Source organism: Ascaphus truei, chromosome 3 (genome assembly GCF_040206685.1).
Source record: "Ascaphus truei isolate aAscTru1 chromosome 3, aAscTru1.hap1, whole genome shotgun sequence".
NCBI classification, from domain to species: Eukaryota; Metazoa; Chordata; class Amphibia; order Anura; family Ascaphidae; genus Ascaphus; species Ascaphus truei.
Genome location: NC_134485.1, coordinates 257,543,685 through 257,615,773, shown reverse-complemented (window position 1 = coordinate 257,615,773; position 72,089 = coordinate 257,543,685). Strand labels below are relative to the sequence as shown.

Sequence of the window (72,089 nt, the reverse complement as noted above, 5' to 3'; positions counted from 1 at the left end):
GGCCGGCAGGGGTTGTGATAGGCAAAGCGCAGGTGTAAGGAGCACCTGTGAAAGCGAGGAGGCAGGGCTACTGGGCTGGATGGCGCTACCGTGCGCGTGGCCGCGCCTCCGTGTGTATGGCCGAGTGCATGCCATAGACCGGCACTATTTAGATGGCGCATGCGTGCGTGCGCATCTTAGTGCGGAGGCGGTTGGGCAGCATGGAGGGAGGCAGGAGCGAGTGGAGCAGGGGAGCCCACGGTGGTGCAGGTGAGTGGGGAGCACGCCGATGGTGGCGTGGCTCCCCGAGCCTTACAATTTTCAGTTCTGTGTCAAGACCACTAACCTCCTGGTGAGAGACATTCAGCTCTCAGCTCTCTCTCTCTCTGAGATATTTCCATGTCTGTCCCTTTCTGAGAGACTCCCAGGTCTACACTGAGACTACAAAACTCCATTTGAGAGATTCCCAGTTCTGATCTGAGACGGCAAGACTCCTTCTGAGTGAGTTCAAGCTCTGCCTGAGCTTCCTCATACTTCTGCTTCCAGTCAGCAATAACTTCATCAAAACTGCTCTCTGTCTTATCCATAGCGGTAATAATAGATGTCGCTCTCTCCAAATCTGTTAGTTGAGCTAGGCTTTCATCCTGTGCTGCCTGTTGCTGGGTTTGGAGTTGGACATGCTGGTAAAATGCTGCTGTAATAGGTCATTTTGCTTGGTATGCTTGTACAGAAACTCTCTTACTAATTGGTTCTGGTCTGTTTGCAGTGTATACCATCAAGTAAGATACTGGACTGAATATAGCAGAATTGAAAGAAGTTGTGAGATATCGGAAGACAAGGAGCACACTGATCCATAGAGTGGCCAAGAGTCATAATCGACTGAACTGATATAGAGAGAGAGAGAGAGAGAGAGAGAGAGAGAGAGAGAGACTATTATCTTATCTTCTCCTTCCTTTCTGCGCCCGCTTGGTTTAGTCTTTAGAAGTTTTCTAGTATTATCTGTATTTACTATGAGTGACTCGCTGCTTGACAAACTCGCACTTTCCCCCATTCTACCTCCATAACCCCTTGTTTCCTCATCTATTCTATTCAGTTAGTTATCTGTTTCAGCCCCTTCCATCCTTGTTTAAAATCTCCACCAACTTTTTTAGCATTCTCCCCCCAAGCACAGATATCCTGAAACTAGGGTCACGTATTGAGGTATGAATAGCTTCAGTTAGCTTTAACTCATGTCTTCCCTCTTCCAAAGCATGACAAGTCCTTAATGTCTTTCTTAACTTTATTGCAGAAGTAGAAAACAACAGGAACTTGTAGGTGTAGTGTAGGCAGAGAGTGCTTCTCTATGTGGAATGCTTCTATGAGGTTAGATTACGGTAAGACAGAAAGGCCTTACCAGGGGTGGATGCAGACAGGTCTGTACTCACTGTGATCTTAGGTGGAAAAGGAAGTGAGGGGGAATGTGGGTAGCAGGAATAGTCTTGGGACAGACTATCTGGAGACAAACAAGAGGGGAGGGCAGAATAGCCAATTCTGAGAAGAATCTCAGAGGTTGCTGTAGCAACTCACTGGCTGCCTGCTCACAGGCAGAAAGGGCAACATATTGATACATCATACAGGCACGGTGTGTGTATGTGGAACAAATGCCTGCAGCTGAACTTAAGGAGCTGACAAGCAGAAGGGGGGTCGGGCAGAAATGTGATCCTTGTTCCATGATACTCCACATCTGGTATCTGGAGATACCACTATATAACTGGAATATGTGGAACATATGTGCAATGCATAACAAAGATAACATCACATTCTCAAACAATGCAAGAGTCCATGTCCACATAGCGATGTGACACCGGCTGGTATCACTGGTATCAAGATCCCTTGGCCAAGGTTCTTTGGCAAAGGATGCAGGGTGGATGCACAGCTCCAGGTTAGCTGGTTGCACCACAATGTCTTTGTGTAAAAGTCTCTGGCACTGTTTTCTTTTAGCCCTGTGAAAGAACAGTCTTTTTGTCTCTGTAGTTTTACCTACGGAGTGCATCCCCTTGTAGGTATGCCAGTCGTGGTAGCCTGTCACTCTATCACCTGGCGTTTGGCAGAAGAAGATGGCTTTTGGCTCCTTGCGGAAGCGGAACACTCCTAGAAGACTGGTTGTCTAGTCCAATAAAGAGGGCGTCGTTCAGGGAGACTCCCTGGAGCTGAGCGCTGGGGATGAACACTACCCAGATTTGATCGGGTTCCTGAGGGTGGTAGGCCCCAAATGATTGGAGGTACCAGCATACTTCACCTTCCTTCATTAGAGGTGCTGGCTTTGCGTTGCTGGTAAGGAGTCTCTTCTGGATGAAGGCCACAAAGTTGCTTTTGGTCTCCGGTTTCCTTTGTAGGTTGCAGCGGTGCGAAGTGAACCTAGAGATGGCATGTTCTCCATTGTTGGGGAGGCACCTTTGTGTCTCTTTGTTGACTGCCCTCAGGAGGTTGTTCTCTAACTGGACATGACGAAGAACAGTCTCATTTGTCCTTGTAAATCCTTTTGGGAAATGTCTCTGCAACTGTCTCCTCTTACTTGTGTGAAAGAACAGTCTTCTTGACACTATGGCTTCACCTGTAGGGCGCAATCTTTTTTTGCGGCTATGCCAGTTGTGGCAGCTGGTTGCTTTGTCACTTGATACTCTGTGGAGAGGAACAACAGTACGTCTTAGTCGTGCCATTGCTCGCGAGAGGATCGTCCGATTGTTTATTGTCTTTTGGACGATCCCTTTGTCAGTCACCTTTGGGAGGTGACTTTCTTCCTTCAGTGGAGTCGATTCATCATCCTTGGTTGTCTGAACCACTAAGCATCCTAGGCCATTGTCATATCCCCCTGATGTGAGGATGTTTTTGTTGATCTCAGGGGTATGACCTTGTCTCTTCTCTTCACTTGGCCCTCCTGTCACTTGGAGATGGCCAAGACACGGTTCAGAGAGGGATGTGTGTCCACATTCTGTTATCACAGTTCTGCTGGCGTCAACATAGTCTTGTCCGTGCCCTTTGTCAGTGCACGCACTGCCTACTATCACCCATCCTAGGTCAAGTCTTTGGGCGTATGGTGCGTTGTGGGGTCCGTTATGCTGTTTACAGACTTTATGTACCCTCATGATGTCCCTACCGAGCAGCAGCAAGATCTTGGCACCTTGTTCTACCGGCAGGATGTAGTTGGCTATTCCTCTGAAGTGCGGGTGTGGGAATCTCGTCCCTGTTTGTGGCCATGTGGTTGCACTCGATGAGTGTGGGGAGAGCTATCTTCACTCTGTTATCCATTGAACATATGACGTAACTACTTGCTCTTCTCCCTGTTGACTCAGTTGACCCTGCACAGGATCTGAGGGTGTAGGGTGAGGCATTGTCTTGTAAGTTGAACAAGTTGAAGAAGTCAGTCTTCGCCAATGATCTGTTGCTTTGGTCGTCGAGGATTACATACATCTGAATAGCCATCTCAGGTTGTCCCTGGGGGTGCACTGCGACAAGGCATATTTTGGAGCAGGACATTTAGTCGCTTTCTTTTCCGCAAACCTCGGTGCGCTGAGATGTGATGGATGTTGGCTCTCCTTCTCCTTCCTCCCCGCCATGCTCCGCTACGGAGGATGGGTTGTTGAGTTGGTGGAGTGTCAGCGCCTCTGGATGTAACGATGCTTGTCACTTTTGCACACTGTACATTTGATATCTTCTTTACAGTCTCTGGCTAGGTGAGTCGTGGAACCGCAGCACCTGAAGCAAACTCTGAATTCTCCAAGTAACCTCTTGCGTTCCTCTAGGGACTTCATCCTAAACCCAAAGCACTTGTTAAGTGGGTGTGGCTTCTTGTGTATGGGACATTCCCTGTTTGGGTTCCTCGTCTCTGGCGACCGACTGATCGGGAGTAGTTTGGGTCGTGGGAGGCACGTCGTCCTGTGGACCGAGATGGGTGTTTGGATGTTACCATATCTCGCCACTGGTCTCTCATTCCTCAGGCTGCTTGCACTGTGTGTGGTTTGCGTACCCAAGATGAAACTGGGATCGTTCCTTGTCCTTGCCGCTTCGCGGGTGAAGCTCAAGAAGAATGAGAATGGGGGGAAGGCGACTTGCTTCTCCCTTTTGTATTTGGAGCCTTGTGAAATCCACCTTTCTTGGAGGTTGAAGGGTAGCTTCTCCAGGATGGGTCTCACTCCACGAGCTGAGTCTAGGACGTTGAGACCTGTTAAGGAATGGTCTTTTCTTGCGACCTCCAGCTCTTGCAGCAGGTCTCCGAGCTCTCGTAGCTTCGCGTAGTCTCTAGTTGTGATCTTGGGAAAGCTGTTGATTCTTTTGAAGAGCGAATCCTCGACTGCTTCGGGGCTACCGTAGCACTCTTCTAGCCTTTCCCACACTAGGTCAAGGCCCACTTGGGGGTGGTTCGCGTTTGCCGTCCGAAGCCTCCTCGTGTGCTCCCTGGATTAGTTTCCCAACCATTTGGATAGCAGGTTGAGCTCTTCCCTTGCTGAGAAGCCCAAGCTGTTGATTGCGTCCTTGAACGTGAACTTCCACATCCGGTAGTTCTCAGGGCAGTCGTCAAAGCTGATGAGTCCTGTTTGCACCAGGTCACGCCGGATCATGTACTTGGCTATGTCTGTCAGGCCTGAGGCATCGGCGTGTTGGTCCCATTCTGAGTTAGTTGCTGGGAGGGTCCGTGCGGTCACCTCTTCCTTGGCGTGAATGCAGGGTGACTGCTGGTCAGTGTGAGGGGCTGTGTTCTCCCGTGTGGGTGTACCTGGATTGCGAGCCTGTTGTGGTGCATCCGTGTGCGCTGGCGTGTAGATCACTTTTGCGGCTGTAGCTATCCCAGGAAGCATGTACCACTGAAGGAACAGCATCTTTTCCTCGTGGACCTAGCAAGTCTTTTGTGTCTGTGGAGTCACTGCCTCCGTGTTGAGATGGTGCGCAGCTGTTTACACTGAAGAGACTACTTACGTAGTCTTCAGTGCGTTGGATTGGATCCTCTAAGGCTATCCATCTGTATGGTTGCTCCCCGCCGTCCTGTTGCGTGGCTGCTTCTAGGACTTCAGCTTTGGCTATGGCGGCGGCGGCTTCCTTCTCTTGATTAAGTGCCTCTAGTTCCACATCAAATTCGGCTTTCCTACGCGTGGTGGCTGCGGCAGCGGCGGCGGCATTAGCGGCGGCGGCATTAGCGGCGGCTGTCTGCTCCTCCTCTTCTATGTGCGCTATTCCTGCTCTTACGGCTGCCTCTCTCCGACTATATTCGGCCCTGGCACGTGTGGCCTCTGCGGCGGCTCGCGCCTTGGTAGCGTTTGTGCTTGCGCTGGATGCGTTAGATTGCGCTGATCTTGCTGAATGCCTGTATGTGCATGAGCGCTGCGATGCAGTCTCCAGGAGGAGCTCTTTTCTCTAGCTTTGGGCATCCGTGATGGCGGTCTGCACGATGCCATCACGTTCTAGGTCGATCGCCTTTTGCAGGTCGCGTTCTCGCAGGCTATCTTCAGTGTTAGTTCTTGTTAGATAGGAGAAATATGCCTGTGACAGTGCTTGGTAGCGCGAGTGATTTATCTTCAATTGAGTTATTGCCTGCTCGAGCTGTTGTACATAGTTACTAGCGCCGGCGACATTGCATATCCCAAGTGTGGTTGTTTCCCAGGCCAACTCTAATTTAGTGCGGTGTGCTTCAATGTCAGTCTCAAGTTTTTTGCTGTAGGTGTGTGTAGGCCTTTTGCCAGTGCGTGTGGCGTGCGGTCTTTTACCTGTGTCAGCGATGGGCGACTGTCTCAGATGATGCCGAGCGGTGTCCTGCAGCGTTCAGCGTAAGGGTAGCAGTACTCACAGGTATTCGGTGGCTCTGACCCGTGTCTTAGCGGGTGTCCGGTAGCGTGGCCCTTGATGGCGCTAGCCGTGGGGACAAGCGCAGGGGTAGGTGAGATGGTGGCTCCTCACTATGGAGCTGTGCAGAGGGTGGACTCAAAAAAACAGAGAAGGCAATCAAGGCTCTGTGTGTAAGATGCACTTTCTGTCTGCAAAGCTGCTGCCTTGTGTGCAAGGTTGTTTGCTGGCTGTGTGCAGGCTTTTGCTCTAGAAGGTCTGTGCTCTTATTAGCAATGTAAAGCTGCTCGCTTGTCTTTGCATAAAGCTGTAGTTGTTTGCTGTATAGAGGCTGGTGGCTCTGTGTAGCAATGTGGAGCAGTATGCTTGTACAGTGGTGGTGAGAGACTGTTGTTTGTCAGTCTGCAGAGACTGCTTGGTGTTGAATTCAAGGTGTATAGAATCCGTTTTACTGTGCTGTGCTGTTTAAACTGCTGCTTGTTTTTGCAGAAAGCTGTAGCTGTTTGCTGTAGCTGTGTAGAGCTGCACTTTTGTATCATGAAGGCTGTGAGTGACAGCTTCTGCGTAGACCTCTAGTACACGGTCTCTGTCCTACTATCCTTAAACTAGGGTCACGTATTTAGGTATGAATAGCTTCAGTTAGCTTTAACTCATGTCTTCCCTCTTCCAAAGCATGACAAGTCCTTAATGTCTTTCTTAACTTTATTGCAGAAGTAGAAAACAACAGGAACTTGTAGGTGTAGTGTAGGCAGAGAGTGCTTCTCTATGTGGAATGCTTCTATGAGGTTAGACTACAGTAAGACAGAAAGGCCTTACCAGGGGTGGATGCAGACAGGTCTGTACTCACTGTGATCTTAGGTGGAAAAGGAAGTGAGGGGGAATGTGGGTAGCAGGAATAGTCTTGGGACAGACTATCTGGAGACAAACAAGAGGGGAGGGCAGAATAGCCCATTCTGAGAAGAATCTCAGAGGTTGCTGTAGCAACTCACTGGCTGCCTGCTCACAGGCAGAAAGGGCAACATATTGATACTGCTGCGGCCGAGTTTATTCGAGCATTTGCCCGTTCTCGGCCGCAGCAGTAACCTGGCGCGCGCCGGAGGGTGCCGGGCGCGCGCCGAAGCAGCGGAAGAGCGCCCTCCAATCGGGGCGTTCTCCTTCCCGCTGCCGGGTCCACCGGGTCCCCCGGAACCCCCTGCCGCCGTCCCCCACATCGCGGGACACCAGGGCTCCCTCAGGGAGCCCTGAACGCGCACCCGATGACGCGTGACCGCGCATCGGTGACGCGCGGCACACCGAGGGAGTGGGGCTAGCAAGCCGGGGCATCCCCCGGCTTGCGGAACTAGCCCTGCTCGAATAAATCGTGTCGGTAGTGTACATCACACAGGCACAGTGTGTGTATGTGGAACAAATGCCTGCAGCTGAACTTAAGGAGCTGACAAGCAGAAGGGGGGTCGGGCAGAAATGTGACCCTTGTTCCATGATAACAGAAGATACCTCTTCATTGAGGTGCAATCCGTCCCTAGAATATAGATGGCACCTCTCGGAAAAGGAGTCCCAATGCTTTAAAAAACCCAAACCTTCCTTCCTACACCACTTTCTTAGCCATGAATTAACCTCACTAATCTCTCACTGTCTCCCTGTGGTAGCGCATGGCGCTGGTAGTATTTCTTCTTATAAAACATACAGTACCCTGAGAGAAGTTGCACTCCTCACTTGTTTTTGGACTACATTTACTTGGTCTTCAATATACTGTATAAAAAACATATTACGAAACAAGAATAGATACACAGTATACATGCACTAAATGTCGCTCATCTTTGCGATGTGTACTTTTCTGTTTCATGCATTTATCCTAAATAAATACATAGGCAAATATATATTTAAAAATATATATTTTTACATTTAGATAAAAATACAAATAAGATAAAATAGCTGAAATATGGAATACAAATCTCAAACTTTGCTGGAGATCTGCAGAACGCTTTACGGCTTTGTTCATTTTTTTTTCTTCTAGGAAAACCATAAAAGGACATGTTACAGAACACGTCCTCCTTCTTCAATATACAATCCATTTACAGTTCCAAATAACAAGCTACATAAAGAGTTGCATGAAAAACAGGATTATGTCTTGTGTATTTCAAGATGAACAAGGTAAAAGATGTGACTGAGAAGATCATATCTTACGCAGCAGCAGGTGGAAAGAAAGGCAGCTGTCTGAATAATTAGGGGACAAAATGTTACAGTGAAATGTAGTTTTGTAATTTAAAATGTTCCGCCTCCTCTTTGTACATGAGGAGTACACAATGTACCATGAAAGCATTAAGCACTTGTTCCTTTCATTTAAAGAGCTATTATTATTATTATCTATTGTGTAGGTCATTGCTATGACTCCTGTTTTCATGATTGCTCCTTCACTCATTTCATAAATCTCACTCACACTTCCCACCAAAACGGCTGTGGTATCCTGGAAAAAAACAAAAAAACATTAAGCTGTGCTAAAGGCAGCAACTCACAAAACAAATCTGTGAAAGAACCATCTGCATATTCTGTTTTTCTCTAAGAATTATACAGTGGTACAGTAACACTTTCAATACAAGAAGGGCCATCCTTTCTTTGCAGAATTTCACTACCAAATGCCGGGCCGCAGGGGATTTGATGAAGGAGGATGCCGGGGGCGGGGCTTTGTAAAATGCCAGCCGCAGGGGATTGGTTGTAGGTTAGAGGATTCCGGGGGCGGGGCTTTGTATCAGATGCGGATGTAGTCAGCAGAGCACACTGAGCTGCTTTTCAGAGCGTGTGTGTCATAGGAGGAGAGGAGTGAGAGATATGAGGAGGGGAGGGGGAGATATGAGGAGGGGAGGGGGAGATATGAGGAGGTATGAGGAGTGGAGGAGGAGGAGGGGACGAGATATGAGCAGAGAATATATGAGATGAGAATTTGATATGAGGAGGGGAGGGGGAGATATGAGGAGGGATGGGGGAGGTATGAGGTGGAAGGTATGAGGAGAGGATGGGGAGGTATGAAGAGGGGAGGGGGAGGGGCTATGTGTGTAGGTAAGTGGCTGTGTGTGTGTAGGTCAGTGGCTGTGTGTGTTTGTCACTGTGTGTGTGTGTGTCAGTGTGTGTGCACATATATTGGGGAGGCTGGTTGAGTGTGGGGAGGGGAGAAAAATCCATGGGGGTGTAAGAGAGAGGGGGGAAGGAAAGGTTGACTGGGGAGTGTGAGGTGGGGTGAGGTTAGGAGGTGTGTGAGAAGGGGTGGGTTCTCACAAGGCAGCCGAAACATGGGTAGGGGGCCCCGGTGGAAACGTTATTCCTGGGCCCTGGGAAAGCTATCTGTGACCCTGCATGGCAGTGATATCACTGACTGCCACGAGGACAGCAAGAGACCCTATTTTGCAAAGTGTAATATACACACAAGGTCAGGCATGTCACATTTGACTTAATTTTAATTAATGCCTACATTTTTGTATTTAATTTTAATTTGTCAATTCATTATTTATTTAATTTTAATTTGTTAATGATTTGAATTTTAATTAATGTCTTCATTATTTATTTAATTTTAATTAAAGTAGAGTAGAGAATGTATTGCATTTAAATGCTGATTTCAAATTCATATTTCTGCACCTTTTTTCCTGCAGCGTGGGCACTCACAACGGACATTGTCGTGCCTGCCACGAGGACGAGTTTTGACAGACCACCACTGATCCATACAGTACATACCTCAGGTCAGTCCAGAAAATAATACAAATTATTAAAAAAATATATATGTTGCTTTTCATTTATTTCATTTCATTTATTTTTCTTTTCAACTATTTTAGAAAATACACACATACACACACACACACACACACAAACACACACACACACACACACACACACACACACACACACACACACACACACACACACACACACACACACACACACACACACACACACGGGGTGAGGGAGCAGAGAGAGCGAGAATGGGAGGGAAGAGGGAGAAATGAGAGTTTGTGTTATGTTAAAAATTGGAAATAAATACATTTTGAAGTAGTAATCACCCCCTCTGAACTGAGCATTTCTGGCCAATAATGTCCTGGCTGTAAGAGTTGAAGGTCCCAAGCAAAGCCCCCACCTCTATACACTGTGACATAGTCCAAAGATATTAGGCAGCTTTCTGCCCGGTTTTAGGTCAGAAAGTGCAGGAATAGTGCAAAATTATCCATTCCACAGCTTCACATTTACTCAGGCTGGTGGACGGAAAATCCAGACCACAGTTTTCAATGTGTCTAGTTCTCCCTCACCTGCTCTCCTAATCACTAGAACAGGTATTTAGAGTTGAGAGGATTGCTTTTCAGTCTCTCTTCTTAGAGCCTGGAGGCTGGGGGTATCGCTGCTCCCCTGCATCCAGTTCGGGGAGGATGCCCCCTTCAAGTATCGCAGTACCAGAAGATTTGCCTGGACACTTGGGACCGAGTTCCAACCACGAACAGATAAGACAAACACATGTTTATTGCTGCATCTAAAAGACTGTATGCTGTATCTAGTGACCCTAAATGAGAGGGCATTGTTTTAACCTGGGGAACCAGGCTAGTTGGCCCAGCAGCAGTTAGAGAGGCTGATTCTGCTGTGTAGTTAGATCCCTGAATGGGATAGGATTTCTTTATATGATTTATTTTTGTTTCTTAAAGTGACAGTGTGTGAAATATTATAACAGTGATATGAGTAAACCGCTGAAGGTTAATATCTGACTGCCTCCTGCCTACACCTGTTAAAGCTGCAGTCCCTTACTGGGATGAAAATAAAGCAGGCAGAAGCCTGAGTTAAACAACGTAATGCTTTGTATGATCCGGTTATTCGTATAATTAACCCTAGAAGACTGTGTCGGAAAGATCCCAGACAGACGTTAGAGCTACAAAAGAGGGGCGTTTGTCACAACACACAAACACACACTGCAGGGCCCACCTCCTATACACACACTGCAGGGCCCACCTCTATACACACAAACACACACTGCAGCCCCCACCTCTGTACACACAAACACACACTGCAGGGCCCACCTCTGTACACACACACACACAAACACACAATGCAGGCCCACCTCTGTACACACACACTGCAGCCCCACCTCTATACACGCAAACATACACTGCAGCCCCCACCTCTGTACACACAAACACACACTGCATGGTCCAACTCCATACACACAAACACACACTGTAGCCATCCAATTCTGTACACACAAACACATACTGCAGGGCCTACCTCTGTACACACACACTGCAGGGCACACCTCTGTACATGCAAACACACACTGCAGCCCCCACCTCTGTACACACAAACACACACTGCAGCCAGGTTTGCCACCTTCTATTGAAAGCTAACCCGGAGATAACATTTTTTAGATCTTTTTATTATATATTTATTTATCTTGCCTTTAGTGGTATGCTCCCCTTCAAATTCCGTCAACATGGCTGCGCAACGTCACGAAATGCCCATTGCCATAACAACGAGACGCTCCGTGACGTCAAGCGGCATCAAGTTGGCATGACAACGGGACACATTATGGCGCCGAAGCATCACGTGATGCCACATTGTCATGGCAACATGTCACTGCATGACGTCAGTGTCTCGTTGTCATGGCAACGGGGGTGCGTCACGTGATGTAATTTGTTTTATAAATAATTTTTTAATGTGTCCCGGTTTTTCATTTTGAAAATCTGGTCACCCTCCATATAAAGGGATTTGGGCAATGTCACAAGCAGTTGACACAGCAATTCAAACCTGGGCATTGCTGGAGAGAGTTTAACGGTCCATCACAGCCTCCTTCAAGGTGAGTAACGATTGTGGTAACATAGGGAAGGCCATAATGTAATGGAATGATACCTTAGGGTTGCTGGTGCTTTGGTTTACCAACAGATGCCCCACCTCACTTGCTTCCTCATTCCTTAGCAACCAAGACAGTTGTGCTAATTAAGTTAACACACTCTTTTTACACCGATAGTATTTATTGTGGCTGTTTATATTGATAAAGGTCTGAGTGCAAAAAGCACCAAATGCACCGATAGGAGATCTGGATAAGAAGAAATACTTAGTGCCCTCAGATTTTACAGGTAAACAGCGTGTGTGTGCGCACATGTGTGTGTATGTGCGTGCGTGCGTAGGTAAGTGGCTGTGTGTGTGTAGGTCAGTGGCTGCAAGTGACACAGTAGATATTTCATGTTCTGAGGTTAGAATGTCCAGAATTGACAAGATATCTGGGTTACAAATACTGTACACTGGTATAATGTCACTTTCATTTTTCTACAACCATCAGCCACATCAAGGGACAATCTTCAAACAATTTTTTACTTTATTAATGATTCATCTTAAAACATTCTGTTTTTAACATACTGCATTGGCAAAATGACAAGCACAATAATTGCCTTCCCTGAAGCATGTCATGAGCACATTTTTGGAAGGGTAGCTCTGAAGAAGAATGGAGGGAGGGATAAGCATGTCGGCACGGAGAGATATCTGCCTTTACATGCAGTAAGAGACTTTTTATATGCGATCTATTAATTACATTTAGTTTAGTCAGTTACATATGTATATGATTCTAGTTATACGTAAACGTCTTTGGACAATTTAGTTTAGTCAGTTACATATATATATATGATTCTATAGCCAATGAAAATATTACTGTATGCTCATTTGCATGTCTTAGACAGGTCTGCAACCCCGCCTTTCACCATTATCACCCAGCACACAGCACTATATGATTCTAGTTATACATGTAACGGTTTTTCAGACCCACCCAATCTGACATTGGCCCCTGTGGTCTACTGGTCCCATTACGTGTATGTATGTGTGGTGCACCTGCTGGCTTACAGGACTCCTGAGTCTCCCCCTGGGTTGGTATGGGGATATCAGCAAGACAGGCATCTGAGGTAGTGGGGATTGAGTCCTACTCACATCTGATGCAGCGCCTCCACCTCAGCAGGATCTCTGCATTCTCAGGGGAATGTATCTGATGAGGACCTCCTCTGTGTTGCCTCCTCCTGTGCAATGACTCCACACATACACAGCAAGGGTCTGTTGAATCTGGGCATCTTTATTGACATCTTTAGCAGACTGTCCCTCACAGTGGTCATTCTTAGCCGCTCATCGTTATGCTGTACCTCCCTTCAGAAGGTCCTTCCCTCCCAATGGAGTTGGGTCACCTCTCGCCTCAGGGAGATCCCCATCTGTGTCAGGTCCCTGATCACAGTGTAGATACTATGGGTTATATCTGACAACCTTAACTGCTGCAGACCTCCAGAACTGGACCATCACTGATCCCTTTTGAACTTGAACTCCAACCACTACAGAACACTCTTGAATCACCCTAACTTTAGGCAGTGCTGTGTCTTATATAGACTCAGAAAACAGCCACACCTCTTGTGTCACTAATAGTGGACACAGAGCATGTTACCACTCCCCTTGTGTACATATGACACCTCACCAGGGTGTAAGGGCAAACATGATTGATGCTGGCAATCCTGTATACTTACCAGGTTTACTGCCAGTATGAGAAAGAACTGTATACCATTTTTATACATGGCTACATACATAAACGTCTTTGGACAATTTTTGAAACTACAGACTCACCAGAGACGTCAACTGGGGTACATGTTGTATGTAATCATAGTAACTAGCAATCATTTTCCAAGCAATCCCACTATTCTGGTCACATTATCACACTTTTTGTGTTGCTGTTTTTTCTGCAAAGACTTTTTATGTTGCTTAAAATCTACTTGCAGCCAGAAGAAAGAGAACAGAACTGAATATATAATGGTATTTTGGTACATATTATTTACTGTCTTCATCCACCTACGTGTATTTGTGATTGCTTACAGCAATATGCCTATACATTTTATAATTTATTTAACTAGCATGGACCTATTTTCATCGTATGTTTCTTCAGAAACAAGCTTCTCATCTTTATAATGTTGTTTTTAAACATACAGTAATTAAGTAACCACATGTTATCAGTGTATATCTGTGTCGCCCCAACAGTGGACGTCTGTTGAGGCTCCCCAAGAGCTGCTCCCCTCTGCACAGGACCAGCATGCTTATGGTTAACATTTGCTTGTACTTTGTGGAACATCAACCCCACCCACTGGAATGTTAATGAGCAAGAGGACAAAGAACTCTGAATTCGCAGCTGCATTCATTCTGAACCCTTTCAGTGTATATCTGTGTCGCACCGAAGGCAGACAGCCTTTGGCGCAGCTGAACGGCAGCTAAAGGGTGTGAGCTGTTTTCTGAAATTCGCTGATGTTTGCTGATGCAAAAGCATCTCTATTTCTATCTGAAACTCAGCAGGCCTTAGTCCCTTGTACCCAGTTTTCCAACTCTGTCTGTCCATGAAATGTCTGTGAATTGACTGTATAACCCTGTTCCTATAATGTAACCATGTATTGTTATAAGTCTGTGCCCAGGACAAACTTGAAAATGAGGCAACTCTTAATGTATTACTTCCTAGTAAACATTTTTTTTTATAAAATGTTCAAATAAAATCTGTTTACCATAAACTAGTGTAGTGGAGGCCCCCTCTGTTCCCCCTACCTACCTCCGGCGCGGGGAATGGCCCCGCTGCTCGACGTGATCAAACAGGAGTGGTGTCAGCCATTTTGTTTCGGCAAGCATGCAAAGTTGCAGACGGAGCGGCAGCCATCTTACACATTGCTAAAAACACTGCAGAGACTGCAAGTCCCAGAAGGCTGTGCGGCAAGTGGTGCGAGCGGCCGTTTTTAAAGAGAGACCTGTCAGCGGAATTCTGTGGTAACAGTCCTGAGGGAGTGAGCAGAGAGGCAGCAGTTATGTTTGAGAACAGTATTGTAGGGAAGGCCCCTAGATAGGGACTCTTCCCCTTTATAGACCCACATTCTGCGCCACCATGCCGCCGGATGGACACCCACTCTGCGACTTTCGGATGAGACCGCACATGACAACCAACTGTAAGCCGTGAGGGAAATTTTGCAGACCCATGGGGCCACAGATGCGGCTCCGCTAACAGAGGATTCTCCTAATTTCCTAGTCGTAGCCAGGAAGGTACCCACCCTGCACCACCACACCTCAGAGAGGGTAAAGCTACCTTCACACACTTTGGGGTGGGAATTGTTCTGCGGACATCAGGGTTTCAGGTACCATGGGCACCCTTAGTATGTTGGGAAGCCATCATTGTGTGATGTCTTTATTATTGTTATGAAGTGTGTGCAATTGTATTATTGCGTTATTACTGTGTTAGTAAAGTGTGTTAAATAAACATTGGTTGTATTATTATGGTCATATTGTTTCCTATGAGAAGTTAATTCCGCTTACACTGGGATCCCCATGGGTGGGGGCGCTGCCCGAGAGAGAGCTCACCTCAGGCTCCCACAAGCAGAGGCTTAGGCCTCATATGAGCATACAGGCTTCAGCAGCACACGTAATCGCCCACGGTATCCCATAGGCATAGGGAAAGATATCCTATTTATGTATGGATAGCCCCCGTATCCCTCAGGGGATTGTCACATGCTGCGGCTTAGTCAATAGGGCGGCTGCATTTGCAATTAAGGCCTTTTCAGTGCAAGGGAGCCTGCACTGGCAGTTCTGAATAGGAACAAGTAAGAGAGGCTGCAGTTACATGTTGCTAGGCAACCAGTGAAGCTGTGAGAGATGACAGTTTAGACAGCTTTTAAAAAAGAGTTAGCAGTTGGAGCTGGGGGAGTTAGGGTGTGTGTGCAGGGAGCAGTAGCCCCTAGCACTAGGCCTAGTTACCCCCAGAGGTCCCAGATAAGTTACCATTCCCCAGTTTGTGGTTGCTTCAGGGACAGGCCCTACGTAAGGAGATCTGCCCCTTTAGCTATTTGGTTAAGTTAGGACACCCTCAGTGTCGAGCAGCCTGATTGCTGGGTCTGGGCTCAGACCCCTCAGTTACATAGAGACTATTTTCGTGGAGGCCCAGCCAAGCAGTGACTGTGTACAAAAGGAAACTTATCAAAATGTGGCGCTCTAAATACTCAGATATAACCAATAATAATACTATGAATAGTACAGTGATACTTATACAAATATATGATGCAGCTGTGACCCAGTTGAGGTTTGCTCAGTCAATCCTCATGTAGAATAGTAGCGATGAAATGTCCGGGAAGCGCAATATATATAAAAAAGAATAAAATACAATGGTGATAGTGCAATATTGTTAAGGTGAAATGGATAAACTCAAAAACAGATGACACTGCTCTCAATATATATACTCACAAACGTGTGAGGTTATTCAGGCACATAAAGGTATCTTTTAAGGCATTGTTGTTAGTCCCTCCGTCATCAGGAGATACAGCAGTCAATGCAGCCCCATATAGATGTACTCCCAGGAACCTTAATCAAAGATACAACTGGACATAGTGCAGACTGTATGTATAATTTATGAAGGTAAGTAAAACAAGTTTACACTCACATAGTTTCAAATAAAGGTAAGCATTTAGATCTCAATGGATCTCTCCGGCCGGATGAATGGTATCTCAGCTCCCCCTCTCTCGTGGCGTGCGTTCCACCGGTGCGTTCCAAACACCGGAAGTGATGTCATCTGCCGCGTCCACTTCCTGAGGGGAATCATCTTGAGGTATTCTTTCAACTTGTAACAAAAGATCTAGAATCTCTATGTAATAATAAAAATAGGCAGCACAATAATTTAACTAGAGAAGAAAAAACAGCGCTAGAAGGATTAACAACAGATAAAACAATTGTGATTAAGCCAGCAGACAAGGGGGGGGGGGGTGTTGTAATTATGGATCATGAATATTATATGCAAGAATCACAGAAAATTTTGGGCGATAGAATAACCTATCAGAAATTGAAGTCTAACCCTACAACATCATATAAAAAGGAACTTCAAGCCCTACTGGAGGATGGTAGGAGACTGGGAGTTTTGGAGGAACATGAATATCAGTTCCTATATGTGCAGGATCCAATATTCCCGGTCTTCTACTTCCTACCAAAAATCCATAAAAATATTACACACCCCCCAGGGAGACCAATAATATCTGGGATTGGATCATTAACGGCAAACCTGTCAGAATTTATTGACAGTTATTTACAGGATAGTGTGAAAAAACAAAAATCCTATTTAAAAGATACCAGTGATGCAATTAGGGCCCTCAGGAACATAGAGTGGCAGGAGAACTACACATTGGTGACCACCGACGTAACAGCCCTGTATACATCCATACAGCACGGGGATGGCTGCAGGGCGGTACAAATGTTCCTAGAGAAAGAGGGAAAACTCCCAGGGGTACAGATAGAATTCCTCATCAGATGTATTGAGTTTGTTTTAACAAAGAATTTCTTCTGGTTTGATGACGAGTTTTTTCTACAATTATGTGGAACCGCCATGGGGACCAAATTTGCACCCAGCTATGCAAACTTACTCATGGCCATGTGGGAAGATCTATATATATGGTCTTGGGTGGGTCTGGGTGCAAATTTGGTCACATGGCGGAGGTTCATTGATGATATTGTCTTTGTGTGGAAGGGTACATTGGAGGATTTGGACACTTTTTTTATGTATCTGAATAACAACGATTTAAATCTTAAATTCACCTCCACCTTTAGTAAGACCACTGTAAACTTTCTGGACTTAACTATATATATAGAAAATAATGTGATCAAAACAAAAAATTTCTTTAAAGAAGTAGATGCTAATAATTACATCTTGAAGTCCAGTTGCCATTTAAATAAATGGATCAACAATATTCCATATGGCCAATACTGTAGACTTAAAAGAAATTGCACAGATAATGAGGTGTATGAAGAACAATCTGTTATTTTGTCCAGAAAGTTTTCAGAGCGCAATTACAAACCCAGTGTCATAAATAATGCACTAGACAAAACAAGACAAGTATCAAGAGAATCTATGTTAACCCCAAAGACAAAAGCTAATAGGGATGACAATTTAAAAGTACCCTTTATCACCCAATACAATAGAGATGCATATAAAATAAATAACATACTGAATAAACATTGGTCTATTCTAAAGAATGATCCCATCATAGGTACTTCCCTCCCTGATAGAGTCCAAATGGTGTACAAGAAAGCACCAAATATAAAAAAATTGGTAGCACCCAGCGCTTTGAGGGGGTCTCCAATTATTAAAAAAAAACCCACGTGGCTAGAACCACCAAAAGGGTTCTTTGATTGCAAATTTTGCACGGCCTGCCACTACAGTTGTAAAAATACAAATACCTTTCAATCAAATGTCACTAAGAAGGTATACAATATAAAACATCATTTAAACTGTAGATCCAATTTTGTTATTTATATGATGGAATGCGAGTGTGGCTTACAATACATAGGGAAAACTATAAGACCCTTGAAAACACGCATTTTGGAACACATAGGTAACATAAAAAGGAAAATGACCACCCACAGTGTTCCAAACCACTTTCTGATGGTACATAACGCGGACCCGAAAGGGTTAAAATTTAAAGCTATAGAGCAAGTTATGCCCCATTGGAGAGGAGGAAATAGACACACAGCATTAATGAAAAGAGAATCATTCTGGATGTTCGAATTAAAAGCCATGTCTCCGTCCGGTTTGAATCTAGAGTTTGATTTAAAACCTTTTCTGTGACTGTTAATGAATTAACACTTTGTTTTTGATTTCATTTTAGAAACTGCCTTCTGCCAAACCCAAATAATGTTATGCACTTTATATCCTTCCCTATAGAATAGGGACATCCCCTTTCTAATACCTGTTCTCAATATTTTTAAATCTTTTAAATATTTTTAATTTTTGTATCTTGATATTGAATTTTTAATTGATTTTATAAACAAATATTTTTTAAACATTTTTAAACATTTTTTAACATTTTTTAACATTGATTGCGGTCTGAGGACGAAATAAATATATGTATTTTCAATTGATTGTATAAAAGATGTGTATTTTATGATGAATTGTAATAATTATATGTGATTCACACTAGAATACTGTGAGTAGATGACTCTATAGTATATGTAATATGAAGAGAGTCCGGTTCAAGTCTTATTATAGTCTCAAGCATATATGATTAACCTTAATAGAATCAGGTGAATTACCAGCCAATGAGAACTCAGTTTAGGGTATATATATCCCTATTGAGCAATAGATTGTCACTCCTGATGAAACCTATGTGGTGAAACGCGTAGAGTGACGCTCTATCCCTGAAACGGCCGGAACCCCAGGAAGTGGACGCGGCAGATGACATCACTTCCGGTGTTTGGAATGCACCGGTGGAACGCATGCCACGAGAGAGGGGGAGCTGAGATACCATTCATCCGGCCGGAGAGATCCATTGAGATCTAAATGCTTACCTTTATTTGAAACTATGTGAGTGTAAACTTGTTTTACTTACCTTCATAAATTATACATACAGTCTGCACTATGTCCAGTTGTATCTTTGATTAAGGTTCCTGGGAGTACATCTATATGGGGCTGCATTGACTGCTGTATCTCCTGATGACGGAGGGACTAACAACAATACCTTAAAAGATACCTTTATGTGCCTGAATAACCTCACACGTTTGTGAGTATATATATTGAGAGCAGTGTCATCTGTTTTTGAGTTTATCCATTTCACCTTAACAATATTGCACTATCACCATTGTATTTTATTCTTTTTTATATATATTGCGCTTCCCGGACATTTCATCGCTACTAAGCAGTGACTGTGGCCTGTCGGCTACAGGCGGATCCCCATCAAGGTACAGACGGTGTGGAGCTGTGGTGATATTATCCATGCTGGAAGTCACCCCACACGTAGGAGGACATCACGTCGGATCAGACAGATCCATACCGGTTGTATAGCGGTACCCGCGGGCTGGAGCCCCGGGCAGGTATCTATAAATAGTGCACCAACACGTCCACAATAGTGCACCAACTATCTCCATCAAACGTGGGTGGGTTTGGACATAAGGTACTCTGGGGAATACTTATGTTGATGTGTGCACCCGGTGCACTTCTATGTGTACGGCTATATGCATTATTCTGTGTGGTACAGGTACCGAAGTTATTAGTATTAGCAATAGTAAACAGTTATTAGCATACACTGTGTGCGTGTCTTATTATTGTGGATCCTGTAAGAGGACCATCCCACTCAGGTGGGAACCCTTACAGGTGGAGGCGCTGTGTACGATGAATCAGGTAAACCCAGGCTCCCAGTGGCGGAGGTTCAGGCCTTCTGTGAGCCTATCAGGTAACGCACCACACCAGGTAACATAAGTGTAGATTTCCCCATATGGTCCCCATCTGCGATAGAGGGGGGGGGGGAGGTGTTACATTTGGAGGCGCTGCTGAGTTCTCTTACCTGGGGTGCCCTGTCCTATTTTTCATGCAAATTGTCCAATTTTCTTTTCCACTATGTGGGTGCCCTCAAGGCAGGAGGTCTACGCATGGGCCACAAAACTTAGCCCGACCCCGAACTGCCTGGTCGTTGTGGGCGGAGTTCCTGCATGCGCATTCGCGTCAGACATCCAGGCGCATGTTCGCAAACTCCATGGACTGGCACAAGCATGGGTCATAGGGCGAAAGTATGATTCCCTCTGTCAATGGAGTGCCATGATAATAAAGGTAGGCCATGCCATATGTGAGGAAGACGGTCCCCAATTCCTAACTCTGCCCGAGGGTCCGATTAATGGGTGCCCAATTATCTATCCTGACCTAGAAGTTTCTTTGGCTCCCGCATCCGGGGAGGCTAATAATGAGTCCCACTCAAAATGGCATCTCTCACCAAGTCAGGAGAGCGCACGTGCTAATGGCGGCCAGGCTGCGCCACAATGCGTTACAGTAAACTGCCCGGGTCTGGCGAGAGAACCAGAGCCCCAACCCCATGACATCAGTGAGTCTCAGTCCACAACTTCTGTTCCCCAGCAGGGAGGGACAGGATGCAGCGAACCGCACCCTCAGTTATACAGTGTGGCGAGTAAGACGAGAAAAAGTGCCCTATTTTCTGTGCCCGTGCTTACAAAAAGAGTTGAATAAGTATGGCGGTATGGACTTTGACCCCTATCCTCTACCAATAGAAATGCGGTTGGTAGAAGTGGACAGGCAGATGTGTCTATGATGTGTTTGTAGCAAATGTGATTTTCCAGATGGAGAACTGACTTGGGGACCCAAGAGTGCTTGCTGCGGAGCACAGTTCCTGCAACCCATGCTGCTGCGGCCCACGGAAACCACAGAGAAAGATGCGACAGACCCCTCTACTGGGTCGGTCAATGCTGCTTGTCTACCTACCTCAAGAGCAGAGGTTTTGAAGGGCCCGTGCGCCCTAACAGCGGTTCCAGACTCAACTCCAGAATTGGTCCCAGATTCGGTTCCAATGACGGAACCACAGATGTTCGAACCAACGAAGGGTAAGGCGTCCCTACACCCATTCTCTTCTACTGACAACAGTATCCAATCAGCCGTGGTGATGCACCTGCCGGCGGAACTCTCAAATGACGCTGAGGACAACGAGCTGATTGACTCACCTACTGTGGACTCTGCTGTGGGCCCGTGTGCCCTGCCACGGCCTGTCCGGCCTTCAACGATGGTACCATCAGTCTCAGGCTTGGGATCAGTACCTGCCAATGACGACAGGGGTGAGTTGACTGCCCCAGGGGTGTCGGGTGTGAGCTCCCCGGTGATCGTGGAGCATGGTGACTCCAAAGGTAGGGTCACCCGGGCGATGGGCTCACCCCGTCATCGCTTCCTGGTGGAGGTGTCTCCTCTAGAAGATCTCTGCAGACCAGAGAACCAATTTGACCCCATCAAGGTATCCAGTACAGCGGCTATGCGCGGCACTTACACTGGCGACACAGTTTATTACACTGCGGCCAGATCCGCAAGCCGGGAGATTTCCCGGCTTGCTAGTGGCCGCCCCTCGGCGTGCCGCGCGTCATAGACGCGCGGTCACGCGTCTTCGGGAGCGTGCGCCCCCTGCACGCGCGTCCAGGGGCTCCCCGAGGGAGCCCTGGTGTCCCGCGATCGCGGGACAGCGGCAGGGGGTTCCGGGGGACCCGGCGGACCCGGCAGCGGTAGGGAGAGCGCCCCGATCGGAGGGCGCTCTTCCGCTGCTTCGGCGCGCGCCCGTCACTCTCGGGCGCGCGCCAGGCTACTGCTGCGGCACAGAACGGGCAAATGCTCGAATAAACTGTGCCGCAGCAGTACACCTACAAGAGGAACCTTCAATCCTTCTCGTCTCAAGACAAGGACCTGCATGTAGATATTGTGATGTCCCCAGAAGACGTCACCACTAAAGAGATTGCTGGAGTGAACAAAGACTGTGCTGTGACCGCTCTGGTAATTATTGCCTCCTTCATGCGCACGCTGGAGCGCTTCATTCACCATGTGGTGGACCGAGGCAAAGGGCAAGACCTCCTTGCCCATCTCATCCATGTCGCGGATGGCCGGGTAAAAGTTTGGCACCAAGACCCCTTACTATTCCTTCTACCAGGGGGAGGAGATGGTTTGGGATCAGAGACACTAGCCCCCGATCATGAGCTCCAAAAGACTCCCAGGAGTCAATCACTCAATCAGTTAGGGGTACCCCACTATGAGACTCAGTTGGCCTCGGGTATCAACGTGAATTGTTGTGTATCCTACGCAATGCATTTTTCATTATATAACTCTCTGTTATATGTCTGCTACCCAAGCGAGGCCATTGGGATTTTACCAGGGGGAGTGTATAGACCGCGTATTCCTCAGGAGATTGTCACATGCTGCGGCTTAGTCAATAGGGCAGCTGCATTTGCAATTAAGGCCTTTTCAGTGCAAGGGAGCCTGCGCTGGCAGTTCTGAATAGGGACAAGTAAGAGAGGCTGCAGTTACATGTTGCTAGGCAACCAGTGAAGCTGTGAGAGATGACAGTTTAGACAGCTTTTAAAAAAGAGTTAGCAGTTGGAGCTGGGAGCTGGGGGAGTTAGGGTGTGTGTGCAGGGAGCAGTAGCCCCTAGCACTAGGCCTAGTTACCCCCAGAGGTCCCAGATAAGTTACCATTCCCCAGTTTGTGGTTGCTTCAGGGACAGGCCCTACGTAAGGAGATCTGCCCCTTTAGCTATTTGGTTAAGTTAGGACACCCTCAGTGTCGAGCAGCCTGATTGCTGGGTCTGGGCTCAGACCCCTCAGTTACATAGAGACTATCTTCGTGGAGGCCCAGCCAAGCAGTGACTGTGGCCTGCCGTCTACAGGCGGATCCCCGTCATGGTACAGACGGTGTGGAGCTGTGGTGATATTATCCACGCTGGAAGTCACCCCACGCGTAGGAGGACATCACGTCGGATCAGACGGATCCATACCGGTTGTATAGCGGTACCCGCGGGCTGGAGCCCCGGGCAGGTATCTATAAATAGTGCACCAACACGTCCACGGATAGCGCTATCTCCATCACACGTGGGTGGGTTTGGACATAAGGTACTCTGGGGAATACTTATGTTGATGTGTGCACCCGGTGCACTTCTATGTGTACGGCTATATGCATTATTCTGTGTGGTACAGGTACCAAAGTTATTAGTATTAGCAATAGTAAACAGTTATTAGCATACACTGTGTGCGTGTCTTATTATTGTGGATCCTGTAAGAGGACCATCCCACTCAGGTGGGAACCCTTACAGGTGGAGGCGCTGTGTACGACGAATCAGGTAAACCCAGGCTCCCAGCGGCGGAGGTTCAGGTCTTCTGTGAGCCTATCAGGTAACGCACCACACCAGGAAACATAAGTGTAGATTTCCCCACATGGTCCCCTTCTGCGATAGGGGGGGGGGGAGAGGTGTTACATATACAAAGATCAAGATATTATGCACATCATTTCTAATTAGAATGCTAACCTTTTTCACTGGCAACAAAGGGATTAAATATACCATTACCCAAAACTATAATGGTAGGTTGCACCAGAAAGAAAATATTGTACAGCACAAAATTTGACAATAGAAACACAATTGCATAGTATACTCTGTGTACCTATAAATAATTGCAAACAATGCTAAAATAAAACTTTCTGAGGAACATTGGCCCAAATACATCAAACTGCAGTAACACCAGCAAAAAAAGGTGCATTATTTTTATAGTGCAATACATCAGTGTTGCACCGCCAAAAGTAACGTTTTTTTTATTGGATCGTTATAAATATCGGATCTTATTTTAAAAAAATGAGGCCTAATACCAGAGATTTTGCTATTAATGGCTATTCATCATGTTACAATATTTATCAGAACGGATTAACACCCGAAATATCGCAAATATTGAATCCCCTGCTCCAGGCTGGCGTTAGCCCTATCTTGCCTATGAATATAATGGCCATTTATATACATTGGTCTACTACAAACAATCAGATTGGGGATATACATTTACAATCTGATTGGCTGAAATAACATGCGACTGTGGCCATGTGGGTTTGGTGACATCATGTTAAAGGGAAAGGAAGCACAGCCTTTTTAATTGGCTGACTTCCCTCCCTTTCCATGACGTCAAATCCCACAAAATAAAATAAATTGTTACATGGTTATCCCAGACAATCAGATGGCGTGGGAACCATTTGCCACTCAAATGTGATGTCACAGGCCATATAAAAACCTGTGCAGCCTCATTTGACGCCAAGAAGCTGGAGAGGGAAGAACTCCTCCCAAATAGGATTACAATGGTGTTACAGATGAATATGGATGAAGATACAGAAGATGAACATACAGAAGAAGAAGAAAGAAGACCAGCAAATGGATTACAATTAACAGATGAAGATAAAGAAAGATGAAAAAATACCTGAGGCCCATTGCTGTTTTGGATCATGTATTTGTTTGAGAGTTTTCTGAGACCATGGGAATCGGAGGGTGAAGACATTCAAAGGTAAGAAAAAACATTGAATGTATGTTATTTTTCTTTTACAGGTTTTTTCATTGTATTTAATTTCATTGTAAATTTTTTATTGCCCATTGTTTACCAATGTATTAATGTACAGATGCAGCAGCCATTATCCAATCATTTCTGTAAGCCGTTTTCATAAAGTCTGCTGTATTCCACGCTGCATTCACTCGTTCACCCTTGAAGAAGTCGGCGCAACAGCTGACGAAACACGTAGGTTACGTCACTGTGTCCACCAGCTGATTGTGGGAAGAGGGACGAGAGAGGAGTGAAGAGTGGTGAGCGGTAGTTAAACTCACACCGGAGTTTTAAAGTGGAAGGCGGCAGCTCATGTGCGGCTGTATTTGACATCTAGCAGTTACATCAGTGATCACCTACCTGCTGAATCAACTCTTGTATTGGAGACAATTGGCTGTCGGGAGGGGGGTATACAGGAGACAGGACAGCGTCTCTAGTGTTACCCAGATCAGCATCACGTGATTACCTGCATCGTGAAATTGCTGGCGCAGCTGACGGAGGGACGCGTAGACCTCTTGGGGTTCATCGCGGATACACTAACCTGGTGAGACCGTTCACTTACCCCCCCTCTGCCTTTATCCTTTTGGATCCACTATACAGGAATACCTATCAGCCTGCTACTGCTACTTCTTATTCCCCATTGATCTACATCAAAGTCATTCCACTCCTCATTTGTTGCTTCATTCACATTCATTGCAATGCAATTAAGTGCCTTTTCATCTACAAGTGCTACTCCTTCACAATAGATCTATTGGACACTTTTTGGACACCGTTTTTTGGATATAATTATATATCTTTTTTTTCCGCCATTCATTTATCCCATTTGTTTTGACTTATTGTTTTTTATGCTTATACTGTGTTTGATATATCTGTCTGTCCAGCAACCAAGCTTTTTTTGCCTTTATTGAATGTTTCCTCATTTTTAACAGCTATATAGGACTGCGATTTTTTTCTTCTCCAAATTTTCTAGGCTAGGCATATCTTTTTAGAGCTGCATCTTAGTGGCCTATTTCTCATTGATCAGGGCCTGATATTCTATTTACATGAATATTTAATTTACCTATCACTTATTTTTTCAAAACTTTGTGCTTGTCCTAGCGCTGATTTGTTTTTGTTTTTTTTAATATATATATATATATATATATATATATATATATATATATAAAACTACATACAGTACAGTATACAGTATACATAGTTTTTCAGTCCCGCATGTATCACAATACTAAACAAACATAAGGATATTAGGGAATCATTTAAATAAACATTTTATCTGATTAAATTCACACTAGAACGTAGTAATAGCTTATAATAATAATCAATTTTATTATTACTGCATTGGATTGTGATTTAATAATCTAATAAGACTAGTAAAACATTATCCAGTCACTTTAGGTAATTATTTATTGTAGATTTATTAATAGTATGACTGGTGGTATTTACACATATTTCACATAATGGCATTCTAACATGTTTAATATGCTAGGGCTTGGTGGGTCATTAACCACCAGGCATTAAGCATTAGTTACTGCACCGGCTGTATCCTTTTCTGTTGATACAGCATACCACGCAATGAATCATGTTAAAAGTTATACACACTTTCGTGAAGCATTGCGATTGGATTAAACGGGCTATGTAATATGTGCAGACAACCTCCAAACGTGAACCCCTGATGTATGACGCAAGTGCGAAATGTGTAGAGGTTGCTCGGCACATTTTTTAATTGGTTAGTGTTGCTAAAATGGGAAATTCGAGTTGACGATCCATCAGCTGATAAGATCCCTGTCCAGACTTTAACATCAGCGTTTTTCATCAGCAGTCCATCTCTAACTGCCCGGTCTGCACACCCAGCTACTTATTGTAAGTTGTATTCTTTATATTTGTTATTGTGGTTATTATTTCATTTTTAACGTGTAGTTGTTTTTCCATAATTTTTTGTTTCCATTTACAATTTGTTGTCTTTTCTTATTTGCTATTTATGTGTTGTTGATTTTAATTATATGCCCCATAATCTGTGGACTTTTATACTAATATTATATACACAGGTGGATACCGCACTGCCTGATACATTAATAATAAAATGGTAATTGTGTAATATTAGAGGGGTGCTAAGGGAATGAGCAAGATATACAGTACATACATAACGAGAAAGAATCCCTGTACAACAAGCACTCTTCCTCCACTAATTTAAATACTTTTATTTTTGATTATTAGGAGACCAACAGAAGAAATGTAAAACACTAAATGATGCTAATGTTCTAGATGTCCGCTCAAAAACACAAAGAGGGAAGTAAGTGTTATATTCACAACCTGTGATATTATATCCACAATAAGTAAATAAATCTCATAAATATACAAGGACTATTAAATCCCTAGTAAATGCAGGTGTTGGTACATAGCCTGTAAGGCAATGTATATTCATGATGTATCCCATGAATTGGAGTATCAACAGCTTAGTGCACCTAAGATCACACTATTCCCTGTATTATATTGTCTTATACCAAGCAATTGCTTTAGTGTTGTATGGTGCATAATCACTGATAGACTAGGCACATATAAGACCATAATGGTAGTGTGCTAAGTGTTTGGCAAAAAAGGACAGCCTCACATAGTGGAATTAGCTCCCAATGTTAAAAATCTTTTCAAGTATCACACTATGTTTTTACACACAGCATTATTGAATCAAAAGGCTCTGTGGGAAACACTACCCTGCCCGGGAGGGAGGGGAGGATTTGTGAAGGAGGAAGAATATATCAAACAGCACCTGAGTACACCGTCTGGTTCCTCGGCTCAGCGGATGATCACATGTGCCCCATGGGTAAGGCATTCACCCATCACAGCTTCATGTACTACAGCTGTACACTCAGAGACAGCGGAGCACTGTTCTCCCCACGATCACCCCTCTAACACTGGCTATTTCTAGTGAATACCTCCTAGGTCCCACAACTTAGTTTAACTCACTAGCAGACTAGAGCACACCAATAGCTGTAAAGATAACCTGCTCCGGTGGAGCTAGCACAAGCCGCAGTCTAAGGCCGAGTTCAGGGTGGCTGCTACGCAACGTCCACGCGCTTGCGTGCGAGCGCAAGTCCATTGCAATTTCAGGTTGTTTGGTGGGAGTGTTAAAACTGAAAACTCCACCAGTGGCAAAGTGCAGCGTTGACGCTGCCAAATTTTGCCACTACAACCAAAAATTATTTTTGGGGCTGCAGTCGCGTCACGTGAGCTGGTTCAGCGAACCAGCTCCGTGACACGTTCGCCACGCCCCCCCGTCAAACACCGCAACCCAACTCCTGCAGCCAAGGCACAGATCGCTGAGCTGCAGGAGCACGCGGGGGAGGCACGGACGTAAGCGTCCATAGCATCTACCCTGAACTCGGCCTAATACTGCGGTCGCATCCCTGACATCACGAATGCCTGCGTCAATTACATTTTTTTTCTTCTTTTGTTGATCTGTGAAACCTCCATATGGAGATCTCACATAGGAGACTTAAGTGTATCTCCTGCCGACGGCTGAAAGGGGCATCAGTCACCGTATTCATTCACACACGAGACAGCACTAGTGTGAATTCCATCATTTGAACTAACTCTATATTTAGTTTAGATGAATTATCAGGAGATTCAATGTTGTAATGATGTGGTAGATCAAGTAGTATGAGTATGTGATATCCACTGTCCTCCGTCAAAAAGCCCAAAAGTGAAATACCTAGCACCCAGCTAAGAAGTAAAGCATCTTAGTGGCTAATAGCAGTACTTTGGAACAGGGTCAATGACCAGTAAGTATAACCAGTACTGAGCTTAATAATGTTAATATAACAAGAATCATCCATAACAGACACAAAGTAGCGGGCCAAAAGGCAGCTGCAGATGCTGTGAAGTTGCAGCCTCCAATTGTTTCAGTGGGTGAATAACAGAGCAATTTAAGTGAATGCTAGACAGAGAGTCTGAGGCAGTCACGTGAACCTAGGAGTGATCACATAGTATGATAGTGTAGTTCATGGGAGAGTTCTTGATAGTACCATGTCCAATATAATCTCAGTAGACACCAATTACTTCACGTTAATAAACCAAAATATAGTACCAGCACTCTCTGTCTCACAGCTACAGATATAAGTGAATACCAGTGTAGGGAATATGAATAATTTAATGACACTAATAATAAACTGAAAATATAGCAACAATAGCCAATACGCCAATGCAAGAATAAATATCCCCATAGAGCAAAAATAAAAGGGGGTGGAGGGGAAAGAAGGAGAAGGGGAAAAAACATGAAACAAAAGGAAAAAATCACAATAATGGAAAAAGGAAAGCAAACTAGGGGGGCAACGTTTCGAGGGGTGACCTCTTCATCTGGCCCATGCCCCCTGGTCCCAAAGAGTCCCAGAGGTACTTCTCTAAGCTTTCTCTCCCCACTGTCAAATAATCCCACACTCAGCTAAAGATATATTCCACTGCTCTGGAAGGGGAAAAGTGTGCACATGCGCTCTCCTGACTTGCCACGTCGGCAGCTTTCTGTTGAGGACCCTGTGTACGAAGTCACCAGCCAGATGATGGGAGCTGGCAATTCTCTCCACTACTTATAGCAATTAACTCCTCATGCTCAGTCCCAAGCACTCCACAGGGCACTAGGAGCTGTTGATAAAGGGGTTGCTTCTACTTGTTTACTGTCTGACATCTGATATCTACATATGTACTTTGTCTTTTACAATATTCATGTATTCCCATTTATTGTTTGATATCTGGTGTCTGCTTATGTGATTTGCCCTCTATAGGACTTTTGATTTATATCTTTAGCTGAGTGTGGGAATATTTGACAGTGGGGAGGGAAGGCTTATGGAAGTACCTCTGGGACCCTTTGGGACCAGGGGGAATGGGCCAGATGAAGAGGTCACCCCTCTAAACGTCGCCCCCCTAGTTTGCTTTCCTTTTTCCATTACTGTGATTTTTTCCTTTTGTTTCATGTTTTTTCCCCTTCTCCTTCTTTCCCCTCCACCCCCTTTTACTTTTGCTCTATGGTGATATTTATTCTTGCATTGGCGTATTGGCTATTGTTGCTATATTTTCAGTTTATTATTAGTGTCATTAAATTATTCATATTCCCTACACTGGTATTCGCTTATATTTGTAGCTGTGAGACAGAGAGTGCTGGTACTATCTTTTGGTTTGTTAGTACTTCTGAAGGGAATTAGGGTCCCTTCCTGTTCCGTGCACCCAGCAACCTTGCTGAGTCATTGTGTCAGAGTGCTGTCTATCACCCCCCCGTTCTACCACTTCACGTTAATAGTGTGTCTTTTTCTTTCTATCACCAATTAATGCTTGGCATTGACGGAGTGTTAATCGCATCAATTGTAAAACACTGCAGATACCTACAACTAAAAAATGCAGAACTTTCTTCTTTTTTCTCTCTAATCCTTTTGGTGCTTTACAATGAAGCATTTGTATCCTGGTTAATAGGATTATATTTAATTAATTAGTGATAAAAAAAAACAGCTGAGCTTCACATTATGAAATAGAATGATATATTGTTATTCTTAGAGTGTTTTTGAAATTAATCCAAGTAAAAATCTTAGCATATACTATGCAAACTTACACAAGATCAGGAGATACAGACAGCATTTTGAATATATTTAACAACATTTTAATTCCTTTTTTTCTCTTCTGAATTTGATACATCTGTCCTTTTCTAATTGTTTTTGCGCTTTGCCGTTTTCTCACATTGCACATATATTTATGCAGAAGATTAATTTGTAGTTCAAAAATCATTCCTCGCACTCACTTACATTTTTAATAAATGCACAGTACAGTACCATGGTTGGGATTAAGAGAGATAAATGTTTAGACACACAATTCCATGATATTAGCATTCTAGGGACTGAAAACAAATATAGTTTTGTGCCATAATTACACCATTCCAATTAGTGTGGGCTTATCAACAGAAAAAATGGCTCATTGGGGGTCATGGAAGGGGAGGAGGGATACCCTGGCATAAAAACTAACTCCTTCCAGGAGTCACATCCGATTAATTATGAAAATTAATGCTCAGTCTCTCAGGACAAGTAAATGGGTGAGGGTTGTTGTGAGGCCAGGTGTGTATGAAAGTTATAAACAACATTGGACACCAGGAAAGGGGAATGGCAAATATAGTATCATGTTATTCACTAGCCCCATGATGCTGCTTAAGCTGGGTAGTCCTGAGCGCTTCCATTCGAGTGGCTCAAATATAGCCTAAACAGTCCCCATAACCCACCCCTAGTCTCATGGCTACTTGGCTGGTGAGGTGGGGACTACCATCCACTGACTGTGAATGCCCTAAAAGAAAGATAATCCTTTGCAGGACCAAACAGGGAAATGTTGCTGAAGCCTCCTGGCTATCCAGCCCAAAGTAGTTGGTAGCCATGTGGCTACTTTCCTGGTATTATGGGACCACTATCCAAAGACTGTGCATATCCAAAAACAGACCCCCAATATTTGCTACCAGCTACGTATGGTTCCATATGTTCTCACACCACTTATGTGTCAATCAAGAAATTACTCACTCATAATGATCAATATTGTTACCCGTTTGATGGAAGCCCTATTTCTTCATGATACAGTACAATATATCCATCAGATTATCCCAAGGGTTGATACTCTCACATGCAGTTTTTGATGCACCGAAGACTGGATTTTGTCCTATTTGCATCCCGAAAACATCCTGGATCTCTCCCAGGAACCCAACAGGAGAAGTGGCAAGTGACATCGTGGCTACTTAGCCCTGTGTGGTGGGGACCACCGAAGCTTGAATCCCCAGGCAGAGCTCTGGGATGAAGAAGGGTTGTTGATCTCCTCTGTAATGGTGGTAGTATCATTCCCTGGTGTCTCTTTCTGATAAGAGTCGCCCCACAATACAAGCACCCAAATAGGCTCCAGCTGACGTTGCACACAAAGATCACACATGACGAGGAGCCTCTACTGAACTCCACACAGGGGCTCCACACAGTCCTCTGTTAGCTCTCTCACAGTTCATCAGTTCTACCTGCTTATATTATCTGGAATTCCCATTCACAACACATGAACACTAGATGTAGCTTATCACAGACAGGGCTGGGGTTCAGCTTGGGTAGGACAGATCTCTGGCTTTGTAGTAAGTACTTTCCCAGCAAGCGGTCAACCACTCCTCAATTCCCCAACAAAGGGCACAGAATAAGCACATTGGTACATACTGTAACTTAGGGCTACAGGACCACACAATGGGCTTCCCTCCCCAAGCACCTAATCCTTATAATTACACGGTGCTTACAGTGATTAAAAGTTGTGTGTTAGGGAAATTCCGGGTTAACCCCTGAGTATCCACAAACTCCTTGTGACAGGGTGAAGTCAGGTACTAATAGTTATGACTGGGAAACATATATCTGAATCCTTCATCCAGCACTCAGAGGGTTAACCCAGGAAGAATGGCTGATTGCTTGTGGAAGGTGACTGTCTCAGACTGCAGAGCTGTCCAATGCAAGCTGCTAGCCAGATGGATTTCCAACCCTCTCACTAAAACACAATAAGAACTTTAATATTGTTTCCTGACAGTTGTGTTGTATGTTAAAAGGTTGGGAACTGGAGATAGCCAGCCAGCTTGATAGATAGGGCTTGGATTGTTAGTAAGTTCTCCCAGTGTGGAGTAGGTGTTATTTTGCTGCAATTTTTCCTATGGGTTTTGCATTGCCTTAAAGGGACAGTGTGCCCAAATGTTTAGTTCTGCTGTGGAGAAACAAAAACAATTCACATTTGCTTTAACCTGAAACTATAAGTGTGGACTATTGTCTAACTTTGCCTACAGGCCATCCTGCCACAGGTGGTGTCTGAAGTGGGATTTTAGGGTGGCCCTGCATCAAAAAGGCAACACATTGGGGGAAAAAATGGAGCACATTTTTTCTCTGTTCCTGGAGCAACAGATCCAGCTAGCAGAGAAACAGGACCAGCAAACAGAATGGCTAATTAAGCAGCAAGCAGAACAACAGGCCCAGGAAACAGAAAAGCTCCTCCAAATGCTGGCTCCAGGTCCAGCCTCAGTCAGATCAGAGATTCAAAATAACCCACCGGTGATGCTGCCTTAAATGAAGCCAACCAAAGACTCAAAAGCATTCTTCCTCACTTTTGAAAGGGTAGCCACGGCCCACAGCTGGACAGTTGATCGCTGGGTAATGACCCTGGCCCCACTCCTCATAGGAGAAGCTCAGGCAGCCTACCAGGCTCTTCTGGCAGATGAGGCCATGGATTATCAGCAATTAAAGGCTGCTATTCTGGATCGCCTAGGCCTCACCCCAGAGACCTACCGACAGCGGTTCCGGACGGTCAAATACACAAACAGAGACAGACCCCGGGTCATAACCCACCGCTTAGAAGACTTATGAACCAGTTGGATACAACCAGAGAATCGTACAAGGCAGAGATACTTTAATAGTTTGTATTCCAGCAGTTCATACAGATACTGGCATCCTCCTCCCGCTCCTGGGTAAAAAGGCATGCTGTAACTTCCCTAGATTCAGCAGTCCGCTTGGTGGAAAATTTTCTTGGGGACGACAAGAGGGTAGCTGGGATCGACCTGTGCAAACACAAGCTGCTTCTGGTGATGCCAGAGGCAGGAGAGCCGATAACCGAAGGGTCTACAACCCTCCAGCTCAGGAGGTCCAGTCAACCCGATCGGAAGACCCTTTCCCATCTCGGAGGGGTTCTGGTACAAACTCCTGCAGAAATGCCTGTCCCGGGTCTGAGGCCATTGGATCACCAAATGCAGGACGCCACCCACAGTATCCCCTGAGAGCCTGGTCTCCCATCACCCATCCAATGGAGAAGATTCCACCACCAAACAGAAGGGAGGATCCCATCCCACAGCGGATAGGTCCAAACGCCGAACCCCATCGAGAGCCCCGGCTAACGACCGAGTTTGCTAACTCAGAACAGGATGAGATGGACTGTTCCTATGGCAGAACCACTGCCACTGCTAATATAGGTAGGGGTATAAGACCACTGACTGGAGCCGGGGGACAGAGTCCAGTTAGAGTAGTCGTGAATCAGGCAGATGTCAAGGCAGGCGGCAAATCTCACATTTTAATCTGGTCTGTAACTGTTTCATAAGCCCATAATATATATTTTCTTTAACTGTGCACGCAATGTCTTGTATATAATGTATACCCTGCTCATTTATGTAACTGTACTTGTAACCATGTATTTTTTGTTTTACTCTGTGCCCAGGACATACTTGAAAACGAGAGGTAACTCTCAATGTATTACTTCCTGGTAAAATATTTTTATAAATAAAATAAATAAATAAATAAAGGTGCAAGTCCAGATACAGGCTTGGATCAAGGCAAGCGGAACAGGAGTGGTGGTCGGGGTCACAGGCTGAGGTCGACAACAGTGAATCCAAAAGAACAGGGAGGGTACAGGGTAGGCTCAGGAATATGACTACAAAGGTGCCAGGCATACAATGCTCGGGCAGGGACTGGGAGTCACTGGCTGCAAATTAAGCCCTAGAAAAGGTGCAACCAATATAGCAGGCTGCCGGTGATCAAAATGTCCACAGCAGCCAGGTAAGGGCGGGTTCCAGCCAAAGCATGTACTGGAACCCTTACACTTATTTACTTTAATTGAATTGAATTTTTTTGAAGTTTCCTATGAACTACTTCCTCAGTTAACCAATTGTTGTGGCTTCCTCCTGAGGCACTACAATTAATAATAATAGCATGTTTTTGTAAAGCGCTGCTAGTTATACGTAGCACTTTACAGAGACATTTTGCAGGCACAGGTCCCTGCCCCGTGGAGCTTACAATCTATATTTTTTGGTGCCTGAGGCACAGGGAGATAAAGTGACTTGCCCAAGGTCACAAGGAGCCGACATCTCACACAGAAAGGGTCCTATATTTTCTTTTCTCATTATTTTGTTATTAAGGTACTTAAAGAACTTTTTAGGGTTGAAATTACTTTCTATTGCAATCCTTTTTTCATTATCCATTTTTGTTAATACGATTCCCATTTTACAATTTTTGTTACATTGCTTATAATTCTGATACAATGCCTCCGTCCCTTCTGACTTAAAGAATTAAACGCCTGCCTCTTCTTGTCCATTTCCTCCCTTACCTATTTACTTAGCCACATTGGTTTTGACTTATTTCTTTTATACTTATTACCAAAGGGTATACACTGATGAGTGTGCTTTTTAACAATGTTTTAAAGACTGCACATTTATCTTCTAGATTTTCCCCTGCAAAAGCATCATCCCAATGTATTACTGGTAGATTTGTCCTCAGTTTATTAATATCTGCCTTTCTAAAGTTGAAGGTCTTTGTTAAACCCAAGAAATCTGTTTTTTGATAATTTCTATCAAATGAGACCATGTTATGATCACTGTTACCCAAATGTTCCAGGACTTGAATATTTGCTATTACTTCTACATTGTTTGATATTACAAAATCCAGTATTGCCCCTCTCCTGGATGGTTCCTCAATAATCTGTGTCATATAATTGTCTTTAAACACCCCCCAAAAAAACTGTTTTCTTTTGTTGTAATGCTAATCTCATTGCCCCTCTCATTACATTTTGGGGTGCACTGAAAACCAACATCCAGCATTCTTGTTGCATACAAAAAGGACCCAAGGAGGCAGGCACTCCCCAAAAGTGTGGTTTATTCTGTCAATGGGCTCTATGCAGTAAGCGTTGATAAGGTTTTTTTCGCCATTTTATAGGCAAAATAGGGTTTGAGATTCAGTAAGCGCCGATATGTGCTTGATTTCGGCAGGTTTCGTAGCCGATAATTTTGTTATGGCCAGTCTGCTGTCGATAAGCCTGTTTTCGGCACTTATCGCCACTTTTTTAAATCGGCTGTATTCAAGTACCAAAATCAGCTTATCGGGGCTGATCGGCACTAAGAAATTGAGATGTTATGGCCAATTTCTCCCGCCAACTAAAGTTGGCAAGTTGGAGGGGAGAACGATCGCTAAGGCTGCCGGAACGGCACTTAGAAAAAAAAATCATCTGCACATCAATGGAGTCAATGGAGCGGGGACGTATAACATTATAGTACTGTTTACGTTCCATTGCTCACAATACAAATGTGAACAGCATTACAGTGTGGGGGGCATTCACTGCATTGTGTCACACCTGACGTGTATTATTTAATTTACATTGTACTTTTAGATGTTTTCAGCATTTGCGTGTCACATTACTCATCATGTGATGATGTGTTAAGGGAAAATCCTATACTCAACTCTTAAAGGAGAACCTCACATCATATCACACATTTTACTGAACTGAGCGACAATTCTTTATATGATGTTACACATGTCACACATCTAACACATACACCGTATATTCATGTTGCTTTACATTACACAATGCTTGTAATGTGTAACGCATCTTTAAACGTTCATGTACATCTTTCTTCTCATGTTTACCTGTACTTTGGGTCCTCCCTTTTTTCATGACGTCACTTATGGGACACTCAATCACATTGCATGTTCACATTGTAACCGTTGCATTACAAGCACTTCAACCTAACTTATACACACATGTACAGTAATTAATCATTGTGACACCTTTCAAACTGATTCTATAGCAACTATCCTCATTACATAAAAAAAGGCATATGCACACGACAATTCATTGTTGTGAACATGTGACAATAACATGGCTAATTACACATGTTGCAGCAAACATTTTCCGCTGCAATCTCAGGCTTTTTGTCTATTTACATGACTGACTGTTGCGTTCAGAAGTGTTACATGCATTGCACATTACACTCATAATTGTCAAACAATGTTTGTACAAAGCTTCACGTTACATCATTGGCAAATATCATGATTGCCTGCTCAATACACAGAACAAATAATTCTTTGTTCAAATGGACACTGCTTGTGAGCAAAGTACTTTAATGTAACACCTTGCTTTTTACTATGTCACCTGACATCATCACATACCTATTTAAAGGACGCCCATTACCTGCTCATTCACAGCTACTCATTTCAAAATGTTGCGATTGTTTAGGAGACGGAGGAACATTCTTTTTCATGACATGCTTGCTGATGAAGAGAATGACATAGGGCAAGGGAGGGACAGAGCCAGGGACAGGGACAGGCACGCGGATACGACAGGGACAGGGAGAGGGACAGGCCGAGGGACAGGTAGAGGGACAGGAGATCAGAGGAGAAGACAGCCTCGTCCGCGTGTGTACAGGGAGAGAACCCTGTTAGATTGGATGAGTGAGGAGGAGATAGTCAGTCGCTATCGTTTGAGTTCAGCAGCAATCTTATCTCTTTATGAAGAGATAAGGGGAGATTTAGATTTTTTGACAGCCAGAGGTCGTGCAGTCCCTGGGCTTGTTAAAATGCTGTGCTCATTACATTATCTTGCTTCCGCGTCATTCCAGACAACTGTGGGCATAGTGGGCGGGGTCTCGCAATCTACATTCTCGCGGGCCTTTACCCAGTTTCTCTATGCACTCAATAGACGCGCTAGGAATTATATTCATTTTCCTACAGAGGCGACAGAGTGGCTGGAAGTCAGGAATGGCTTTTATAATATAGCAGGGATACCATGTGTGCTGGGTGCAATCGATTGCACACATGTTGCTTTGATTGCACCTAGTCAGAGTGAGCATGTTTACCGTAATCGTAATCACTACCATTCACTAAATGTACAGGTGGTATGTGATGCCACGATGAGGATAATGCATGTGGTACCCAAATTCCCTGGTTCCAGTCACGATTCCTCTATCCTGAGGAACTCTTCAGTCTTCCATGCGTTCGAAGAGGGACATTTTGAACATGGTTGACTGCTGGGTGAGTACAGATTTGGATGTTGTAACACAAAACACATTTTTCTTTAGGAATGTTTTCATTGTAGAATCTTATCACTAATGTAAGCTTATGTGTGCTCCATTGATTATAGGTGACTCAGGATACGGAATTAGGCCGTGGCTCTTGACTCCGGTGCTAAACCCTCAAACTGAAGCAGAGGAGAGGTACAATGCAGCCCATATCTCTACAAGATCTGTTATAGAGAGGACATTTGGCCTACTCAAGACCAGATTTAGGTGTCTCGACAGAACTGGTGGGGCTCTTCTATACAAGCCTCAAAAAGTGTCAAATATTATTATTGCCTGTTGCATTTTGCACAATGTGGCACTCAGACACAATGTACAATCAGACATAGCTGAGCCTTTGGTAGACGAGCATCCCACCCATGTAGCTGCTGAAAATGAACAAACAGCCAGTGGTGGCCAGACACGCCAGAATCTTATAAATTCATTTTTTCTTGTAAGTAAAAACATATATGTTCCTAGTACTACTTTTATAGATTAATTATGTTATATTAACAATAATGTTTCTTTATATAACCTTCTGTTAGGACACAGATGAATATGGGTTGCACACCTTTCTTTTCTCTGCTGTGTGCACAAAGGGATGTGGCACCGGTATGTTATTGTTGCACAGGTTATATAATCCCTCTTCCATTGTAAATTAGTTGTGTGTATGTGAATACAACTGGTGTAACAAAGCAGTAATATTTTAGTTTTGTGTTGTTCCTTATGCAAACACAATACACATATTATGGCCATAGTCATTCATTCTTGCAGTATGGTTACATACAATGTTATTGTTGCAGTGTAACATGTACATCCATATGATGTGTACACCAGGCTGGTTTACATTTTGAATGTCATAAAATATACATGGTGTTGCACATTTAACACCAAATACACACTTTGCTGTGTTGCTTACGGTACTGAAGATGGCATGTCAATGTTTGCAATTTATATATTGTTCCATTGCATTATAGGTATATCTCCAGTATGACTGATCATGGTATGTATATTTGCTGACATCTGTCATAAGATGTGCCTACCTCAATATTCGTATAATTATTTGAAGTAAAAATCCAACATATTGGTAAACGATAAATGTTACATACATGTACTTTCTGTATCATGTACATGCATTTAGCTACTAATGAGGTTTAATGTGCATTGTATTATAAAATGATTACTCCCATTTCATCACATTTAATGTATGTTCCCTTATAATTTCCATTAATGTAATATAGAGGTGTTTGGAGAGAAGGGGATAACTGTAGATATTGTTTTTCTTACGGGAGCTCATTAATCACGGATGCAATTGACTGATCATAACACTCCATGCATGAATGCCTATAATCACAGCAATGCGTTGTACATCTAATATTTAGCAATGTAGGCGATTATTAATGCTATAACTTATTTGTCAACATTAATTAAACATTGTCACATGTGTATGTATAAGTCACATATGTGTGTTGATGTGACCTACATGTAACAAGTGTCAAACTGTAATCAAAACCACAATTGTGTCAAAAATGTAACTGTAATTTTGCATTAATAATTACCCACAATCACAATGTTCTTAATATATTTGGAATGTCATTGACGTCACTTCATCATTATCATGATGATAATGAACAAGTATTCTCAAAATATAAACGTCAATCACATGCACATTAGCATAGGCACACTTTTTAAGACAACTGTTTGTGTCTGTATCAATTTGTTTATGATCCATGTATAACACCGACAAATGATAACAGCAGCTTTATTATGGTAGGTTATATCATCATATTGACTGTACTATTTATGTTTAGAAAGTTTAATGAACACAGTAAACTATACTTAGTTTGTTACATGAAATATACACATAAACGTACTTCATTACATGATGTTGAAGTAATATTCATAACATCATGCATTGTAGGGGACCACAACATCTTGCCAATAACATTCTTTGCTACAGTCCCAAACCATTTCATCAACATACCCATGTAACAATAAATTTTTAACTATAAATGGCTAGTTGGTTGTAAGTGTCCTTTACATTAGGAGAAGGAGTGGCTCAGTGAGTAAAGACACAGACTGGCACAGAGAGTTTGAAGCAGGGGAGACTGGTTCAATTCCCGATGTCGGCTCCTTGTGACCTTGGGCAAGTCACTTTATCTCCCTGTGTCTCAGGCACCAAAAAATAGATTGTAAGCTCCACGGGGCAGGGACCTCAGCCTGCAAAATGTCTCTGTAAAGCGCTGCGTACAACTAGTAGCGCTATACAAGAACATGCTATTATTATTATTATTATTATTATTATTATTATTATTATTATTACATAGTTTCGACAGTCATACGTTGCATTACACAATAGAATACACAAATGTGTTAGCAGAGTGGGAATGGTTGTTATATATAAAACACACCATGTCATAAAATGTTAGTAGTCATTAAAGAACACTCAAGAAAAATTCCAGCTGCACTCTTTTGCAACATCATTATGTTAATTAAGTGCTTATGCAATATAGGCATAAGGGTATCACATTTTTAATTGTTTGTTAATAAGCGCTGCAAGCAATATAAAATTAGTTCCATATGTAGTATAGTAGTCGGTGGCTCCTCCTCACAATCATCTCATATAAAGGTAGACTCTTCTGAAATCATACATTGATCCGATTGTATCTTGGCCGACATCTCTGAAATACAGCAAACACATGATGGTCAAAGATGACACCTTACTATATATGTATCCGTGACAACGTGTTACACATCTCTATATGATTGTGTACATACACACGTCACTCAGTTATATGTTAGAAGTACAACTATACATCATTATGTATTCGTTTGTAAAATTAGAAGCACGCATAACTATGTATATGAAGTTAACGTTGGGTGTATACTTAAAAATGTGCGCGCACATCTTACTGTGCGCACGCACTTCACGCTTGGGTCGACTAAGTGTTAGCGCATGCGCAAAACAATGCGTACGTTGTGCGTTCAATACATGTTGTAAATACCATTAACCATAAAATATTTATTTCTAATACAATGAAGGAGAAACTACATTCGTTCTAAACGACTACATCTGTATTTTTTTTAAACAGACGTGTGTGGACAGAAAGCACGGCCGATAACACAATGCGCAAATGCAATACGTGTGACGTCATGTTAAGCCAGCGTGAAGCGCACGCAAATACTCCTCCCACTCAATTAACATTCGGCTAACGCCCAGTGCACGCCCACAAACACAGACGCGCACGCATGACACAGTGCAGTTACCGTAATTATAACAAAAAAACACAGCCAATAGGCTTTGACGCACGCACGTCGCTTGGGGGCGGGACTTACATCCGTAATCCTTTTTAAGGACGCCTTGGCACATGACAAGTGTCCCACGTCATACGTGGTCGACTCGTTTTTTTTTTAGATGTTGCATGATAAAAAAACAGGTGTGTGTTACAGTTATGGTAACATGTTGCTAATATGTTTAAAGGGATAGGAAAGTACGTTTATTTATTCCGTGAGCAATGTGTACTAATCTTTCTGGTTCTAATATATTGTAATAGGAAACAATGTGTTTGTGATCGCTACATGTTATGCAGTCTGCAATGTTACGCTGTATCCACGCATTTAAAGTAAAAATGGTGGTTAAAAAAAAAACACACTTTTAACGCTGAGTCAAGGCATAACGATTGTTATATTTACCATTCTTGTAGAAGTAACACTTCGTCTGCCTGCAACTGGTCGCTCCAGAAAACCAATGCATTTGCATCCATGGTTGACCCAAACGCTGAATCCTGTATGACACACATCTCCTCCATGAGGCGCTCATAGGAATCGGAAAAAAGAAGAAATAACAGTGCGCAACTAAGTTGTAACGTGACGTGATAAGTGAAAATAAGTGAATTAAATAACTAAACCTAGAATTGAGCGTCTGCAGCTGTGATGAAGGGGGGGGCTCAGAATCCCCCTGGAACTAACAAATGGATACAAAAAAGACACAGCGCACAACGCTCATAGTGCATTACAAATATTATTCACATAAACAATAAAAGGGTGAGTAATGTGCGTACATCAATTGCAATAAAATCAAGCAGTTTCGGGATATGTTACCCAACGCCTCCGGAGACCGGATTAGGTGTCCTTGCAGGGGTTAAACTGCTATCCTCGATGGTGCAGGGTGCTATTGGAGTAGGTGCACAACCTCTGCTGGTCCTTGCTCCCCTGTGCACGATTGGGCCGGGAGCTGCTGGTTCCTGTAGTGCTTCAGCAAAGCAAATCTGGTCATCTGCTGGGCGTTTGCACTCTCCTCCGTGTGGAGTGCTTCCTGGTTCGTGACGTCACCACAGGAATTCGGCGCCGTTCGACCACGATCAAATTGCGCAGTAGGGTGCTAATAAAAACCTAGAGCACTAGTACAAACATGTCCTACGCGTTTCGAAACATAAAGTTACTTCATCAGGGACTGATATCAAGTGGATTCGGGTAAAGTCTAAATATCCCACGATCGTGCCTCATTGGCTCAGCCATCAGTTCTATTATCCAATAGGAAAGCGAATGGGGCGGGGTTAGAGTCCCGAAGTGCATGCGTCACTCACAATGTTAAACATATGCAAAAAAACTTCAAACAAACTTTATTAACAAAGACAATGTTAACCATGACGCGATTGATGTGTTAAAACAAGAAAAAAAGTATTAAAACATGGCAAAGAAACACAATAGCAAGTATTATCATTGCCCTATGGACCTGGATGACCAATGGGGAGATAAGTGAAGCATAAGAATGCTCAGAACGGGCTAAACATATAGAGCAGCAAATAGAAGATTAAAATTAGTTCAAAATGTTAAAAGATACTTTTAATAAAGGACATGGAATAGTTAGAATATTAATACTAATTAAAAAAGAGTTGATTATGTTATAAAAGAATTAGTACAGAGACCAAATATCTATGTCTTCATTTAAACCTCCTGGATGCAAGGTGTTTAATTTGTGTATCCAGAAGGTTTCCTGCCTGGATAGTTCCTTGACCCTATCCCCCCCTCTCCTATTTTTTGGAATATGCTTTATACCTTTAAACTGGAGGGTTGAGGGGTCACTATTATGGCATGTTGCGTAATGTTTCGAGAGGCTGTGTTTCATAAACCCCAATTTTATATTCCGCAAATGTTCTAAAATGCGTACCTTTAAAGCAGTGATCGTGGGGGGGTGAGTACCCATTTGTGTATATATTGTGGTATGTTTAACATGTTCTGTAGCCCTCTCCTTGATAAAGGCAATCTATTTGCCGAAACGTTGGACCTTTGGTGGCACAATAAACTGCACCTTTAGAAAGACCGTGTGCCTGCTTCCATTCCTTTGCTCAGTCTTAGATTGAGCCACTGATTGAGCCACCTGTGCTAAAACTGGGATATACTTACAATAAAACCTGACTGAAAGGGTTCCTGTCCAGGCTTTGGCTGGAACCTGCCCTTACCTGGCTGCTATGGACATTTTGATACTGGCAGCCTGCTATATTGGCTGCACCTCTTCCAGGGCTTAAATAGCAGCCAGTGACTCCCAGTCCCCACCGAGCATTGTATGCATTTCCTTGTATGCCTGGCCCCTTTGTAGTCCTGAGCCTGCCCAGTTCCTGTACCCTCCCTGTTCTTTTGGATTCCCTGTTGCCGACCCAAGCCTGTGACCCCGACCACTGCTCCTGTGCCACTTGCCTTGACCCCAGCCTGTATCCAGAATTGCACCTTTGCCGCCTGCCTTGACCTCTGCCTGGATCATGACTACTTTAACTGGACTCTGTCCCCTGGCTCGAGTCAGTGATCTATACTCCTACCTTAGCCCTGCAGGTCTGCTTCCTGTTCAGAAACGAGCAACTTTACACTGACCTGTTGGGGCATCATGAGGACTGAAGTGGAGCACCTCTAGCCTATCAGCTGCCAAAGCTGCGATTGCTAGCCACTGGATACAAGAAAACCCTCCATCAACGTAGTCAAGAACAAGATAAATAATATAATTATCATGGAGAAACTAGCTTATTAGAGGATAAATATACTAAATTCCTAAATATCTGGGAGCCATGGTTGGCATCTATGGAATGACCTGGCCTCCCTGGGACTTTAATTTTTGGTAACAATGTCTTCGGAATTTCCTTTCTCATTATGTTTGTACCTGAACTTCTTCCCACTCCCTTGCCCAACTCAATCTCCTTTTTATTTTCTGTAACCTTCATCTATAAAAGCAATAAAATTAGAGCTATAAACATTTTAAAGTGAATGCACCAAGTCACTTGGTCCTTTACATACTGCCATTTATGCAATTTGTATGGGCAATAAGTGACAACATTCTGTGGAAATTCTATAGCAAATTGTCAAAGTTCTGAGCAATGTGCACTTTTGTAGAAATGCAACATTTGAAGGCATTTGAACATCTCTACACACTATATTAAAAACCTCAAATTTAAAAAGTACTATCAAGCGAGTTGGTTTTCTTAGTGTGATAAACACCGAAAATACTCGGTAGGGCACTCACATATCCTACAGCATGTAGATTCTCTAAGTGTTCTCCAAACATTACAGATTGATGATATTTATACAGTGGCGATGAAAGTACAGTATTGAGTATCACCATTTATTTTGGATTCTAAATTATTTAGTAATTACATTATTACTCGTGAGCACATTCACTTGTCTCAGACAGGTCTGCAAACCCTGCCTTTCCCCATTATCTCTAAGCATACAATGATTCCATTGCAGCCAGGGATTCTGGGAAATTACATGTAAATGAGCACGCCGTGTCACCTTTTGCTTCAAATCCTTTTTAACATGGCGCCTCCCGTATTACACAGCTTTTCTGACTGTTCTCACGTTGTAACGCCTGGTACGACTTAGTATTAATAAACCTCAAAGTAAAGCCATTCCTGTGGATTAATATATATTACTGAATTGCACCAAAAAAACCTAAAATGTGACCCTAACTAATCTAACTAGTTTGTGATGAGGATACAATATGAAAATGGTAATTAGCCGTATTCTGTAACAAAATATTGTAAAGCATACAACCATAAAAAAGTTGCAAAGTACCAATTATATTTAAAATATATCTGGCTTATAAAATTGCTGTTGACAGAAGAGATGTCATGTAACACCCATCTACAGCACTTACTGCACCGACACACTTTATTCGAGCAAATACCCAGTATGTACCTGGCAGATACCTGGAATGCGCCGCTCCTCACCTCTGACAAGCCCCGTTGTGTTTGCCTTCCCAGCCTGGGTTCATGCCTGGCTGACGGGCGGCTGATCTGTTAAATGATAATGATTAGGATTTAATAGGCTGCAATGCTTCGCGTGTCTACCAGATGGCATAAATTCATGAATTGTAATGCAGTATATATATATATACTGTGCAGTATTGCAGCCAGCGGGAATAAAATGCTTCAATCCCTGGCTGGAAAATAACCCAATGCACTCGGGCAGAAAACAGTCACAAACCTCAATACACCCGGGTATACCCGAATTCGTGGGACTAGCCGAGCTCGAATAAAGTGTGTCGCCAGTGTATTCCCTCACCTGCTGTCTCTGTAAATTTCCCCTCAAACCTCTTAGATTGTAAGCTCTTCGGGGCAGGGATTTCCTTTCCCATTGTCTGATTTTTGCTGCACTTATTGTATTTTTAAAATTCCCTGTACTGTATTCTTTGTGAAGCGCTGAGTACACTTTTGGCGCTATATAAATAAAGACATACAATACAATACTGATGTTGTTTAAGATCACGTACAGTAAGTAAATATAAGATGACGGAACTTGACCTTGACATGCTGTGTCTAAATGATAAAGTCCTGGGCTTTGAACTGCCACATGGAGAATGTTATTTTGTGTTCACTTTATACTCTACTACAAACACGGATTAGTGTCACCTGCTGAAAAGACAGCAATGTTGGCAATTGTAGTCAATTTAGAGCATGATGTTGGGTCCCACATCTTCTACATATTGTCTTTCTCAGGAAGAAAACAACAATCCAAAATAATGTCTCAGCCTTGTAAATTGCCATACTTCTTGTGTAGGTTACCTTGTCAACCTTTGTCTGAGACATGTACAATGTTCTGTTTTCATTTTTAATTAAAATGATTGCCTGAAAGTGGCAGAAAACTCCAAACGTGGAGAATAAAGCGGAGCACTGCGTTGCAAGAAACGGGCTAAGCAAATCCAATCTTAAAAAATAGTTTTATTGAAGGGGCGACAACATGGAGGTAAAACAGGTTAGTGATTGCCTGAAAGCACTGACTCAGAACACTATCCAACCAGTCACCTCATGCAAATATTTGAAGCTGAACATACATTTTTTATTCACGATAAAATACATTCAATGCAGAGTACAATTGTTCTGCATCAGAAGCACTTGTATGTGTATATTTTACATCTCATCTCATGGTTTATTGGACATTGTTTCTACTTTGAATTTAACATTTAGGCTTGGAGTAATTTATCAGCAAGCTTTTTAGTGTCTGATCATTAAAATGGTGAAGTTTAATGTTGCAATTCCACTCACAGCACGTGGGGAAATGGTGGCATTCTGCCCTCTACATTATAGTATGTGGCAGCATATGGCAGAATTCAAGGAAAGTTATTTATTTATGTATTTAATAATGCACCAACAATGTTTCATCTTTAACTGGATTCTATTTATAACATATGTTTCGTGTGCTTAAGATTTCAAAACACACAGACATTCTCTGTCAATGGATCCTAAAATAAGGGTATGTCATGATTTGAAATGTAGTGATAAACTCGGGCGGGAGAGGCATCTGTGCATTTCCATGCATTTGTAATCCTGTGAGTGCTTATTTGCATGTCATTACCCAGAATCCATGGCTGCAGGGGAAGCATTGCATGCTAAGAGATAATGGGGAAAGGCAGGTTTGTGGACTTGTCTGGGACATGTGAATGCGCTCGTAAGGCCGGGTCCCCGCTGGCTACTGCAGTGCCCGATGTGGCTGACGCTGCAGGGACAAGAGCCGCCCCACAATGGGGCCGGGGCCGGGCCCGCTGCGAGGGGAGGCTGCTGCCCTGCGCTGACAGAAACTACTGATCTCAAGAAAATTGAGAGCAGGAGTCGCGACAGAGAACTATTCCACGCCCCCCGGTGGTTCAGCCAATGAAGGCAAACCTGCCGGGTGACGTCACGCCCCATCTTCCCCCATCTTTCCCCCTGCAACTCTCTGCAGATCGGGGACTCAGCTGCACGCAGCATCTGCCTCGCAGACGCGCGTACAACCACCAAGGGCCAAATAACCCCTTCACCCACCCCCGCTAACCACAATAAACCTGGCACGGCTGGTTAACCCCTTCATTGCTTTAGTGGTTAGCCGCTAAGGTAATGAAGTGGGCTTTAAATGCATTTTTCCTGCCTCGAATGCATGCTGGGGGGCTCCGGTGCTGCTATTAATGGTATCAGCTCCGGAGACCTCCGGCATCAATCCCAGGCAGGAAAAAGGCCTGATTTTTTCTAAGTGCCTTTCCGCCGCTTACCGCATGATCCCCGTAATATTGAATATACTGTATGCGGTATGAACGCGGTATGAACGCGGCATGAACGGGGTGAAGTGTGGTGAAGGGCATTTGGAAAAAATCACCGAAAAAATTCGGAGATGTTGGAGAATAAAAGGGGCCGCGGCTGTAGCTTCAAATCCCCTATGTATTTTTTAAATAAATCAGTTGTGTAGTATTAGATAAAACGTACTGCATTAAAAAAAAAAAAAAGCAAATGCTTTTTTAAATGTGTTTTGCTGTATTATGCTTATCTGGGTTGCTATAGCAGCCATTTACAAAAAGTACTGCACCTCCTGTTCTGAAATAGGCCGGCATATTGGGTACTCGGGAAGCAGGATCATTGCCGATCGATCACAGGAGAACGGATCGATTGGCAGCTTAGATATTTACATTTCCTTAGAGGTCTGCTGCATTTATTTAAACAAATTGCAAGAGGTAACTGTGATGGTATGGGGTAACCAGGCTCTCAAATAAAGGCCAAGCCCGTTTTTGTTACCCCTGATCTGTGTGTAAGGGTCCAAGAGAGTTAGCTCTTGGGCCCAGCAACCTTGCATAATTTCAATGTAATGTATGGAATAAAAATATTTGTTGTGTTTTTCCCTTCCCGGGCATGCCAGCATGCAGGGGTTGCTAGGGTATGAGTTTCAAGGGGGTTTCGCAGAGGAACCGTTGAAAGAATGTGCCTAGGTTGTTGGGGTCCAGAATTGCCAGTTTCCCTATAAATGTACCCGGGAATCATCAAGACGAAAAACAGCGCACAACGCAATAGTGAAGTATGTAAAAAAAAGTGTCAATACATTTATAGGGTAATACATCTGCGGACATCAAAGTAATAAAAACAAGCATGCCGTGTGACAAGACACGGGTTACCAATCACTGGGACAGGATTCGATAGGATCTCTCACTCCACGCCCCCAGTGTCGCAGTCTCTGGCTTCTGGAACCAGGGGATGCACTTCAGGTAGGTGGGTAATCTCACGGTCTCCATAAAGGTAAGTCACTTTGAACTCAGTCCCTCTTTATAGTGGTATCGATCTCTTTCAGTGTGGGTGCACAGTTAATAGTGCATTTGAAGATACTATTTAGTTTACGATTCTGGCAATTCGATCGCCATTTGGTGTGTCGGCGAGGAGACCAGTGACCTGCTGCCCATGCGCACTGTGCCGAGAGTCCTCAGCTGGTGGTTGGTGTATACCATTGCCAAGCACGTTGATCCCTGTGACATCATCTCCTAAGGCCTGCTCTGAGGGCTGCTGTTTCTTTCGGCACGGCTGCTGAACAGGAGAAGGAAGGGGGATCCGTACGTACTTATCGTACGCGTTGGGTTTCTTTAATTATTGTTGGACGATTTGACGTGAAGAGAGCTGAGTGCTGATCCCCTGGAGCAGAATCAAGAAGAATCTCCGCCCGAAAATCTAGCCGAGAGTCCCGCCTACTTGTGACGGAGTATCCGGTATCCGGTGACGTCACTTCCGGTCTCGAGTAGTACGGTGTATGGAGGAACGTTGCGGTCATTTCAACTTCTCAGCCCAGGGAGGACAGATTACATCCGCCTATTCGGCGCTCATTGCTTGTGTTCTAGAGCCATCCTGTGAGTAGCGCTTCAGTTTTACTCCACCGGACTGGCTCATTCATGTGTCCCACATTTTATTATTTTATAGTTGTATTAATCAATTTTTATTTTCAGCTTTGCATTTGTGTGTCTTGTCTGTGCTGGTTTGTGAGTCTATGTCTGTGATCTTTTGCTAGCTGTGTTGCACTAAATTCTGTGTTTTTTTCATTCCATGTTCCACACTATATGGAGGAAGTTACATCTGGTCACCCCTTGATTACAAGATTGCACAAGCTGTCATCATTGGGACTTGAACTATTCCATCTGGATATCCAGGACTAACACCTAATTGGACTTATTAGGCGCCGGTATCTTTTTCTTTTTGTCTCTGTTTAATCTCTGATTGTACTATCAGTGTTCCACCAGGCCGCCTCAGACCCCATAGGGGTTGCTCTTATTTAGAGTTTATCATTTATTATCACATCATTAGCGCTATTCCACATCACCCTTTTTTCTCCACAGTGGTTTATTAATTAATATTTATTTTGGATGGTTTATTGGTTGCGCACGTCACACAATTTTTTCCTTTACCTGAGAATCATGCCTGATTCTCGGATACATGTAGGCACATTGTCTCGGCAATATCCACCATTGAAAATGCAAGCGCGGCTCACCACTAGTGTTCCCTGCTTCAGCACAGCCCAGAAAGGAGAATGGGGCACAGGAATAAAACATCTATTTATGTAGCTGATGGAATCCCTAGGTTAAGGGGGGTACCCCAACTAGTGCCCAGATGACCCACAACCAGTATAGTCCATAAGATAGTGTGTGGCTAATAAGGCAGATAGAAATAAAACTTCAACATATTTCCCTGTCTGTCCCCTCTTCCCAAGACTCAGATGTATAGTGAAATATAGTGAAATATACTTTATTAAATGTAATGTGTTCTTTACATTACAACCGATGTCCAAACAGGCTACCCAACCTAACCCATAGGTGCCGGTAAGTCTGAGTTCAAAGTAGTCAGTGAATTCCAGATGCGAGACTAGCATTTGGTCATCGGGGAAAGGTGGAGTAACAGGTTCGAAGATCAATGGCAGCCCTCCAGGATGCCACTTGCTCTGCCAAACCTGATGGAGCCTGTCCCAGCGGGTGGCATTGAGATAGCCAGGGAGAGAGGTGGCAAGCATGTGCATGTAACTTGGCTATTTCAGATTTCCCGCTGACCCAGCTTTTCTAGCCGGCGTGGCTCTGATTGGTTGCTTGGGAATTTTCCCACACGTTGATTGGCTGCCGAGTTTTGTGAATGAAACTCAGAATACTATAAGAATCTGTGAGCCAATCAGATTGTAGTTCTCCGGTAGTAAGAGCGCAGGCGGACTTTTCAAAGTCGCTTCAGCATGAATAACAGAGCAACCGGCTTCGGTTTTGAGCCTGAAAAGCCCGCCTGTCAGAATTTGTCCCTACTTTTGCACCCAAGTTCTCAGAAACAATCGTGCCGATTTGAGTTCCAGGAGATTTGGAGTAACTCGCAGTCAGGAGGGACAAAGTTCTCAGAAGAGAATGTAGCAGTGGCATGTGGAACTTTATGCTGATTTTGGTTCGAGGAGATTCCGGTCAAGGGTAAAACTTGCCCAAAGTGTTCGCTGCACCTAGGAAAGTCTAGTTTTCAACCCCAGTCCCAAAGTTAGTGTGTATATTTGCTTGTATTTAGTGTATCATTGTGTGTAAGCGAATGTATGAAAATAAACTACAATTTATTTCATTACCTTGTTTTGATCAATGTATAATCCCGGTAAAAAAAGGTGTAAATAACCCGGCCTCCCATGGCATGAATACCCCTTTAAGCATACAAAAAGTATCTGGGTTAAGCAGCACTTCACCACAGAGTGTAATTAAAGTAAATAAAGTTCTGATCTGGTGCACGGAAAAAGAGAGGGACCCCTAGCCCCCTCATAACAATAGCCAATAGATATAGGGCCTCGTGCACTAAGCTCCGAAAAGCGTTATTTCGCCAAAAAAAGCCTTTGCAATTCAGTAAGCGCCGATAAGTGGCCAAAATCTGCATTTTTTCTTCCCGATAAAAAATTATCGGCATCCGGCTGCCAATTAACCACTTTTCGGCACCTTTCGCGACTTTTTAAAATCGGCTGTATTCTAGTAGCACCGATCATGTTATGGGTGCTTATCGGTGCTGATCAGTGCTGATCAGTGCTGATCGGCACTCTCAAAAAGACATTTTTTCGCCAATTCGTCGGTGGGGAGAAGCATCGGCAAGGGCGACACATAGAAAAAATCAGGCCTTTTTCCTGTCTGTGATTGATGCCGGGGGTCACCGGAGCTGATAACATTTAATAATAAATAATAATAAATATAATATAATTAAATAATGTATATTGGTACATCATGTGTATATATATATATATGTGTGTGTGTATATATATATATATAGTTGCATGATGAAGCCACTGTACAAATGAATGGATGAAGGGTGGGTATCGGGCCAGTGTGGCTTAACCCCTTAATTACCTTTGCGGTTATTATCCGATAAGGTGTTTAAGGGGTTAATTGATATCTGAATGTAATTGCAATGTATTGGCTATGTATTGGCTATGTATTTTGTGGGCAACGAAAGACAAGGATGTTGCTGGTGACTGGGGGTGGGGGAAGAGGGTATTGGCTCCAAGGTTATGTGGGTGGGCCTCCCTTGTGGGTAGTGGGTGAGGGTGGTTAGGCCTCACAGGGTGGGGGGTTAGTGGGGAGAGGGTATGTAGGCCTCCCGAGTAGTGGGTGAGGGTGGGTTAACCCCTTAATGACTGTAGCGGTTAATAACCGCTATGGTGATTAAGAGGTTAGGGGACATTAAATTGGGTGTTTTTATTCTTGTTTCTGTTTTGCAGCAGCGGAGGGGGCATGGGCAGGATGAAGATGAGGATGGCCTTCATCGTGGCAGCCGGACAAGGGTGAGTGCAATATGTATTTAATGTATTTATTGTTCTTTATGTATTTAAAATGGACAAATGCACTATTATCCATTTGTGGATAATAGTAATTTTGCCCATTACTGTATTATGCCTTAACCCCTTCATTGCCTTAGCGGCTATCCGCTATGGTAATGAAGCAGCATTAATGTATTGTAATAATATTGTGCGGAAGCAGGGGGTCCCCTGAGCTGAACCGCATTGATTTTTGGCTCAGGGACCCCCTGCTTCCCGAGTTACAGGCCCCGGTTTGGGGCATCGGTTTCAGTGTCGCCGCCATCTTTATAGCGTCCAAGACGCGACGTGGGCTCTATAAAGATGGAGGCGACACTGGCACCCGATGCTGTCCGCTAAGGTAAGGAATGAATGTTTATTTATATGTAGTGTAGATGTGCAGAGGGTCTCCGGAGCTGAACCGCTTTGGTTTCAGGTCTGGGGACCCCCAGCTTCCCGAGATACAGGCCACTTTAGGGGGTGCCGGTATCGCTCTGCTTTGTTTACATTCTGCGGTCACGTGATCGGGACATTTAAATGCAGAGGGATACCGGCACCTCATAAAGGGGCCTGTCTCTCGGGAAGCAGGGGGTCACCAGACCTCAAACCAATGCGGTTCAGCTCAGGAGACCCCCTGCACATGTACACTATGAGTAAAAGTTGTTTTGATATGTTAAAAGGTGAGGGAGGGAAAAGAACAACGTATAAAAAATGCTCAGGTCAAGGTGATAAAATACAGGGGGGGCAACGAACGTTTTGGGGATCAAAATTCCCCTTCTTCAGGCCCGTTCCCACAGACTAAAATAGTCTGTGGTACTTCCCTTTATAATATACTTAGGGTGACCATTCATCCAGAAGGAAGGCTCACAGCAGGCAACTGAAACTGCCGGCAGACTGAAAAAAGCCTCACTACTTCTGACTCCCTACAGTGGCACTACAGGTAAGCCCCATTTCGCCTGTGTGTGTGTGTGTGTGTGTCTGCCTCCCTCCTAGTCTGTGTGTGTGTATGTGACTGCCCCCCTTCCAGTCTATGTGTGTATGACTGCCCCCCTCCCACTCTGTGTGTGTATGACTGCCCCACCTCCCAGTCTGTGTGTGTGTGTGACTTCCCCCCCTCCCAGTCAGTGTGTGTGTCACTGCCCCCCCTCCCAGTGTGTGTGTGACTGCCCCCCTCCCAGTGTGTGTATGACTGCCCCCCTCCCAGTGTGTGTGTGTCTGCCCCCCCTCCCAGTGTGTGTGTGACTGCCCCCCTCCCAGCGTGTGTGTGTGTGTGTGACTGCCCCCCCTCCCAGCGTGTGTGTGTGTGACTGCCCCCCCTCCCAGCATGTGTGTGTGACTGCCCCTCTCCCAGTGTGTGTGTGGGACTGCCCCCCCTCCCAGTGTGTGTGTGTGTGACTGCCCCACCTCCGAGTGTGTGTGTGTGTGTGTGACTGCCCCCCCCCTCCCAGTGTGTGTGTGTGTGTGACTGCCCCCCTCCCAGTGTGTGTTTGTGACTGCCCCCCCCTCCCAGTGTGTGTGTGTGTGACTGCCCCCCCTCCCAGTGTGTGTGTATGTGTGTGTGTGACTGCCCCCCTCCCAGCGTGTGCGTGTGTGACTGCCCCCCCTCCCAGTGTGTGTGTGTGTGTGACTGCTCCCCCTCCCAGCATCTGCGTGTGTGACTGCCCCCCCTCCCAGTGTGTGTGTGTGTGATTGCCCCCCCTCCCAGCGTGTGTGTGTGTGACTGCCCCACCTCCCAGTGTGTGTCTGACTGCCCTCCCTCCCAGTGTGTGTGTGACTGCCCCCCCTCCCAGTGTGTGTGTGACTGCCCCCCTCCCAGTGTGTGTATGACTGCCCCCCTCCCAGTGTGTGTGTGTCTGCCCCCCATCCCAGTGTGTGTGTGACTGCCCCCCTCCCAGCGTGTGTGTGTGTGACTGCCCCCCCTCCCAGCGTGTGTGTGTGTGACTGCCCCCCCTCCCAGCGTGTGTGTGTGTGTGTGACAGCCCCTCTCCCAGTGTGTGTGTGGGACTGCCCCCCCTCCCAGTGTGTGTGTGTGTGACTGCCCCACCTCCGAGTGTGTGTGTGTGTGACTGCCCCCCCTCCCAGTGTGTGTGTGTGACCGCCCCCCCTCCCAGTGTGTGTGTATGACTTCCCCCCCTCCCAGAGTGTGTGTGTGTGTGACTGCCCCCCCTCCCAGTGTGTGTGTGTGTGACTGCCCCCCCTCCCAGCGTGTGTGTGTGTGACTGCCCCCCCTCCCAGCATGTGTGTGTGTGTGACTGCCCCTCTCCCAGTGTGTGTGTGGGACTGCCCCACCTCCCAGTGTGTGTGTGTGTGACTGCCCCACCTCCGAGTGTGTGTGTGTGTGTGTGACTGCCCCCCCTCCCAGTGTGTGTGTGTGTGTGTGTGACTGCCCCCCCTCCCAGTGTGTGTTTGTGACTGCCCCCCCCTCCCAGTGTGTGTGTGTGTGACTGCCCCCCCTCCCAGTGTGTGTGTATGTGTGTGTGTGACTGCCCCCCTCCCAGCGTGTGCGTGTGTGACTGCCCCCCCTCCCAGTGTGTGTGTGTGTGTGACTGCCCCCCCTCCCAGCATGTGCGTGTGTGACTGCCCCCCCTCCCAGTGTGTGTGTGTGTGTGATTGCCCCCCCTCCCAGCGTGTGTGTGTGTGACTGCCCCACCTCCCAGTGTGTGTCTGACTGCCCTCCCTCCCAGTGTGTGTGTGACTGCCCCCCCTCCCAGTGTGTGTGTGACTGCCCCCCTCCCAGTGTGTGTATGACTGCCCCCCTCCCAGTGTGTGTGTGTCTGCCCCCCATCCCAGTGTGTGTGTGACTGCCCCCCTCCCAGCGTGTATGTGTGTGACTGCCCCCCCTCCCAGCGTGTGTGTGTGTGACTGCCCCCCCTCCCAGCGTGTGTGTGTGTGTGTGTGACAGCCCCTCTCCCAGTGTGTGTGTGTGTGATTGCCCCCCCTCCCAGCGTGTGTGTGTGTGACTGCCCCACCTCCCAGTGTGTGTCTGACTGCCCTCCCTCCCAGTGTATGTGTGACTGCCCCCCCTCCCAGTGTGTGTGTGACTGCCCCCCTCCCAGTGTGTGTATGACTGCCCCCCTCCCAGTGTGTGTGTGTCTGCCCCCCATCCCAGTGTGTGTGTGACTGCCCCCCTCCCAGCGTGTGTGTGTGTGACTGCCCCCCCTCCCAGCGTGTGTGTGTGTGACTGCCCCCCCTCCCAGCGTGTGTGTGTGTGTGTGACAGCCCCTCTCCCAGTGTGTGTGTGGGACTGCCCCCCCTCCCAGTGTGTGTGTGTGTGACTGCCCCACCTCCGAGTGTGTGTGTGTGTGACTGCCCCCCCTCCCAGTGTGTGTGTGTGACCGCCCCCCCTCCCAGTGTGTGTGTATGACTTCCCCCCTCCCAGAGTGTGTGTGTGTGTGACTGCCCCCCCTCCCAGTGTGTGTGTGTGTGACTGCCCCCCCTCCCAGCGTGTGTGTGTGTGACTGCCCCCTCTCCCAGCATGTGTGTGTGTGTGACTGCCCCTCTCCCAGTGTGTGTGTGGGACTGCCCCCCCTCCCAGTGTGTGTGTGTGTGACTGCCCCACCTCCGAGTGTGTGTGTGTGTGACTGCCCCCCCCTCCCAGTGTGTGTGTGTGTGTGTGTGACTGCCCCCCCTCCCAGTGTGTGTTTGTGACTGCCCCCCCCTCCCAGTGTGTGTGTGTGACTGCCCCCCCTCCCAGTGTGTGTGTATGTGTGTGTGTGACTGCCCCCCTCCCAGCGTGTGCGTGTGTGACTGCCCCCCCTCCCAGTGTGTGTGTGTGTGTGACTGCCCCCCCTCCCAGCATGTGCGTGTGTGACTGCCCCCCCTCCCAGTGTGTGTGTGTGTGTGATTGCCCCCCCTCCCAGCGTGTGTGTGTGTGACTGTCCCACCTCCCAGTGTGTGTCTGACTGCCCTCCCTCCCAGTGTGTGTGTGACTGCCCCCGCTCCCAGTGTGTGTGTGACTGCCCCCCTCCCAGTGTGTGTATGACTGCCCCCCTCCCAGTGTGTGTGTGTCTGCCCCCCATCCCAGTGTGTGTGTGACTGCCCCCCTCCCAGCGTGTGTGTGTGTGACTGCCCCCCCTCCCAGCGTGTGTGTGTGTGACTGCCCCCCCTCCCAGCGTGTGTGTGTGTGTGTGTGTGACAGCCCCTCTCCCAGTGTGTGTGTGGGACTGCCCCCCCTCCCAGTGTGTGTGTGTGTGACTGCCCCACCTCCGAGTGTGTGTGTGTGTGACTGCCCCCCCTCCCAGTGTGTGTGTGTGACCGCCCCCCTCCCAGTGTGTGTGTATGACTGCCCCCCCTCCCAGAGTGTGTGTGTGTGTGACTGCCCCCCCTCCCAGTGTGTGTGTGTGTGACTGCCCCCCCTCCCAGCGTGTGTGTGTGTGACTGCCCCCCCTCCCAGCATGTGTGTGTGTGTGACTGCCCCTCTCCCAGTGTGTGTGTGGGACTGCCCCCCCTCCCAGTGTGTGTGTGTGTGACTGCCCCACCTCCGAGTGTGTGTGTGTGTGTGTGACTGCCCCCCCCTCCCAGTGTGTGTGTGTGTGTGTGTGACTGCCCCCCCTCCCAGTGTGTGTTTGTGACTGCCCCCCCCTCCCAGTGTGTGTGTGTGTGACTGCCCCCCCTCCCAGTGTGTGTGTATGTGTGTGTGTGACTGCCCCCCTCCCAGCGTGTGCGTGTGTGACTGCCCCCCCTCCCAGTGTGTGTGTGTGTGTGACTGCCCCCCCTCCCAGCATGTGCGTGTGTGACTGCCCCCCTCCCAGTGTGTGTGTGTGTGTGATTGCCCCCCCTCCCAGTGTGTGTGTATGTGTGTGTGTGACTGCCCCCCTCCCAGCGTGTGCGTGTGTGACTGCCCCCCCTCCCAGTGTGTGTGTGTGTGTGACTGCCCCCCCCTCCCAGCATGTGCGTGTGTGACTGCCCCCCCTCCCAGTGTGTGTGTGTGTGATTGCCCCCCCTCCCAGCGTGTGTGTGTGTGACTGCCCCACCTCCCAGTGTGTGTCTGACTGCCCTCCCTCCCAGTGTGTGTGTGACTGCCCCCCCTCCCAGTGTGTGTGTGACTGCCCCCCTCCCAGTGTGTGTATGACTGCCCCCCTCCCAGTGTGTGTGTGACTGCCCCCCATCCCAGTGTGTGTGTGTGTGACTGCCCCCCCTCCCAGTGTGTGTGTATGACTGCCCCCCCTCCCAGTGTGTGTGTGTGTGTGTGTGTGTGTGTGTGTGTGTGTGTGTGTGTGTGTGTGTGTGTGTGTGTGTGTGACTGCCCCCCCCCCAGTGTGTGTGTGGGTGACTGCTCCCCCTCCCAGTGTGTGTGTGTGACTGCCCCCCCTCCCAGCATGTGACTGCCCCCCCTCCCAGTGTGTGTGTGTGACTGCCCCCCTGCCAGCGTGTGTGTGTGTGTGTGACCGCCCCCCTCCTAGTGTGTGTGTATGACTGTCCCCCCTCCCAGAGTGTGTGTGTGTGACTGCCCCCCCCTCCCAGTGTGTATGTGTGTGACTGCCCCCCCCCCTCCCAGTGTGTGTGTATGACTGCCCCCCCTCCCAGTGTGTGTGTGTGACTGCCCCCTCCCAGTGTGTGTGTGTGTGACTGCCCCCCTCCCAGTGTGTGTGTGTGTGTGACTGCCCCCTCCCAGTGTGTGTATGTGTCACTGCCCCCTCCCAGTCTCTCTGTGTGTGTGTGTGTGTGTGTGTGTGTGTGTGTGTGTGTGTGTGTGTGTGTGTGTGTGTGTGTGTGTGTGTGTGTGTGTGTGTGTGTGTGTGACTGTCCCCCTCCCAGTCTGTGTGTGTGTCTGTCCCCTCCCATTCTGTTTGTGTGTGTCTGCCCCCTCCCATTCTGTGCGTGTGTGTGACTGTCCCCTCCCAGTGTCTGTGTGTATCTATACAGACAACCAACCCACTCACCCACGTGTCAGTCAAACGTGTCACCCACCCACGTGGCAGTCAGTCACCCAACACATGTCAGTCACCCACCCAAGTGTCGGGCAGTCTAACAAAGTGTCACCCACCCACCCAAGTGTCAGCCAGTCTAAAACCCACCCACCCACCCAAGTGTCGGGCAGTCTAACACCCACCCACCCAAGTGTCGGGCAGTCTAACAAGTGTGTCGGGCAGTCTAACACCCACCAACCCAAGTGTCGGGCAGTCTGTCACCCACCCGTTACAAGGTCTGTCACCCACCCACCCACCCGTCAGGCAGTCTGTCACCCACCCACCCGTCAGGCATTCTGTCAAAACCTGTCAGGCAGTCTGTCACCCACCCACCCGTCAGGCAGTCTGTCACCCACCCACCCATCCACCTGTCAGGCAGTCTGCCAACCCATCAGGCAGTCAGTCACCCACCCACCCGTCAGGCAGTCTGTCATCCACCCGTCAGGCAGTCTGTCACCCACCCGTCAGGCAGTCAGTCACCCACCCACCCATCAGGCAGTCTGTCACCCACCCAAGTGTCAGGCATTCTGTCACCCACCCAAGTGTAAGGCAGTTTGTCACCCACCCACCCAAGTGTCAGGCAGTCTGTCTCTCTGTCTCTCTGTCTCTCTGTCTCTCTCTGTGTCTCCCTCTCTCTCTCCCTGTCTCTGTTCTCTCTGTTCTCTCTGTTCTCTCTCTCATCTGTCATCTGTTTGTCTCTCTGTCTCTCTGTTCTGTCCTCCTGTCTCTCTGTCACTGTCTCTCTGTCACTGTCTCTCTGTCACTGTCTCTCTGTCACTGTCTCTCTGTCACTGTCTCTGTGTCACAGTCTCTCTGTCACTGTCTCTCTGTCACTGTCTCTCTGTCACTGTCTCTCTGTCACTGTCTCTCTCTCTGTCTGTCTCTCTCTGTCTGTCTCTCTCTGTCTGTCTCTCTCTGTCTGTCTCTCTCTGTCTGTCTGTCTCTGTCTGTCTGTCTGTCTGTCTGTCTCTCTCTGTCTGTCTCTCTTTGTCTGTCTCTCTCTGTCTGTCTCTCTCTGTCTGTCTGTCTCTGTCTGTCTGTCTTTCTCTGTCTGTCTGTCTCTCTCTGTCTGTCTCTCTCTCTCTGTCTCTCTCTGTCTCACTCACTCAGTCTGTCACCCACTCTCTCTGTCTTATCTTAACTGCCGTATACCTACACCAAAATAACCTATACTGATTTCTTCCAGATCTGACTCAAGATTCACGCGGGAGACTTCGGAAGACAGGTAGGGTACACCTCCCCTCCAGTATAGTACCTTGAGGGACTGCGGATCAGGTAAGATCCCAGGTGGGATTGCTGCTTTAGAAATTGTGAAGAGGGGGCGTCCTGACAATGGTTAAGGGGTTCAGAAGTCATTCACATCTGGCTTTTTTTTTTGTTCGATTTAGTGAAGTTATCCGACACACACACACGTACCAAGGACTGATGGTAGTAAAGTATAAGTGTAATACAATAAATAAATTGTTAATGTAAAAAAAAAAAAAAATAATAATATAATTGTGTCCCGGTTTTTCATTTTCAAAATCTAGTCACCCTAAATAAACCTCCACCCAAACACACCTCACACAGTCAACATTTAGCTGAAAATCAAATTACATACAGTATTACAAGTCCCTAAGTGCAACCAAACTGACACTAATCTTATATCAGCTGACAGGACTATTCTCTTATTAGAGCAAAAACTGCACATCAGGTTAACCATAAATCTCAGGAGAGTGTATCAATCAACGGGTAAAACCTAAAATACACTGACACTAATGTTCTATTAGCTGAGAGATTATTCTCTCTGATTGTAGAGCACAATTCTGCACAAATACAGAAAAACCTGTACTCAAATGAGTCTGGGAGGGAAGGAAAGGCAATACAAATACTCCAGTTTGTGCTGCTGTTCAGTATAGATTGCTGTGCTCTCCTCAAGGGTTCCTGTGAAGAAGGGGAATTTTGGTCCCCGAAACGTTCGTTGCCCCCCTATATTTTATCACCTTGACCTGAGCATTTGTTATACGTTGTTCTTCTCCCTCCCCCCCTTTATCTTTCTTTCCCCTCCCCCCCACGGTTGTTGTTGTTCCCTTTGTATTTCCTCCATCTTTCTCCCTCTCCAGACTTGTTACTTATTGTTTAGCTCTTGTTTCCATGTAAAAGTTTTTTCCTAGCCCCTAATAGGGTTGGCTTATGGAATGCAGTTTTCTTGAATACATCATTGTTATTTTCTTATTGATGACTTTATCTGATTTTTTTCATACTGAGTACTGGGAACCACTATATCTATTACCCCTATAAGCATAGCACATAACAAATAACGTACGTTCATTTCATTACCCGGTATTAGCATATCCTTTCCTCGCAGAGCAATTTTACAATCTAGATATCAACTCAAGTTTATGCCTCTGTATGTACAGTAATATGGTTGTCAGGCACTTTATTAATAGCTCAAGTCAATTTATTTAACTGTGATACTGTGGAATGACTAATATATTTTTAAATATTAACCCAGTTCCATGTGCTGTGGGAAGATCACCCAGTGCATACAGACATACCCCGCATTAACGTACGCATTGGGACCGGAGCATGTATGTAAAGCTAAAATGTACTTGAAGTGAAGCACTACCTGCTTCCCACTTATCGATGCATGTGCTGTACTGCAATCGTCATATACGTGTATAAGTGATGTAAATAACACATGTGTAACAGGCTCTATAGTCTCCCCGCATGCGCACAGCTTCAGTACAGATAGGGAGCTGGTATGGCTGTTCAGGACGTGCTGACAGGTGCATGCGTGAGCTGACATTTGCCTGTTGGGTGATATGTACTTACTCGTGAGTGTACTTAAAGTAAGTGTCCTTAAACCGGGGTATGCCTGTATAGTACTTGCAATGTTTTATACATGTTTTACTCTATTGCTGTTGAAGTGACTAAAAAAAACTAAAATCAGGAAACGCAAGAGCTACACACATCAAAATTCACCCAAAATGTATTCACTATTAATCCTTTTATTATTATTATTATTATTATTATTATTATTATTATTATTATTATTATTATTATTATTATATCATGCTGCATAAAACTCTGCACATCTTCAACTCTTTTTACTGTTTGATTCAAATTGGGTTTTTACCATACTTACATTATCTGGCCAAGAATGATAAGCTTGTCCACCATGCTAAGGTAGGTGCAGTCTCCATGTGATGAAGGGATCGCTCCCTGAAACATTATGCTGTTCAGGGGAATCGTCTTCAGCTATCTGATCTTTATTTGATATTAGCTTTTGTACCAAGTGTAGATTTTATACATTGGAATATAGTTTCTTCTATGTTTGTATATGTAGCCGTGACCCTGATTCACTCCAAGGAACGGGAGGTAGCAGTTGCAAAGAGTAGTTGCAAAAGCCCGCAAAGGAGGAGAGTGCATTTGGCGTTAGAGGAGCAGTCCCTTGACCCAGCAGCCCTTCGGGGAGGGTCAGGTGAGAGCGTTTAGCCTATCGGCGGAGGAATTACCAGAGATATAGGCAGTGGTTGCGCGCACGTGGCGTCAGAGCTATTTGGAGAGACGAGGAGACGGAGATACTGCGCAGGGAGGTTGTACCCCCAGGCGCAGGCCAGGTGCCCCAGGCCCAGCTAGCCCTGAGTCACCTTAGAGACAAGCTGAGCAAGGGACCGCCTTAGTAAGGGTCTTACCCCAGTATTGTTAGTATTGCCCGGGACTATTCTGTCGAGAGGGAGATCTGGGCTCAGACCCCTTTGGAGGTGCCAGAGTCCGAGAGGGAGCGCCCGGACCCTAGCGAGGGAAAGAGCGTTGTCTACACAGAGACCCTTTTCGAAGATCGTGGCAGTTCCAAGCACCGGAGTGCTCGGCAGGTATTTCATCAAGTGCACCAACTGTAACTTTCATTCTCCCGAGACATAGTGGCTGCGCAGTCACCCATACACACACATACGGCCTGTTGTGAGCGGGAGAACTGAGTAGCATATTTGGACACGGGGTGGGATCATCCGGTGGCGGGATTGGGGGAAGTTGTTGTTGGTGTCCGCCGAGGCGCAAGTTATTGTTGGCGTCCACCGAGGCACAAGTGATGGTGACGTCCACCGTGGCGTGTTATATAATGTGTACCTGCATACTGAAATGTCATGGCATGTAATGTATCGTGAGTTTGACCTATCAGTAAAAGAGCTTGGTTTTAGAACTTGGTTGTGTAAGGGTAATTCTTGTATATACGTCCTGCGAAGACTAACTCCCCCTTTGGCGGGATCTGTCGCAGGTGGAGGCGCTACACCGGACATATATATTGCACGCACCCCAGGCTCTCCGTGGCAGAGGCTTGGGCCCTGTGAGCCAGCAGGTAACACAGCACATAGTAACAGCTTGCTAGTGATAGGAAGCAGGGTTACATTTGGAGGCGCTGCTGAGATTTCAGACCTGGGGTGTCCCTCGAACCTAAATTGTGATCACCATGGCTTTGCCCACCCATCACGAGATATGAGATTGGGCCCGTCAAGTACGCACGCCTACTCGTCGCGCCATAGCGCTGGCCCGAGTGCCCATGGCCCTACACTTAGAGACTTTACAGACGGCCTTGCGACAACTCCCGGGTTTTGCCAAAGCTCGCCTGGTAGATGTAATGGTAGACCACGACTTCAAGTGGAATACCTTACTTGTAGACTGTCGGCGTAACCTGTTAGCGCTCGAACCTGCTGTTCCGCAATTCCTGGTCTTGCCCGATGCAACGCCCGGCGGTAGTCCTTTCGTTTACCCCCTCCGAGATCCTCTCGTACGTCCGTTGGATGAGGACGACCCCACCCTCCCGTTGATCCACTATGCCGAGAGTGAGGTCGGTAGCTGCCGCTCCATCTCCAGTAACCCGGGATCCAGCGCATCCATGGAGGCGGGAGTGAGTATTAACATGCTAAAGAAACTGAATGACAAAATAGACCTGCTATTTAGCCCCACCAGTTTGCCGCCGCTAGTATAAAGGGCTTACCTTAGCCACCCACGCCCAGAACTACAGGAAGCTAAAAGCCTTCTCGGGGACCCTCCCTGTGCCTACCGGGGAAGATGGGGTAGAAACGTGGAAAGAGCACACGCGGGGAGTGATGGAAGAGTGATCGTGCACCGATGTAGTAAAATGCCAGAGGCTCATGGAGTGTCTGCGGCACCCGGCGGCCACTCTGATCGGAATACACTGCGAACAGTACCCCGATCTAACATCTTGCTTGATGATAGAGTTCCTGGCCAAGGCCTATAGTGCGAAAGAGGATGACGGGGCCTTGTGGGCAAAGTATTATGCCGTAAAGCAGAAGGATGGGGAAGAGCTATCCACATATATACAACGTGTGCAAATATCTCTCGGACCGCTGCTGCATTATAAATATGTACTACCCTCCCAGATGAATGAGTATCTCCGGAAGCAGTACCTCCGTGGATCCAGTCCTTCTCACCCAATAGCCAGCATGATTCGTGATCACCTCACCCGCCCCCCCCCCCCCTCGTTCATCCAACTACTGCAACAGGTGAAGGAACACGAGACGTATCTAATGCTACACTCTCCTCAGAGGCCGAAAGTTAGCGGTGGCGCTAAATCCAGAGGCAGTACAGAGAACAAAGAGGAACCACCGGAGCAGCCTGGCTCCGAGAAATCGCCGTTCGCGGGACGGTCGTCCCCTCCGCCGGATCGCCGGGCTATCCCCAGAGATATGTCATGCTACAAGTACGGGAAGCGGGGACATCTATCCTACGATTACTGCCTGGGCACTTCTCGACCCCGGAGCCCCTCACCCCCAAAGTTCCCGTCCCAGGCTATGGTCTGCGGGGTGTATGCGACGGATGCAGATACAGACGGAACCCCGTCCGGAGGGGTCGAATCGGTAGAAGATGGGAATCGAGTGGGACCGGTAGCACTGATCCGAGTTTTAGTGGATGGAATCTACTCTTCTGCACTACTAGACACCGGATCCCAAGTCACCATCATATACAGAGGGTTCTATGATCGTCATCTTCAGAAGCGTCCGCTGCGACCGGCGGACCACATCAAGGTACGTGGGCTGAGCAACGACGACTATCCCATCGACGGGTTAGTGACAGTGGATCTGGAAATACAACAGCTCAACACGGGAAAGTCTCACCCCATGAAGGTGGATGCCTTGGTGTGTCCGGAACCCCGAGACACCCCCAAATACCCTATTATCCTTGGCACCAATGCCAATATTGTACAAGCGGTCATCCAGGCCTATCTACACGAAACTAAAGTGCTCCCCATGTCCAGTCTACAGCTGCAATTGGTTCAATCCGACCCAGCTCAGCCTTCCTCTCCTCCAGATGACTACGGACTATTGTTCTGTGGGCGAAAGGGGTGGACAAAGCTTTTTCCCGGAGAAACGCAAAGAGTTTCCGCTTGGTGTGCTTATGCAGAGCGTCTAGCCGAAGACCAACAATTCTCACTCGAGAGTACTCCCGGAGAAGATGTGAGGCGAGGGTATCGGCTTGTACCCGAATTCCGCTATTGGCAGGGCGCCATTCCTAGACGGATTGATGTGATGGTGCAGAATCTATCACCCTTCTCCCTGGTCATCGATGTGGGCCAGCAGATAGGAAGAATCTATCCTGTTAGTTCAGTGGAAGAAGCCGTGCAAGTAAATACAACCCAGGTGAAAGAAACAGGGACGGCCCTGGACTTCGATTTCGGCTCGGCCGAATTGCCTGGAACCTGGAAGGACCGGTTACGGGCGCAACTAGAAAAAAGACGGTCCGTATTCTCTACCAAGGAGATGGATGTGGGGTGTAGCCGCAACGCCCAGCACACCATTCGCATGATGGATGAGAAGCCCTTCAGAGAACGTTCTCGCCGACTCGCTCCCCGGGATGTGGAGGATGTGAGAGCCGCCATCCATGACATGGAAGCCGCAGAGATTGTCACTGAGTCCAGAAGCCCCTACGCCTCCCCTATAGTGGTGGTGAGAAAGAAATATGGAACTGTGAGGCTGTGTGTAGATTATCGGACGCTGAACAATCGGACGGTACCGGATCAGTACAACCTCCCTCGTATAGCAGAGATCTTAGATGCCCTACACGGGAGCCAGTGGTTCAGCGTACTGGACCTACGGTCTGGATACTATCAAGTCCCGATGAGCCCCGAGGATCAAGAAAAGACAGCCTTCATCTGCCCCCTTGGGTTTTATCAGTTCACCCGCATGCCCCAAGGCATATGCGGAGCGCCCGCCACCCCCGAGAATGCCTGGTGTACCTAGATGACATCATAGTCTTCGGGAAAACTTTGGAGGAGCATGAGAATCGTCTCTTGAAGGTACTGGATAGGCTGTCCGCAGAAGGCCTCAAACTCTCTCTGGACAAATATTGGTTCTGTCGGACCTCAGTAACGTATGTAGGGCACATAGAGTCCAGCGCCGGAATCGCCACTGACCCCGCTAAGATAGAAGCTGTCGTTAACTGGCCTCGTCCCGAGAATGTGGGGGAGCTACGCTCGTCCCTGGGTTTCTGCGGCTACTATCGGCGATTTGTGGAGGGGTATTCACGAAGGGCCAAAGCCCTCAACAGTCTGCTAAGCATATACCCGTCTGAAACGGGCCCGAAGACCCACTCTGCCAAACAGCCCTTCGGGGATAAATGGACCCCCGAGTGTGACCAAGCCTTCCACGACCTGAAGCAGAGCCTGACAGCTGCTCCGGTCTTGGCCTACGCCAATCCCGATCAACCCTACATCCTGCATGTGGACGCCAGCTTGAGCGGCCTAGGAGCCGTGTTACATCAAAAATATCCCGAGGGGTTGCGACCCGTAGCGTACATCAGCCGCAGCCTCACCACCAGTGAACAGAACTATCCGGTACACAAGCTCGAATTCTTGGCCCTTAAGTGGGCCATAGTGGATAAACTTTGGGACTATCTTTACGGGGTGTCGTTCGAAGTACGCACTGACTATAATCCTCTAACCTACATCATGACCTCAGCCAAACTGGATGCGAATGGACATCGCTGGTTGGCCGCGCTTTTCAATTACAACTTCACATTGAAATACAAACCTGGGCCATTAAACATTGGGGCGGACGCCTTGTCGAGGCGACCGGGGTTGATCCCTACCAACGACGAAGATCAGTGGGAAGAGATCTCCGGGCCCGGAATAAGAGCCCTCTGTTGGCATGGCAGCCATCATAGAAGAGCAAGGAGCCTTTTCGGAATTACGGGTGGTGGACTCCCTAGGCTGCACCCCCACCGCTATACCTGCAGCCTATCGGGACCCGAGTGGGATGCATGTTACCCCCCGGTCAGATCATTGCTTGGGAAGACATGGTACGTTATCAAGAACACGATCTGGTCGCAGGAACTATCCGGGATGCCATTCGACAAAAGCGACGGGGCCTGCTTCGCCTGACTCCATGGGATGTCGGAGGTATACTAATGCGGGAGGCGGACAAATTTGAAATCCAAGATCGGCTGTTATACCGAGTGGTGTAGTATCATGACCACCCGGATCGCCGCCAACTAGTGTTGCCAAAAAGACTACAATACTTAGTGTTGAAAGCTTTCCATGATGAACACGGACATCTGGGGGTAGACAAGACTTTCTGACTTGTAAGAGATAGATTTTTCTGGCCAAAAATGAGAGAATCCATAGAGCATCCCTGTCGTAGGTGTGTGCGGTGTATCCAACGCAAGACTCTGCCCACCCGAGCTGCCCCCATGGGTCATCTAAAAAGTACGGGACCTATGGATTTAGTCTGCATGGACTTCTTGTGCATCTAGCCCGAAACCCATGGTATAGGGAACGTGCTGGTCATCACTGATCATTATACCCACTACGCCCAGGCCTTTCCGACCAAGGATCAAAAAGCTATTACAGTGGCTAAGGTCCTCTGGGAGAAATATTTCATGCATTATGGGCTACCTCAACGTCTGCACTCCGACCAGGGATGGGACTTTGAAAGTAGACTAATAAAAGAATTGCTGAACCTCACATTAAAAAATCCCGTACTACTCCTTACCACCCGGAAGGGGATGCTTTGCCCGAACGTTTCAATCGCACTCTGCTGGACATGCTGGGCACGCTAACAGGTGTCAAGAAGACTAAGTGGAGTCGCCATGTGGAAACTCTAGTCCATGCTTATAATTGCACCCGACACGAATCTACCGGGTTCTCACCCTACTTTCTTATGTTTGGCCGTGAAGCTCGTCTGCCAGTGGATATATGGTTAAGGGTCTCCACCGATGGGGTGCACAATTCCAACCATTTTCGCTATGTACAAAGATTGCAAGAGAATCTACAGAAGGCCTATGGGCAAGCCGAGAGATCCACCGAAAAATTGAATGCCGGGAACAAAAGGCGCTATGATCACAAAGTAAAACATAGAGACATTAAAACATGGCGATGCCGTACTGCTCCGCAACCTGGGAGTACCGGGAAAACATAAGTTGGCTGACCGTTGGTGAGAAGGGGTGTACGAAGTGGTTTCTCAAATGCCTGGCCTTCCAGTCTACCGGATAGAAGACTCGGAGGGTCGGATAAAGACGTGGCATCGAAATCATCTGCTCCCCATTCCCCAAATAGAAGGAGTTTTAGAGTGGCCTACATCTCCCCTGAGTGGGGAACTGTCATCAGGACCTGAAAGTCTGGAAGATTCACAGGAAGGAACCTCTCAAAGGGGCCTTCCGGCCGCGGGGGCATCTCCCGAAGGAGCTACGGGCAAAGAGCCCCTTGGCCCCATAACAGAGACACTGACTCCAGTGAGTCCGCCATTAAAGCCCGAGAGCCCGTGCTTTGTGCCACAAAGAGATGTTACAGACCTACCCCGCCCCTCAAGGGCCGAGTTGGAAACACCCGATGAGAATTGCTACTCCCCCAAGGAGGTAGCGGAAGAGCCAAATCGCAGAAGCCAAAGAGCTGACCAACCTCCCACGAGGTTGGCTTATGATCAGTTCGGGGCACCCCATTATGAGTCTCAGCAGTGGGCTCGCAGCCGGGTTCAATCTGTGATTATCATGTTCAGTGAAATGTACAAGTTGATAGAGGAACCAATGTATTAGTGTTTTTCATTATATAAATGGCTGTGTTGTTGTCGTTTTCCAAGCGGGAACGTTGGAATCCACAGGGGGGAGGATGTAGCCATAACCCCTGATTCACCCCAAAGAATGGGAGGTTGCGCTTGCAAAGAGTAGTTGCAAAAGCCCGCGAAGGAGGAGAGTGCATTTGGCGGGAGAAGAGCAGTCCCTTGACCCAGCAGCCCTACGGGGAGGGTCAGGTGAGAGCGTTTAGCCTATGGGCGGAGGAGTTGCCAGAGATATAGGCAGTGGTTGCGCGCATGTGGCGTCAAAGCTATTTGGAGAGACGAGGAGGGTGGGTGAGTGCTATATGTATTTAATGTATTTATTGTTCTGTATGTATTTTAAATGGACAACTGCACTATTATCCATTTGTGGATAATAGTAATGTTGCCCATTACTGTATTGTATGTTGTGTATTGCAATGTTTATTGGGGGCATTTGTCCCCATTAAACATACTATTATGCGTTAACCCCTTCATTGCCTTAGCGGCTATCCGCTATGGTAATGAAGCAGCATTAATGTATTTTAATAATATTGTTCCCTGCTTCCCGAGTTACAGGCCCCGGTTTGGGGCATTGGTTACAGTGTCGACACCATGTTTATTGCGGGCACGTAGCATATGGGACGCTATAAACATGGCGGCGACACTGCCCACCCGATCACACATACTGGGGCCTGTAACTCGGGAAACAGGGGGTCCCTGGTCCACAAAGCAATGCGGTTCAGCTCGGGGGACCACTCTACAGTATTATTAAAAAAATATTCATGCTGCTTCGCTACCATAGCACATAGCCGCAAAGGTAAGGAACGTGTCTTTATTGATATGTGTGTTTTAGTTATAGTGTAGATGTGCAGAGGGTCTCCGGAGCTGAACTGCTTTGGTTTTAGGTCCGGGGACCCCCTGCTTCCCGAGATACAGGCCTCTTTAGGGGGTGCCGGTATCCCTCTGCTTTGTTTACATTCCGCGGTCACGTGATCGGGACCTTTAAATGCAGAGGGATACCGGCATCTCATAAAGGGGCCTGTATCTCGGGAAGCAGGGGGTCCCCGGACCTGAAACCAATGCGGTTCAGCTCCGGAGACCCCCTGCACATCTACACTATGAATAAAAATGGTTTTAACAATAATTTTTAATGTCCTGATGTTTGCGCCGAGAGAGTGGCGGATCTCTCTCTGCTGCAAACAGATCTCGGCAGGGGACGGCTTCTTGGCAACTTCTCGCCAGGCAGCCGTCTCGCCACCGGTTACTAGCCATTTTATCAAATGGTGGTGGCTAATTCATTTGCCAGGGATTCGCCCCTTACAGCATACAGCCAGTTTAACACGCCAAAAACATGGCTAATTGCTAAACTGGCTAATGCATTTTTTCGCTGCTTACTGCATGATGCCCTAAAAGTGACTTAATGGAGCTTAGTGCATAGCCCCCATAGTCACTATATAGGAAGTTACCCCTTTTAGAGTTTTAGCGCCTTTTTTTCACACCATCATTCTGTCACATAAGGAAAGGGGGCTACATAAGGAACATCTAAATATCTATCTTTGTGCTCTGTATTTGAATTAACTTTATCTGCCCAGATGTGCACATAAAATAAATGGACTTTTGCTCTGATTATTTTGTGATTTCTTCTAATTTTATGTTAATTGGAGTATTTTCTGTCACTTATTACTTTGTCAATTTTGAAGTGAAACTTGAAAATTCATGAAGATTCAAATCACTTTTAATGCAGTCACAGTTTAATATTGGAATTCACAAGTTGGTACATTTTCATAAAACTCCAAGGTTGTCTGATTTAAGTCTGTCTGCAAATAATGTTCACATTCCTTATTAGAGAAGTGCATGCCTGAAGTGACCCCCCCAATTCTGTTTGTTTATTGTACTGATTTAAAGTTGTTTATGTGCTGCTGTCTATTTTTTAAGGCAGTCGTGACTTTGATTGCTAAGAAGAGGGAAGACGGCATTGTTGTTGGGGGAGGGACTGCATTTGTACAAAGGGATGTGTTGTTCCTTTGTGTGATACTGTATATCCAAAAATTGTTTGTGGTGGAAGTACAAACACTTCAAACGTTTTCCAATCAGACAATGATGAAACAATGTTTTAAGTCCACAACACTGCTCTATATTACGCTCTGTGAGTATGTTCAAGGCCTGTGAGAATAGTATGAGATAAAGGAAAGAAATCCAGATAAACAAACCCCACCAGCATTTCCCTTCAGAATGCTCGAATGCACATCAATACTTTTAATCAACAAATGGTTTCTAGATGTGTGTGCAACAAATGGTATTGCAGTGTGTAGCAACATTCTGTCTAGAAGCAGATAATGACAGTACACTGCTACAATTCTTAATTCCTTTCCACATCAATGTTTCTGTTATTTGCTGTAAATTACCTTTAGAAAAGACTATTGACTGAGAAAGTGAATATGGGATGAGAATTGAGAACTATATGATATGTTCCACGAGGAAATACGATATGTAAATGGTGGTTAATGGTTTCCTATTCTCTTGGCATACTGTATGTGTTAATAAATAATGCTTACAATGTAGGAGTTTTCTAAAAATGGCTGGCATTTCTGTAGGCTGAACCTGTATGTTCTGTTTAAACCATTTAGTCATTTAAAATGTTGATCTGTACTGTACATGGGTTTAGAAGACTGACATTTGGAATGTTTGGAGAAAAATACACTACTGTAGGTGTAAAGATTTACTAAAAATGTTAAATCTCTGAAATTCAAAACTACTGTATGGTCATTTGTCTATGCTTCCTATATCTATAACAGAAAGGAAATCTGCACGCAGTTGGAAGCTGCAGATTTTAACTCTGCTCAAGCTAGGGAGGGAATTTAATCCAAACAATTGCTGGGAGGGTGGTGCTCACAGGGAATATATGCACAGTGAGTAAGAGGAAAGAAAGAATCCCTTTAGTGTGGCACTAGAAGAAATGCACCCTAATTAAAACTTAACTTTATATAACTGATTAAAATAAATTGTTTGGAGAAACCACATACATGAAACAAACATACAAAAAATATTTAAAAGACAGAGAGGTGTGATAGGGTGTTTAGTGGAGGTGTAATTATATATAAATACCTCTCTATTAATACTTAATAAACCCTAGGATGTGGGTGATCTCTATACTAAATAGGTATAGGTACATATATCTGGACCCCTAAAACCAAAGCAATGGAAAGAGGTAAAAGCAGATGAATGTGCTTAACTGCTGGATGGAGTGGTGAGGCTGAGTATACTGGTGGCTGAGTTGAAACAGCCACTACATACCTCACTGAGTATATCAAAATACACTGTTGTAAGCTCTATTGCGACCAGTCTGTTGTGAGACCAGCCACATTCACTGCTGATATATACTAGATCAACCCTGAAGTCTGAGTGCTCTTGCTGCCCACGGACGCAGTCTACGAAGCACTCAGACAGTGTATGGCCCACACCTCACCGATGAGCCGACGTCACGTGACCACGATCTGCAGTCCGTAGGGAGCTATATTTAGTGCGCGGGGTGTGGCCAAAACGGGTCGGGTGGGCGCAGCCATGACGGGAGGCGGGGCCATGCCACGGCCATGAAAGGATAAACATAAGCTAAATAAAGAAAAAAACTAAAAGTATATGACACACAGCTCTGACACACATAAATTGTGGAAATGCATCTGCTACACAATAGGGGAAAGGGATTCAGACATATAAATTGGCTGGCTGAGAGTATCTATTTGCAACTGTCATGCTGCAAACAGTCACACATCCTTGCAAGTAACTCTTGGGTGACATTACAATCACATATATCTTTCTGCAGTATTGGAATCCCAACATTACAAACACATGGGTTCATTGAATGGAGTACAAGGTTAACCCCACTTGAAGAAAACAAATTATTACAAATGGTGTTTAAGGTAAAATATATCTTACGTTGTAAAGAGACACGTCTCTGATTGGTTGCCTGGCGCACCATGTGACGCGTCGCCGTACGGGAACACAATCCTGTTGCAGCCCTTGCTGGTTGACGCGTCACAGTGTGTAGTGAGCCAGGAAGCGAGGAGGCACCGAGGACTGCTAGGGAGAAGGTAAGGGGCTGGTGGGAGGCGCATATGTGGCCGCGCACACTGCAGACTGCAGCGGGGACCTAGCCTTAGGGAACTGATCTTAGAGTTGACTCTAAAAAAAGATAAAATATTGCTTTTCCCTCCCATGTTATAAAATGTTTTTAGCGACCTTCACTAGCATTTTCCTAATTGAAAAAAATTGATAAAAAAATTAAATAAGATCAGGTTCACCCTTTTTCCCAGCATTATATATTGTGAGCCTCACAAGGATAAACCTGAAAGACTCATACCCTATATCTCCGGCGTGCCCGGTGTGGAGTAACCTAACCGCTACTCCCTATGTTTCACCATCCTGCAACTCCAGCTGACACTGCCTGAATGAGGCTCACTCATTGAGAAAGCACCAAAGGGGGCATGAAACACGTGGGAGGAGAGTTTTCTTTGTTTGTTCATGTTTATTATTGTGACAGTGAAGGGGTTAACCAGGCTGATCAATAAAGTGTCAGCTCTTGAAAATGTATTACTGAGACT

The 72,089-nt window shown here is 46.0% G+C and overlaps 1 long non-coding RNA gene across 1 annotated transcript; it reads left to right on the top strand.

Moving 5' to 3' along the window:
• The first annotated feature begins 26,463 nt into the window (after window positions 1-26,463).
• Window positions 26,464-51,540, top strand: LOC142491061 (uncharacterized). The gene is made up of 4 exons (XR_012800249.1): window positions 26,464-26,524; window positions 26,879-26,954; window positions 27,337-27,482; window positions 51,477-51,540. It is a non-coding gene; the product is annotated as an uncharacterized LOC142491061 (long non-coding RNA).
• Window positions 51,541-72,089: the final 20,549 nt, after the last annotated feature.